The 72089-nt window shown below is 36.5% G+C and overlaps 1 protein-coding gene across 1 annotated transcript; it reads right to left on the reverse strand.

The window, feature by feature from the left end:
* Positions 1-44957: 44957 nt before the first annotated feature.
* Positions 44958-45932, reverse strand: LOC108479010 (uncharacterized). The gene is made up of 2 exons (XM_017781450.1): positions 45597-45932; positions 44958-45392 (listed from the first exon to the last, which is right to left on the reverse strand). The coding sequence occupies exons 1-2, from the start codon at positions 45930-45932 to the stop codon at positions 44958-44960; spliced, it is 771 nt and encodes a 256-aa protein (XP_017636939.1).
* Between the last annotated feature and the right edge of the window lie 26157 nt (positions 45933-72089).

Consider the following 72089-nt stretch of genomic DNA (forward strand, 5'->3'; position numbering starts at 1 on the left):
TTTTGAGACATCAAGTATTTGAGACTTTTGTAATCGGTATAGATGTGACATTTTTCACCGAACAAATAATGGCGCCAAATCTTCAAAGCAATACGATAGCAGCCAATTCAAGATCATACGTAGGATAGTTTTTCTCATGAGGCTTTAATTGTCTCGAGGCATAAGCTACAACTTTGCCTTCTTGCATTAAGATGCAACCCAAACCATTCAAAGATGCATCACTGAAAATCACGAATTCTTTACCCGACTCCGGTTGAACTAGCACAGGAGCTTCGGTCAGAAGTACTTTCAACTGATCAAAACTTTTTTGACATTTTTCTGACCATTCAAACCTGACGTCTTTCTAAAGTAACTTTTTCATCGGCGTTGCTATCATCGAAAAGCATTTCACAAACCGTCTATAGTAACCCGCGAGTCCCAAAAAGCTCCAATCTTCTAAAACATTCCTCGGAGGCTTCCAATTAAGCATAGCCAAAATTTTGCTCGGGTCAACCCGAATACCTGATGCTAAAACAACATGCCCCAGAAAGCTGACTTTGCGCAACTAGAATTCACATTTACTGAACTTTGCATACAACTGCTTATCACGCAAAATCTACAATACAAGTCTCAAGTGCTCTGCATGCTCAGTCTCGTTGCGGGAGTAGATCAGAATGCCATCTATAAACACAACCACGAACCGATCTAGGTACTGTCTGAAAACTCGATTCATCAAATCCATAAAAACCGCAGGAGCATTAGTAAGCCTAAACGGCATCACCAAAAATTCATAATGTCCGTATCTCGTCTGGAAAGCAGTCTTAGGCACATCCGAGTCTCTAACTCGCAACTGATAATAACCCGATCGTAAATCTATCTTCGAAAACACTGAAGCTTATTTTTACTAATCAAACAAATCATCAATACGTGGCAATGGATATTTATTCTTTATAGTTACTTTGTTGAGCTGTCTATAGTCGAGGCACATTCTTATAGTTCCGTCTTTCTTTTTCACAAATAACACTGGTGCACCCCAGGGAGAGAAACTTGGTCGGGCAAAACCCCTATCCGTCAACTCTTGCAATTGTGATTTCAATTCCTTCAATTCAGTTGTTTCCATTCAGTACAGAGCTATTGAAATCGTAGTCATCCCAAGCACTAATTCAATACCAAATTCAACCTCCCGAATAGGTGGTAAACCCAGTAATTCCTTAAGGGACACATCTGGATACTCACATACAATTGGCACGGTTTCAAGCTTCTTTTCGGTTACTTTACAATCCAGCACATACGCAAGATAAGCTTCACAACCCTTCTGCACATACTTCTGAGCCAACATCAAAGATATTACTGACGATAACCCGTTTAAATCAATAGACTCAATTCGAATAATCTCATTATTCTGACATCGCAGATCAATGGTCTTTCGTTTACAATTTACTACAGCATCATGAGTAGTTAACCAATCCATACCGAGGATAATATCAAACTCGTCGAACAGTAATAAATTCAAATCAGCTGGAAAACATGAATCTTGAATCATTAGGGAGCAATTCTTGCACACTCTGTTAACTAACACACACCGGCCCAAAGGGTTTGACACCCGAATCACAAACTTAGTAGACTCAACAGGTAGAGTCTTACTGAACACTAATGTTTCACACACATAGGAACAGGTTGAACCAGGGTCAATCAAAGCAATTATATTAACATCATAGAGAGTGAAGTTACCAGTGGTGACATCCAGAGATGAAGCCTCCTCTCGAGCACGGATGGCATAGGCTCTGGCAGGAGCACGAGCCTCGGATCGAATGGTTGTATCTTTCATCCCTCTCTGACTGCCGCTAACATTACCCTCATGCTTGGGTGGTTTACCTCGCTCTAACGTATTATTTGGCCGAGCGCTCTGAGCGGCATTCTGTTCGGCTAGCATCAGACACTCTCAGATAAAATGATCTGCTGATCCACATTTAAAACAAGAGCGATCACGCAGTCTACAATCTTCTGAATGCCATTTACCGCAGTGTTTACATTCAGCCCTTTGCTGCCGAACGTTGCCAACACTAGCAACAATTGTAGCTCGCGAACTCACAGGGGGTCGGTCTCGATCTCTTCCAGAATAGCCCACAGCAGCTTTAGATTGACTAGCATCCTCTCTGAACTTCTTCAAGGACGACTGAAAATCTTTACCCGTTAATCTTTTACGAGAGTTTTTAGCTTCGAAATCAGCCTTTCTCTTTTCTTTCCCGAGCTCTTCAGCTTTGCATGCTCACTCTACAAGTACCACGAACTCTTTAATTTCTAGAACACCGTCCAATAATTTGATATCTTCATTTAACCCGTCTTTAAAGTGTTTACACATAATAGCTTTGGTCGAGATACACTCCCGAGCATATCTACTGAGTCTCACAAATTTTTGCTCGTAATCTGTAATAGTCATGCGTCCCTATTTGAGCTTGAGAAATTCTTTACGTTTCTGGTCAATGAATATTTGGTTGATGTATTTCTTGCGGAATTCAATTTGAAAGAATTCCCAGGTGACCCGCTCCTTCGACACAAACGAAACCAAAGTGTTCCACCAATAATAAGCAAAATCATGTAACAAGGATATGGCACATTTCAAACATTCGTCGGGTGTGCACAATAGCTCATCGAATACTCGGATAGTATTATCAAGCCAAAATTCAGCTTGTTCAGGATCATCACTATATGTGGCCTTAAACTCATTAGCCCCGTGTTTTCTAATTTTTTCAACTGGGGGCATACTCGATCTCAACAGATTGATTTCTGGAGATATCACAAATGTCGGGATCGGATTATTCGAGGGTAGAGGTGGTTGGGTAACCGGATTATTTCGTACAAATTTTGAGAACCATTCGTTCATTATATGAAAGAAAGCTTTCTTGGCCTCTCCCTCATTAACCGGGATCGGCTGAGAATTAACTGGCACTGTCCCTTGCGCGGGAGCAGGCACTACACTCTCTACATCATCAGTTGAAACTCGATCGGGATCCATATACTAAAGAAAAACACAATTTCAGACGTTAGAAGTCATCACACTATCATAATATCACATTATAGCATGTATAGCTAGACTCACACACGCTATGTTAATCCTAGAATTGACTAAACCGTAGCTCTGATACCAATAAAATGTAACACCCGAACCCGTAACCGTCACTGGAAGGGTTACAAGGTATTACCAAATAGTTCACAACTTAAAATCCACCATAAGAACTCATTTAATAGAAATATAACCTTCTCTAACTCTTTTACATATAAAAGCATCTATTCGAAAAACCACTTAATCAAATTTATCATTTGGATCAATTACACGAGTTTAGTCGAATGCAATTAGTGCTCAATACTAAGGTTCATTTCATCTATATTTAGTCATTCTATACACATAATCGTTTCATAGATATATATATATATATATAGCAAAGTATCAAACATAATTCATCTTGCATAACTACACTACAAATAACATATATACATAATACATTGCAACTAGTTTTAACTATTGCATTAATGCACCAACTAAATCTAAAGTAACGAGATACGCAACCAAAACCTATTCAATAACCAACTATCCAGCTAAATACATAAGAACATGTATAATTAGATTCTCGTTTTAAAAATAAGACATAGATTAAACATCCAACTTCAAAATTATAACATCCATAAAAGTGATCAAAACTTGAAATCGCATTTAACTAAATAGACAAGCCATATTCGCATGGCTTTTACAAGTACTGGAACAAAATATAACATCTCAAAATGTTATTCAGCTTATACATGCCATAAGTTTAGCTTAAAACATAAAATACCAAATTAGTCGATAGTGTGACGAGATGCTGACGATTCTCGAGCTTTCAACTGATTTCAAGAATCTATAAAACAGAGAAATAGAAAATTTAAAGTAAGCATTTCATATGCTTAGTAAGTCCTTAAGCTATGTTTTGTACTAAGTTTGAATAAATGATAGATATAAGAATCGAAATTGGATTACTAGAAATTTCCTTGCCAAATGTGATTTCCATTCATTTACCTAATTCGTTCTTCATTTAGAATCTTAGTTCAAAGTCCAACTCTATAATCAATATAATACCGAATAAACAACTCACATAATTTAAATAGAACAAATGTCACAAGTCACATATCTCAATACTCAACTTAATTATCCTCAAAGCTATATTATTAACGAATATCTCTTATAACACATAACTTCATTTCATTGATTATGCATATACCTCAATTGGCCGAATATTTTTATAATTCATAACCATTTTCTATCAATGCGAAAGATAGCTTAACAAATCATTCCCTTATGCATCTATAGTCAAATATTCAACTTCTAAATTTGTCAATACTTACGCTATGTCACCTTTTTCATACACATAAATAGCCAAATATTAAGAAAAAAGACTTTTGCATTACATATAGATTTTCACCTATACGAACAAATATACGAATTCAAATAAACATCACATTTTTCATATCATCATGACTAAATGATCCATATCCAAAGTAACACCTTTTATAAACTACAATGTGACCGAACACATATAAAACCAGAGGGTCAAATTTTTACTTACTTAAATTCCTCATCAAATTGAATTTAATTCACCGGCATCAACCTGCTAGGTATAAACCTGAATCTCACACTGGCACAAGGCCTGCTAGGCCAAAGTCTGATATATGTTCACCAGCAATATGCTTGCTAGGCATAAGCCCGAATACATTCCCTAGTACTAACTTATTAGGCCATTAGCCTAATTTATTTTTCACCGGCCATAGGCCTGCTAGGCACAAGCCTGTATAGCTGAAACATGTAATTCATACAAACACTTAGATATCACATTATATTACTCATTTGTTCATGCAAATTTTGATACTCTTACATACCCTAAAACATCAATGAACCACAACCAATATGTTTCCTTAATGTCTTATACATTCGGCTAACATAATTAACATAGACAGAAAGTTTAAAGATTTAAGCCACAATCAACAACTTATAAAACTATCATTTGAACAAATTATCCTCCAATCTTCATTCGGCATTTGCTTATATGACATCGTATTTTTCGATTCAAGAATTAAATTTATTTATACTTATAATCAAGTTCATTTTGTGACTTAAGAACTTACCTAGATAATTTCGTACGATAGTTTTGGCTACTCAGCTAGCCTCGCTTTTCCCAGATCCGAGTTAGGCCTCTTTTGATCTTGGGCTTAATTTAAAGATAAATTGAACTCATTTAATCAATTTATCCATTTAACTTACTAAACAAATAAAATCATATAAGTACGAAATTTTTACATTAACCCCTCTAAAACAAAATAATTCACAATTTACCCTTAAATCACAAAAGAAATTAAAATCACAACCTAAAAGACGTTCATCCACCACACATACTTCAAATTTCTAACTTCCAAAACAAAATCTAACAACATCCCTTCATGGCCGAATGAACATATAGCTATCAATTCAAAAATTAACACTTGGGCTTTAAATGTAACTTAACAACCAACTCAAAATCACAAAATTTAATGAAAACTAAGTTGAAAGCTCACCTTAATTTGCTTGGGAAATGACCGAATATAACGCCCCGTACCCGAGACCATCACTGGAGTCGAACACGAGGTGTTAACAGACTTAATTCATTACTTAAACAGCTCAAACAATTTATTTTTAAAATTTTCAGTCAAGCTAGCAATCTGCGTCACAGTCGCTTAAAAATTCATATCTCGAGTTCCAAAACTAGAAATCCAATTCTGTAAATTTTCCCTAAAACTAGACTCATATATCTATTTACTAATTGTTTTCTAGAATTTTTGGTCTAGCAAATTTGTACAGTTTATTAGTTAAAGTCTCCTTGTACAGAGTTTCAATGACTATGCCGTTTGTTTCTAATAAAACTACACTCAATAATGAATCTGTACATATAAATCATGACTTCTAATTATCTTTTAACAATTTATGGTGAATTTCCAAACTCAGAACAGGGGATCTAGAAATCGCTCTGGACCTATTTCACAAAAATTTAAACATCTCATAAAATATAACTCATATACCTGTTTTGTTCCATCCATATGAAAATAGACTCATAATTCTTCAATTACATATATTATTCATCATCTAATTGTATCTCTACTATTTTTAGTGATTTTTCAAACTCACGTCATCTCTTTGTCTGAATCTATTTTATGGTAAATTTTACCTATTTCATGGTTTCCATGGATTAGCTAGCAATTTAGCATACATAACACAAATATGATCATGATTAGCCATTCCAATGGCTAATCATTACCAAGAATTTCCATACCACTCAATCACCATATCATAAGACCATATATACAAAATGATTATAATGCTATACATGCCATACTCAAAATATACAAGCCATTATGCTAAGATGGTGTACGGATAGTGTGAGTGTGCCTCCGACCGTTCCCGATTTCCGAGCTGGCTTGTCAACACTACAAGGAATGAAAAGGAGGGAGTAAGCATAAATGCTTAGTAAGCTCACATGCAAATAGCAAGTAACACAACTATATACGCAAACATAAAAAATCATTTGCATAATCATCACCGAGACATTCATATCACATTTTCATTTATCATCTTACCATATTGTTGTTATATCGAGTTTTCAACCCAAGGGTTAAGTACATACCTGTTCAAAGTATTCATTTCACAACACTTACCAATACGTCCCTTTCATCTCGAGTATTCCTCCATTTGAGTAGAATTTTACCCGTTGAACACATCGAAATATAATTCGGATACATGGAAAGTTTGCACATAAGTGCCACATATGTAGCCAAGCTACCATGTAACCCGCCCATAAGTGAACTCGGACTCAACTCAAAGAGCTCGGGCGTTCGCATCCATAAGTGAACTCGGACTCAACTCAACGAGCTCGGATGCCTAGTTACATCTCTCGAACTCGGACTCAACTCAACGAGTTCGGATGCCCAAACATCCTAGTGACATGTCACTTATATCCTAATCTATTCCTAAGGTTCAAACGGGCATTTTCCTCGATCACACATCTTTGCCATCTTCCACGGAATATCGAAATTGATACTTCGGTGATAGTTCATACTCATCAAGTAATTCACATAATTACATATTATTCAACAATAACCACAAAGCATAATATTTCATGATAATAATCACCATCATATCATATAAACAACATTAAATTGCTTAAAATGACAATTATGTTACTACATTTACACATGAACTTACCTCGTATGCGAAAATGGCTACTTTTACCATTTCGTCCACAACTTGGTATTTTCCCCATTTTAGCCCGAATTTTAGTTTTCCTTGCTCTATCATTTAAAATATAGTCTAATTAGGACTCACATTATACAAATTGACCCAAAATCATATTTTGAAAAAAATTACAGTTTTGCCCTTAAACTTTCGTATATTTACACTTTTTCCCCAAAGCTCGTAAATTAAACTTCAGCCTATTTTCTTATGTTTTATGACATGCTGATCATTTTTCCCTTGTATGGTAACATCAAATTCTCACTCTAACATGTACTTATGACTATTAGGTATTTTTACCGATTAAGCCCTTTGCTCGTTTTGCTTAAAACCGAGTAGCACAAGTTGTCTAACATAATTTAAAACCTCATATTCTATCATAAAACACCAAAATACACAAATTTCACCTATGGGTATTTTTCCAAATATGAACCCTAGGTTGAATTATTGCTAGCATAAGCTTAATCGAGCTAGGGACTCCAAAAACGTAAAAATCATTAAAAGCGAGGCTAGAACGGACTTACAATCGAGCTTGGAAGCTTGAAAACCCTAGCCATGGTTTCTCCTTGCTATATTCGGCCATGGGGTTGAAGATGAGCAAAATTGGCTTTTAATTTTGTATTTTAATTCATTTTACCCTAAATGACCAAAATGCCCTTACTACTAAACTTTCCAAAATTCCATCCATGTCCAATTTTTGTCCATAGACTTAGAAATTGGTAAAATTGCTATTTAAGACCTCCTAATTAATATTTCAAAACAATTTCATACTAGAAACTTCTAGAATGCAAGTTTTACAAATTATTCGATTTAGTCCCTAATTTCAATTTAAGCACTTTATGCATAAAATTTCTTCACGAAATTTTCACACAATCATGCAATCATATCATAGACCTCAAAATAATCATAAAATAATTATTTCTATCTCGGATTTTGTGGTCACGAAACCACTATTCCGACTAGGCCCAAAATCAGAATATTACAATATATAAAGCTTGTTTCTTTCTTTTTTGTTTCTTTGTTAATCATGGCTTGAAGATGAACATGCAAAGTGGCTTTCTATTTTATTTTAATATAAATTCATTTATTTAACCATTAACTAATATGCCATATAAATATCAATTAATTTAATTATTTTCAATAGCTAATGTTGTCCCACACTAAACTAAATGGCAAAATTGCAACTTAACCACTCCCTAAAATTAAACATTCATAATTTGACCATTACACAATCAACCACAAAGTATTCGCTTTACGCGATTAAGTCCTATTTCTCGGATCGGATACTCAAGCGGTGAAATTTTAAAACGAAATTTTTCACACAACTAATTCACGCATTCAGAACACAAAAAATAATATTTAATTATTTTTCTTACTCAGATTCGGGGTCCCGAAACCACCGTTCTGATTAGGGTCAAAATCAGGCTGTTACAAGTACGTACTTGAAACCCATGAGCATGTGTTTGCCATGTGAAATGAAATGGTCTTGTGGTAAGAGTGCAAATGAATGAGTGATATTTATGAGAATAATTTCAATGAAAAATATGTGATGGTTATCATCATGTTTCACTAAGATAGATTAGTACAATACCAGCGGTCTGACTTTGAAAATCCACCAAAAATAGTGGAATTTGAGTTAGAGGCTGAGTAAAATATGAAATTAAATCTTATTGAGTATAGTTTTAGATAAAGGAAACGGTGTAAGCAAAGTAATCTCATATGAGGAGATATTTGAATTTTTTTGAAACAGGGTCAGTGTGATCTCAGGCTCCCCTGTCTTAATTTTGGAAAATCATTAAAAATTGTACAAAACTTATTATGGGTTATAATTTATATGCTTAAAATCCTTAATGAGTCTATTTTAAAGGGAAATAGATGGAAGCATCATCTAAGTCTTGTAATATGAGATAATTAATTTATAGTGAAGAGAGGTCGGAACTGCCAGATAGCGAAATAGGGGTAACTTTAAAAAATAAACTGTACTTATTGGCTAGACCAAAAATTCTGAAAATTTTATGGTAAGAAGATATGTGAGTTTAGTTTTAGAGAAAATTAATAGTTCTCAGGAAAATTAATAGTTCTTAATTCAGAGTCCCATAGCTCCAGATATGAATAATTTAGTGACTATGACTCAGGAAAACAGCTTGACTGGAAGTTGAATAAATAGAAAGAATTTTAAAAATAGCATGTTATCACATTGCTTATTATTTTTCATGCGAGCTTACTAAGTGTAAAGCTTACTCCCTCCTTTCCATTTCCTTAGCATTTTCAGGTCGGCTCGGGGTTGGAGATCGTCAGAGGCAACATCACACTATCGAGTCATCTTCGTTGGAATATTAGTATATTTATGTTAGAGATTTCAAGTGAGTGACATGAATAGGGACTTAGTTTTATGACAGACGTTATTAGTTTATAATGATTCATTGTATATAGCCATGAGATGTGGCTTATAATGATTATGGCTTGTAAGCCTATTTATCCATGTTAAGCCCTAATGTTTGTGATGTGGATATGCTTGTTGAAAATGCATGTTTGTATATAACATGTGTGTATGATGAATGCTTCATGACCAATCGAATCGGTCATTGCTATGAGAAAATGCATGATATAGAAAAAAAAATATGATGATGTTGATTGAACTTGAATGCTTAAGGTCTAATGACACAAGTGATAAGTGAATAATTCTAGATTATTAGTAAAGGTGGTGCAATAGTAAGGTTAATGGTCATGGATGTTTGCATTTAGACTTAATATTGCACGAGCATGAGAAATACGTGAATAATGACATGTTAATGTTAATAATATATCTTAATGAAAGAGGTTAAATCATTAAAATGATGCCATGATATGTGTCCTTAATATATGTAATAAATTGTGGAAATTAAATAGCCTAAGTGTTAGCCACACGAGTAGAGACACGACCATGTGTCTCAGTTGTGTGAAGGGCACGGCCTAGCACACGTGCATGTGGCTTCGCTGTATGGTTCATTTTGCGTGTCATAAACTTTCCCGAACCTTCCAAAGTTCCTAGTTTAGTGCCTAATCACTTTCATAGCATGCTTAAGGCCTCGTAGGGCCAAATAAGGGACTTTAAGAATAAAAATTGAAAAGTTTTAAATTTAAACGAAATTTTATAACCCGATTTGCATGAATGTTTGTGTTTAAGTCTGGTAATGTCTCGTATCTTATCCCAACGTTGGACACGGGTAGGGGCATTACATGTTTTATGACCAATCAAGGTGGTCATGACCATGAATTAAACGTGTAATAAGGTAATAAGATGATAGTGCCTTGAATATGGATGTTTGATGTATAAGTTAGTAACCAAAGTTTAATGGTATAAGTGATTAATGAGATGACAAGGTCAAATGAATGTGTAATAATGTGGCTAGATTAGTTTATCATGGGTAGGTGGAACATATGTATAATGACGAGCTAGTGTTGAATGTGTCTTATAAAGGGTGTTTAATCACTAAAATGATGCCATGAGTTGTGAGTTTGATGTGTATAAGGTTGTAAGGGTTTATGGGAAACATAAAGGCTTGGAAAATAGCCTAAGTGTTAGCCACACGGGCAGAGACACGGGCAGAGACACGGCCATGTGTCTCAGCCATGTGGAGGACATGGCCTAGCACAAGGGCGTGTGGCTTGGCCATGTGGTTCAAACTATTTTTTTATGTCACAAATAGAGAGTTACACGGGATGAAGACACAGGCGTGTCCCAAGCCATACGAGCATATGTGACCACACGGTTCAACACGGGCGTGTGACTCTCCAAAGCAAGAAATTTGCTAAGTTGTCCAAAGTTTATCGAAAGTTCTCAGTTTATTCTCGAACCACCCCGATGTATGTTTTAGGCCTCGAAGGCCCGTATAAGGGACGATATACATGTGTTTGAAAAGTTTTAATTTGGACAAAAATTTTATGGCTTGGTTTTGCATGTTTGTGAATGTTTAAGTCCGGTAACGGCTCGAACCTTGTCCTGGCTTCGAATATGGGTAAGGGGTGTTACATTCTTCCGGAACTGAGACATAAAGCGAGGATCTCTATCAGATATTATGGACACCGGTACCCCATGGAGTCGTATTATTTCAGACACATACAATTTAGCCATCTTCTGTAACAAGTAATTAGTACGAACAGGTATAAAATAGGCAGACTTGGTCAATCGATCCACGATGACCCATACTGAATCCGTCTTAGTAGGCGTTAAGGGTAGCCCACTAACGAAGTCCATAGTCACTCTCTCCCACTTCCACAACGGAATCTTAACTGGATGAAGCAACCCTGAAGGTAACTGGTGTTCAGCCTTAACCTGTTGACAAGAAAGGCATTTACCCACGAAGTCGGTAACTTCACGCTTAAGTTCAGGCCACCAATATAACTCATGAAGGTCATGATACATCTTATTCCTTCCAGGATGCATCACACAAGGACTACTATGGACCTCCTGCAGTATCGACTGCCTCAAATCAATATCCTTTGGTATATAGACTCTCTCACAAAAACAAAGTACCCCTTCGCTATTCAGTCAAAAAGCTGAAGTTTCCCCCCTCTCTACCTGTCAAAAACGAGGACCCGGTGACTCATCCTCCAACTACTTACCCTTAATCTATTCAATCCACCTCGGTTTAACTTGAAGTTCGGCTAACAGACTACCATCATCGAATAAGCTGAGACGAGGAAACATCGCCCTCAAATCAATCACAACCCTGCGGCTTAGTGCATCGGCTACTATTAGCCTTAACAAGATGATATTCAATCAAACAGTCATAATCCTTGAGCAACTCAATCCATCTACGCTACCTAAGGTTTAGCTCCTTCTGAGTGAGGAGATACTTGATGCTCTTGTGATCCATGTAAATGATACACTTCTCGCTATACAAGTAATACCTTCAAATTTTCAGTGTGAACACCACCGCGGCCAACTCCAAGTCATGTGTCGGATAGTTCACCTCATGCGTCTTAAGCTGACGAGACGTATAAGCTATAACCTTACCCCCTTGCATCAACACACATCCTAAACTAACATGTGATGTATCGTTGTAGACAGTGAATTCCTTCCCAGACTCTGGCTGTATTAAGACAGGGGCCTCAGTCGAAACTTTCTTAAGCTTCTCAAAACTTTCTTGCTGCTTATCAGTCCATTTAAATGGTACCCTTTTAAGCAAAAACTTAGTCAGAGGTGCAACAATCAATGAAAACCCTTCCACAAAATGTCTATAGTACCCTGCCAAACCCAGAAAACTCTGAATCTCAAATATCGACTTAGGCTGCTTCCAGTCCAGAACAGCTTCAATTTTCTGAGGGTCAACCCTAATCCCCTCAGCAGATACCACATGACCCAAGAAAGTTTCCTCTCGAAGCCAGAATTCACACTTGCTAAATTTAGCGTACAGTTCTTTCTCTCTAAGAATCTGCAGAACAATTTGGAGATGTGCATCATGTTCATCCTCAGTTCTCGAATACACTAGAATATCATCTATAAACACTACTATGAACCGATCCAGATAAGGCTGGAACACTTGGTTCATCAAATCTATAAAAGCTACTGGTGCATTCATTAGTCCAAACGGCATCACTAGGAACTCGTAATGACCGTAACGAGTCTAAAATATTGTCTTGTAAATATCAGTCTCCTTGACCCTCAATTGATGGTACCCCGATTAGAGATCAATCTTAGAGAAGATCGAAGCTCCTCGGAACTGATCGAATAGATCGTCTATCCTCAGTAGGGGGTACTTATTCTTACTAGTCAATTTGTTCATTGCTGGTAATCGATGCACATATGCATGGTTCCATCATTCTTTTTCACAAATAAAATCGGTGCTCCCCATGGAGACACACTAGGGTGGATGGATCATCGGTCCAGTAATTCTTGAATCTGAGCTTTAAGTTCCACAAGCTCCTTCGGTGCCATTCTATAAGGGGAGATAGACACCGGAGCTGTACCAGAAAAGAGCTCTATCCCAAACTCCACTTCATAGTTAGGAGGTAACCCAGGCAGTTCATCGGGAAATACATTAGGAAAATTCTTAACCGTTCTGATATCTTTAACAGAAGGAACCTCAGAATCGGAAACTCCAATGTAGGCTAAGTGCAGAAATCACATTTGACAGATAATTTCGACACTCCCTAATCACAACCACCTCGTCACCATCCGCAGTTCTCAATATCACCTGCTTAGCAGCACAATTCAAATTCACTTGATGCTTAACCAGCCAGTCCATGCTCAGTATCAAGTCAAATTCTCCAAAAGGGAGTTCTATTAAATCTGCCAAAAAGATCCTTCCTTGAACCTTCAAAGGTATATCCTTAAACAGTTTATTCACTCTCACTAAATGCCCTAATGGACACAACACAGTAACTTCAGTAGTAATGTTTTCCAACATAATACCCAAAGTCTCTGACACAGTGAATGTTATTTAAGAATGCGTAGATCCAACATCCATCAATGTAGTATAAGGTACATTATGGATAAAGAACATACCTGTAATAACACCCAGAGCATCTTCGTCCTCTCGGTGATGTGCAGTGTAAACCAGTGCTGGTTGCCTCACCTCAGTATGACCAGCACCTTTGCCCGGTGCTCCACGACCACGGCCCATACCATTTCCACCTTTGGCCTGGCCACGGCCTCTCGGTGGTCGCTAAACACCTCTTGGCAACTGAACAGTACCTATACCAGTAGCTCGTATCTGATCGGGCCTCCGTGGACAATCTCTGATTCGATGCTCCGTAGATCCGCAACTCAAACATGCCCCTAACCTCTTCCAGCACTCACCCTGATGGTGTCTTCCATAATCAGCACAAGGCTACGATCCAGTAGCAACAACAGGGTCCCTAACTTTGATCGACCCATCAAACTTGGCCTTCTTCTTAGGCCCCACAGCTGAACTTGAGGGCTCCCAAACCCTCTTGCTCCTTCCCTTGTCCTTCTCATGATTCTAGCACTCAGCACGCTTCACATCCTCGGTGATCTTTGCCTTTTCCACTAACACAGCAAAATGTCGCTCCCTCTGTGGAGCTATTAGAACTCGTAGATTATCTCTGAGGCCGTCCTCGAAATGAACACAATGCTCATACTCAGTTGCCACTATCCCACGCGCATAGTAGCTAAGTCGCACAAATTTTGCCTAATATTCAACCAAAGATTTATCCTTCTAGGTCAGTTTCAGAAACTCCCTCCTCCGGGCATCCACATAACTAGGGCCCACATATTTCCTTTGGAACGCATTCTTGAAAAATTCCCAAGTCAACTGGTCGGGCTGAGTACTTTCTTTCACTGTAAGCCACCACTGATAGGCTTCATCTTGTAACAATGACACTGTACCTTTTAGTTTTTGTTCTGGGCTGCAGTCAAGGTCATCCATGATCCTCTCTGTGGCTCAATCCAATATTCAACCACATTAGGGGCAGCTCCAGCGATACCCTTAAAGATCTCAGCCCCATTAGACCTGAGTAGTTTCATCACTGACCCACGACCCATTGTACCAGTATTAGGCCCAGCGACCCTTTCTAAAATTCCCAACATAGCTCGGGACAGTGCGTTGTCCCTAGCTGCATGATCGTGTGACCCAGTTTCAGTTATAGGTGAAGTCGGTGCCTCTCTAGCTTCATTGTTAGGCAAATGGCCCGAAGCCTACGATCCAGCTCGAGCACCTCCACGGCCTCCGCCGCGGCCTCTGGTACCCCCTTCCACGAGTACCTCTAGTGCTCATTATCAAATTACGCTTTATTTGTTTTAACAGTTTTATGCATCAGTTTTACAATTTTAGTGTTTATTAATGAATGTTTTATGAGAATAGTCTCAATAATTCAGATTTTTTTGTTTTCGCAGATCATAGTCTTACTACAGTTTTAGATTACCCTAACAAAGTGTCTCAGTACAGTCTATGAGTAATCTCAGTATTTCAATTTACTCAAGTAATAGTTTCAGAGTACTTATAGGATCGGCGCTAGAGACTCGGTGTGCCACACATTCAGTAAAACACTTCCATTTATTTTTAAATCATTGAAAACAATTCTTTTTCGAAATTTTAAGTTTAAAAAAAAAACCCAAATCCACAGTCGAGTTTTGTAACCTGGCTTTAATACCACTAAATGTAACACCCCAAACCCGGCCTAGACGTTATGGCTGAATCTGCGATGTCACATTGAAGTGTATTTTGAAAAGTGTCGTTCTATTAGAAAAGTTCGTACTATATAAAAATCTTTCGTAGTGATCTTTTACAAAACTTTTAAGTGAAAAGCTCTAGTAGGTTTAGCAAACGTTTAATCATTTTAGGTTGTTACACTTTAAAGACATTGTTTGTTACTGAAGCTTTTGAAATATATATTGCAATGGCGTGATGTTTTTAAAACATTTATCTTTTGCAATTTTGCGTTCTACTACTAGCAGGTATAAATCAAAGTGAGTAATCCCAAATTAAAGTAAAAATTAAAGAGGCCTTATTACATAACAAAAACCCAAATAAAATAAACAGTAGCAAAAGCAGTTGTGTGGCCTCCATCGAGTCCCTCGCAGCACCAACCCGCCTAAGGTTTACCTGCATAGGAAAGCAGAAGGGTGAGTGTATGAAAACTCAGTGTGCATTCCCTTTTTAATAATCAGTCAATCAGTAGGCAAATACAGTTTGAACCTAAGCCCATTTCAGTGACAGTCCAATATCAATGTGGGCTTTAGCCCATTATAGTAACAGCACCAGTGTGAGCCTTAGCCCATTACAGTAACAGTATCAGAAATGCATACAGAAGTCCAACCCATCCATCCTCTACACTCCACTCCGTCCAACCCTGCACTCTATATTGGAATAAAATCAACCCACCCATCCCTACACTCCAAATATAGCACCGGTTGCGGCACTAAACAGTATTTGCAGTAGAGCTGCCAGTATAGCACACTTCCTCCAAATAAATCAAACCCAACCCCATGCAACATGTCATGTCATAATATCATACGTGTATGCAAAATGTTATGCTCGAATACAGTTAAACATATCGTAGGGGTATATCAATCATTTTACCTCTTAGGGTTATAACAGTCATTTCATTAGTATGGGGTCTAAGCGTACTTACTAACCCAACAATAGGTCCACAGTCGTCTCGGGTGAGCCGTGCAACCTTAACGGTCAAACAGTGGAAATGGACCCAAAGCCCATAACACGGCCCATGTAGGCCTACAACCTATGTGGCCTAATAAGCCCAAAAATGGCCTTAGCCTTGCAAACTACACAGCCTGGCCCAATAATTTCCACACGTCTGTGTGGTATACCCGTGTGGGCCTACAACTTGTGGGCCCATATGACCCATTTCGGCTCAACGCAGCCCAAAACGACCTAAGCCTATGAAATCGCTCCTGGTGGCCTCTATTGTGTAACGCCCATGTTTTATGGTTCGAACCACCACACAAGCGAGAGCACGCTCGTGTAGCGTCAATAGACATATTTTCTGGCTTTTTTCGATTAACAATTATCGTAGTGTGATTACACATCTGATTGCGAAGAATGCTAAAAGTCTACAAGCACCACAGCCTATATTCATACATGACATACAATCAGTCTTTTAAATGCTAGGGTTAAACACCCTCTTAATAACACTTAATCCCAACACGGTGATTATTACCTGCCTTGATTGACAAAAGCGTTTTAGCCCACTTATCCCACTGACGAAGATTTACTTCAAGATCCTTGGCAAAGATCTGCATTAAAACCTAAGCTGTTAACTAGAACCTTAAACGTAAATAACTTGAACCCAGTATGCAACTTACCAAAATGTAAAACTAAGAGTGAAGGGATGCAGAAATTAGCCTACACAAAGCACGCCCAATCACCCCTGACAGCAACTGATAGAGAACAGCAAATGTTAGAGGGGAAAGCTATTGACAGAATAAAGAGAACAAGCAACTGCACTTACACCTGCATTGGAATGTTCAGATAACCATATAAAGTGAAAAAAGAAGAAAGCTGAAAGTAAGAAGTAAGGAAAAGAAAAGTCAAGAGCACTTACCCAAAAATCGAAACAAGAGAGAGATGGAGAGAAATAATGAGGTATTCAGCCTAAGAACAAGGTGAAAGGAAAAGAAATATTGAGAGGATGAAGGAAGAGAGAATCGACCAAAGCATACTAAACAAAAGAGGGAAGTAATAATCTCAAGAAAATTGAGAGGAGGGGACAGGAGGTATTCGGCCAAAATATTACAAGAGAGAACACGCAAGGTAGAAAAGTAGAGTAAGAAAAAGGAGTCGGCTTAACCAAAAGAGTAATTGATATAAAACACGATCACAAAATGCAAAAACCCGAATGGTCAAGAAAATGTTCGGCTACCAAAAGCACAACCAAAAGAGAGGAAGGAAACAACAGAGAAATAGTTACGATTTTGCCTATGACCGATTTTGGCACAAGGAGAATCCCACTTTCGGCAAACAACTACCACTCCCCCCACTCATTGATCCACTCCTCAAATCCCTCCTATAATCTCTCACCCTACCAATTTGAACCCCTTTCAAACTCCTTAGAGTTTTAACTAACCTAAAACACCTCCACCACACTTGCAGCAAAATAAAAACACTCTATTGCCCCCACCTGGATTCAAACCCCTGACCTCTAGCCTCCTCAACGCACCACTCATCCCCTTAACCAACAGGCTTCTTATGTTAAGAAATAACCACATAAATTTAAGAATCCCACTGCCAAAAGACAGGGTTAATTCCTTGAAAAAAAACAAAACTTTTGCCCATGCCCAGGCTTGAACCCAAGACTTCTCGACACTTCCCAAAGCACTTAACCATTAAAGCAAGCAAGCCAATATACAACATAACATACAGATTTAATCACTAAATATTTGGGGCATTACACACACTTTTCTACACATTTTATAGACTTTTTCAAATAAGTCCCTATTTGATGTTTTCTTTATCAAAAATCACCCTGCAAACATTGTTTAACTAACAACGAACATGTATTTTGTAATAGCCCGTTTTTGGGTCAGTCGGAACAGTGGTTTCAGGACCACAAATCTGAAGTCAAAAATATTTATTTTATTATTTTAATACGGTTTTACAGTATGATATAATATTCGTGTGAAAATTTTGTAAAGAAATTTTACCGTTTGAGTGGTTAATTCGGTAAAAAGGACTAAATCGCGTAAAGCGTAAAAGTTGAATTCTATAAGTTAAAAGTATTAAATGGCTATGGAATGAAATAGAGAAGGTCCTTATGTGGTAAATAGCCCATTTATGAGATAGTGGAGGTTAGTGGAGTGGCATTTGGTTTATTTAGTAATATTTTTAAAGGGTAAAAAGGTAAATAGGTAATTAAAGTTAATAATAAATAAAATAAAAGCCAAAGCCATGTTATATTTGTAACACCCCTTACCCGTATCCGTCGCTGGAACAGGGTACGAGGTATTACCGAATCATAATACATACCATTAAATAAAACCAAAACAAAAAAAATATGGCATACAATTAGATCATGAATCATTATAACATATGCCTTTAATAATATTAGCAAATTTCAAAGGCTTCGAACAAAATAATCGGTTAAATACTATACTTAATATTTTAAGACCTAGACAATTATGACACGTAACAAAATAACTAAGTCTACTATACATGCCATAATTCAAAATGTTTAGTTCAAATACCCAAAAATATTGATAGTGCAGGCAGATCTTCAACGATCCTTGACTCCTATGCAAGCTGGATGACACTATAAAACAAAAGAGAGAAAAGAGGGTAAGCTTATAGCTTAGTAAGCAAGTATGTAAATAATGAATAAGAATCTAATATGTTTACACAATAATTCAAGTGTATCTACTTTTAATTTCACCATTTGCTCCTCTTTGGTCAAGCTATCTCTACTGCGTCATACTCACTAAATAAATCATAACTCGAGTTACAAAACTCGAAATTCAATTCTGTAAAATTTTCATGAAACCAGACTCATATTAATTTTTACTAATATTTTCTAGAATTTTTGGTCCAGCCAATTAGTACAGTTTATTAGTTAAAGTTTCCCCTGTTATACAGCTCGACTGATCTGACCTCTGTTCACTACGAATTGAATTTCTCCGAGTAAAAAATTCAAATAGCCATGGAATCTATTTCATTTAAAACTAGACTCAATAAGGAATCTATACATATAAACTATATTTCTTAATTAGTTTTGTACAATTTTTAATGACTTTTCAAAGTAAGAACAGGGGATCACATAGTCATTCTGAGCAAGTCACACACAATTATAAATATCTCAAATTATAGAGTTCCTTTACTTGCTACGATTCTTTTACATGAAAGTAGACTCATTAAACTTTAAATGTATATCTCATTAAGCCTCTAATTAAATTCCTACTATTTTTGGTGATTTTTCAAATTCACGTCACTGCAACCGTCCAAAACAGTATTATTGCTAATTCACTCTTTCACACTTTCTTTGTATTTACCTCATTTAGCCTACATATCACAATTCACTTTAACCACATTTCATACATCACAAGTGTAGGTTCATGATTACAATGTCACTATAGAATCATCCCGTTGAACAATTCAGATCAATCCTCGATACTTAGTGGTTTCAGCACACAGCTCCACCATCATATTTCATATAATTCGGCTCTCTTGTACACATGGTGAACACTTAGTACCACCCATGTGACCTAGCCAATTTATCTCGTAGCTCTCTTGTCTACATGATGTCCTTCACTTGGAATCACACATGCGACCTAGCTACATTTACCCTCTCCCGTAGCTCTCTTGTCTATATGGGATACATCCCGTATCACACATGTGACCTAGCTACTACATAGTGTCTTGTAGCTCTCTTGTACACATGATGTGCACTTAGCACCATACATGTGACCTAGCTACATTTCATCTATATTATTCAATCTTTCCGAAAGTTCAACCGGGATTTCTCTCACTATTACTTATTTCCATTCTTCCAATAGTCGGTTTATGATTTAAAATCAACTAAAATATATAAAATAGGCTGAAATAAAAAAATGTAAATGAAGTTAATATATTATTTACATACAAACTTACCTCGGTGCAAAATATGGAAATTTGGCAATTAAGTCCAAAACCTTTTCCTTCCCTCGTTCGAGGTCGATTCCACGCCTTTCTTGATCTATAGCAACACATTTAGCTCATTTAACACTCATACTATTTATTTCAATCCAAAAATCACATTATGTAAAAATTACATTTTTGCCCCCTAACTTTTACAAAATTATGATTTTTCCCCTAGGCTCAGAAATTTAATTTCAGCCCTTATTCTTATGTTTTATGACATGCTGAACATATTTCTCTTCTATAACAACATCAAAATCTCACTCTAACATGTTCTTATGAGCATTAGGTATTTTTACCAATTATACCGTTTTGCTCGTTTTCGCTAAAAATCGCTTAGAAAAGATCGTTCTCCTAACCTCAAACATTCATATTCTACCATCAAACATCAAAATAAATGCATATCATTGATGGGTAAATTTTTAAACATAAACCCTAACTCAAAATAATGGTAGAAATAGGTAAACCGAGCTACGAGGATTTCAAAAATGTAAAGAACATTAAAAATGGGGCTTGAATGCACTTACTATTGAGCTTGAAAGCTTGAAACAAACCCTAGCTATGGAGAACATGCAATTTTAGGCCAAGTTAAATGAGAATGAACACATTTTTGTGTTATTTTTCCCATTTTATTTCATTTATTATGCAAATGACCAAAATGCCCTTACTACTAAATTTTCTAAAAATTCCATCCATGTCCAAATTTTTGCCCATATAAAGTATAATGGTCTAATTTCCATTTAAGGACCTCTAATTAAAACCCCCATTTCAATCAAGTACTTTATGAACTAGAACACACACATTTTTCACCTATTTCAATTTAGTCCTAAACGTCAAATTAAACACCTAATCGATAAAATTTTACAACGAAATTCTCACACGATTATGCAATCATAATATAAACACTAAAACTTAATCAAAATAATAAATTCTCGGATTCATGATTTCGAAACCACTGTTCCATTTTGGCCCTAAATCGGGCCGTTACAACTCTCCCCCCTTTAGGGATTTTCGTCCCTGAAAATCTTACCAGTAAAAAGATTTGGGTACTGTTTTTTCATGGCTTCCTCCGGCTCCCACGTAGCTTCTTCTACTCCATGTCTTTGCCATAACACTTTCACTAAAGCTATACTTTTTTTTCTCAATTGTTTTACTTCTCGAGCCAAAATCTTAAATATTCCTCATCATAGGTCAAGTCCGAACGAATCTCAATTTCTATTGGAGAAATCAAATGTGAAGGATCAGAACAATAACATCGCAACATCGCAACATTGATACATGAAACATGTTATGAATTCTTTCTAATTCTGCCGGTAATGCCAACCGATATACCACTGGTCCAATCCTCTCAATAATCTCGTATGGCCCAATAAAACGCGGACTCAACTTGCCTTTTCGGCCAAATCTCAGAATCTTTTTCCATGGTGACACCTTCAAGAACACTTTATCACCCACATGAAATTCAATCTCTTTCTTTTTAAATCTGCATATGACTTTTGTCGATCTGAAGCAGCTTTCAAGCAATCCCGAATTACTTTTACTTTCTCTTTGGTTTCTTTAACTAGATCAACTCCGTGAATCTATTTCTCACTAAGGTCGGTCCAATATAAAGGAGTCCGACACTTGCAACCATATAAGGCTTCGTATGGTGCCATCTGTATACTCGACTGAAAACTGTTATTGTAGGCAAATTCAACCAAAGGTAGATATTTCTCCCAACTGCCTTCAAATTTTAAAACACAGCATCTAAACATATCTTCGAGTACTTGGATTACTCTTTCCGACTGACCATCTGTTTGTGGATGAAACGCGGTACTAAAGTTCAATTTTATACCCAAAGCTTCTTGTAACTTTTTCCAGAATCTCGAGGTAAACCTCGGATCTCTATTTGATATTATAGACATAGGTACCCCGTGCAACCTCACAATTTCAGCAATATATAATTCAGGTAATTTATCAAGTGAGTAATCGGTACATACCGGTATAAAGTGAGCCGACTTTGCTAACCTATCAACTACTACCCAGACAGCATCCTTCTTTCTAGGAGTCAGTGGCAAACCAGTTACAAAATCCACGGTAATCCTATCCCATTTCCACTCAGGCACCATTATTGGTTGGAGTAATCCTGAAGGCACTTGATGCTCAACTTTTACTTGTTGACAGATCAAACACTTAGTTACAAATTCAGAAATGTCCCTTTTCATGCCTGGCCACCAATATAACTTCTTTAAATCATTATACATTTTTGTGATACCAGGGTGAACTGACAAACAGCCATTATGCGCCTCATGTAATATTTTCTGAATCAATTCATCATTTTTTGGTACACATATCCTACCTCGAAACATCAAACAGTTATCTGGTCCAACTCGAAAATCTGAGCCGTAACCTGATTCGCACTGAGTTCTCTTGGTTTGCAACTCGCTATCGTTCTTTTGAGCATCACAAATCAACTGGAGAAATAACGGTTTAGCCCTCATCTCTACTAAGATTGACCCATCATCAGACAATGCTAACTCCGTATTCATGGCTCTCAAAGTAAACAGAGATTTCCTGCTCAAGGCGTCAGCAACTACATTTGCTTTTCCCGGATGATAATAAATCACTAGCTCATAATCCTTCAATAATTCAAGCCATCTTCGTTGTCGCAAATTCAAATCCTTTTGATTCATCAAATACTTCAAACTTTTGTGATCAGTAAAAATTTGGCATTTTTCACCATACAAATAATGTCGCCAGATCTTCAAGGCAAAGACAATAGCGGCCAATTCCAAATCATGTGTAGGATAGTTCTTCTCATGCGGCTTTAACTGTCTCGAGGCATAAGCTACCACTTTACCCTCTTGCATCAGTACACATCCAAGGCCTGTCAATGATGCATCACTATAAATTACGAACTCCTTCCCTAGCTCGGGCTGTACTAAAATTGGTGCTTCTGTCAATCGTGCTTTCAGCTTTTTAAAACCCTGCTGACATTTATCAGTCCATTCAAACTTAACATTCTTTTGCAGCAATTTAGTCATAGGAGAGACGATCATCGAAAATCCCTTGACAAAATGTCTATAATACCCGGCTAAGCCTAAAAAGCTTTTAACCTTGAATATATTCTTTGGCGGTTTCCAATCAACGATCTCGAAAATTTTACTCGGATCCACCCGAATACCATCACCTGAAACTATATGCCTCAAAAATCTGACTTCACGAAGCCAGAACTCACTTTTACTAAACTTAGCAAATAGTTTCTTTTCTCTCAAGATCTGCAAGATGGTTCTCAAGTGTTCGGCATGCTCAGACTCGTCCCGAGAATAAATTAGAATGTCATCTATGAACACTACTACAAACTTATCCAAATATGGCCGAAAGATTCGATTCATCAAGTCCATAAATATAGCCGGAGCATTTGTTAAGCCAAAAGGCATCACAAGAAACTCATAATGTCCATACCTTGTCCTAAAGGCAGTTTTCGGCACATCCGACTCCTTAACTCTCAACTGGTAGTAACCGGACCTCAAATCGATCTTTGAAAACACTGTTGCCCCTTTTAACTGATCGAATAAATCATCAATCCTCGGTAATGGGTACTTGTTCTTTATAGTCACCTTATTAAGCTGACGGTAATCAATGCAAAGTCTCATTGAGCCATCCTTCTTCTTTACAAACAATACAGGAGCACCCTAGGGTGAGAAACTCGGTCTCACAAATCCCTTGTCTGTTAACTCTTGCAACTGAGCCTTCAATTCTTTTAATTCAGTCAGAGCCATTCTATATGGAGTAATCGAGATCGGTACAGTCCCCGGCAACAAATCAATGGCAAACTCTATCTCTCTGTCTAAAGGCAACCCTGGCAATTCCTCTGGGAATACATCTGGAAATTCACAGACTATTGGCACTGATTCAAGTTTCAATTCAGACATCTCAGTATTCATTACATAGGCAAGATAAGCTTCACACCCTTTCCTCATGTATTTCTGAGCAGACATGCACGAAATCACCATAAGCAATTTATTTGATTCATCTGTTTCAACCCACAGAATTTCACCATTTTCACATTTCAACTCTAGTGTTTTCTGTTTACAATTTACCTTGGCATCACCAGTCCATTCCCAAGATAACGTCAAACTCATCAAATGGTAATGAGATCGATTAGCGGAAAAGCGGTGACTTTGAATCATTAATGGGCAATTCTTGCAAACCTTATCAACTAGCACATATTGGCCTAAGGGGTTCGACACTTTAATCGTAAACTCAGTTTATTCAACAGGCAACTTCTTATTAGATATCAAATTCACACATATATAGGAATGAATAGACCCAGGATCAATCAATGCAATAACAATAGTAACATAGAGAGAAAATGTACCAGTAATGACATCAGGAGATGATGCATCCTCTCGGGCACGTATGGCATAAGCTCTCGCAGGCGCTCTAGCTTCTGATTTCACCGCTGAATCTTTCATTACAGTTTTTGTAACACCCCGAACCCGAGACCGTCGCCGGAGTCGAACACGAGGTGTTAACAGACTTCAAACCACTTATTGAGAATTTCCTAGACAAGCTGCCAATCTGTGTACTAGTCGCTTCAAAAATCATAACTTGAGTTTTGCAACTCAAAAATCAGTTTTGTAATTTTTCCATGAAACTAGACTCATATGTCCATCTACAGATTTTTTTCTAGAATTTTTGGTCAAGCCAATTAGTACAGTTTATTAGTTAAAGTCTCCCATGTTACAGGGGTCGACTACACTGACCTTCGTGCGTTACAACTCGAATAACTCCCTGTGCAGGGCTTCAATACTGATGCCGTTTGTTTCTATAGAAACTAGACTCAAATAGGAATTTATACATATATGGTATGACTCCTAATTATCTCTGGTTAATTTATAATGAATTTTCAAAGTCGGAACAGGGAATCCAGAAACCGTTCTGGCCCTATTTCACGAAAACCCAAATATCTCTTAACATACAACTCATATGACCGTTTCGTTTCTTCCATATGAATATAGATTCATCAAGGTTCATTTACATAATTTATTCACTATTTAATTCCATTCCTACTATTTTTAGTGATTTTTCACATCCACATCACTGTTGCTGCCAGCATCTATTTCTAGGGTAGACTTTCTCTAACACATAGTTTCTATGATTCAACCACCCCTTTTTCATATATAGTCCAAAATATAATCATGATGACCCATTCTAATGGCTGGTCATTGCCAAACATTTCCGTGCCTCTTAATGAGCATATACATACCAAATGATTATAACATTATGCTCAAAACATTTATAAGCCATTTTCGCATGGCTATTCAAAATTTTACATACCAAGTTCAAACAAAACATAATAGCCTATACATGCCGAAATGTTCTCTTAGACCATCTAAGAAGAAGATACCAAAAAGTCGCTAGTCGGTGTGATGACTTAGATGACGGTCCCGAATACATAAAAAGTCGAGTTCAAGAAACCTAAAATAGGTGACAAGCAAACACCGAATGAGTATATAACTCAAGAAGTCATAAGCAATGCACTACCAACCATTAATAACATTATCGCAAAAGGAAACAAAATGGAGCGAGGCTAATTACTCCATTCAAACCGAACTATACCATAGTTCCTTAGACCATTCGATTCAACCACATACCAAGTTACACATTCACATTCCATATACTAATCAATAGGATATTTGAAGCATTTCTATACACCATTTTGTTTTCGTCACAATCATACATCTACATGACCTTTCACTCATTCCACGATAATTCTTATGTACGTGACTTCAATTTACATTGTCACATAGGTTCAAACTTACCAAGCTCAACCCCAAATATAAACATAGCGCCTATTAGCCATGAACTCAAGGTACTTACCCGATCCGCTGTCCGTGATCAACTCAATAGTGTCGGACACTCAGTGTCAATAGTGATTCAAAAGCATATAGTGAGTCCGCACACTTAGTGCTATATAATCAACTCGCACACTTAGTGCTATATGATCAAACTCGCACACTTAGTGCTGTACAAGTTTTAAACCCGCACACTTAGTGCCATTCTCATGATCACAAATGTTTATACCCGCACACTTAGTGCCGAAATCAACAACTCAATACATCTCACCTCTTTTCCTTTCATTCAATACTTTCATCACCACATACATACATGTATATAAATTCATCATTCCTTTCGGCATAATTATATAGACATTATGTCTATTCAATCAATACAAAATATATGCTTAGTGACTTACCTTGTGTTGGGCAAAATAGTCCAAGTCGGCTACTCGATGACCTTCGTCTTTCCCTTGCTTGATTCTCCTTCTTTAACTCCTTGAGCTTAATCAATAAATCAACTAGTTTAACCATCTTGCTAAACATTCATAATTCAATTACACATGCATATGTATGTTTGTATATTCGGCAACCATCCTCACTTATTACCCATTTAGTCAATAATCTAAGCCAAGATAAGGCTTCAATATGGTTGCCTCTAACCGAATACATGCACACCCATCTACTTCATTTGGCCGAATATGCATGTCTATGTTGAGGCCAATTTTACACTTAATACTACACAAAAAAAACAGCATACATTTTACTAACTAACGCATTACATATTGTAGCTCAATACACATCTCTCATTTACTTCATAACCGAAACAACATCACAAGCAAATATACACCTCAAAATAGTATATATGTCATACCAATACATCATGTGCAAACATATATTCATGTAGGTGCAAGGGCCGAATCTCAAGTTGTTTATATCCAAATATAAACACATATCCAAAGCTCAAATCTTACCTACCATGCAACATGCATGAATCATACTTATGGATATACCATGACCGAATACATCACAACACCATAATTTTGGTCATGATTAAGCAAAGAACTTAATGTCTTACTCAAAAATACTAAAAAGAAAGTCCAAGAGCCATCAATCCACCATCACATATACCATTAGCAAGCTTCATATTTAACATGCAATGGCATTAACACAAAATCCACCTTGGCCAAATACCATCCCCATGATATAACAAAGATTTGAACCATGGGCTAATAAGAACATCAAGCTAGCAACTAAAAACATGCATGAATCTCATGGCACAACCTCAAACATACCTTAATCTTGATGCAAGTATAGCCAAATCTCTTCCTAATCCCTTCCAAACCAAACATGAAGCAAAAATTCCTTCCTTCCTCTTTGGTATTTTCGGTCAAGAGAGAATGAAATGGATGAGCAAATTTTTTTCTTTTCTTTTCTTCAATGCACAAGAATGGGGGTTCACTCACACACATTTTTTTTCTTTCTTTATTACCCATACTTATTTGTTTATTCTTTCTCCCTAATGCACCAACAAAACATGTTTCATGACATGTTTAGCCCATACCCCTTGTCATGGCCGCCACCTCCTATAAAAGAGGGATATTTGACATGCAAGGCCATTGTTTTGCATGCATGCTTTAATTAGTCATCACACATTTCCCCATCATACTTTCAAAGTTTTCTACTAGGTCCTTTCTAGTGAAATTCACATTTATAACTCTAAATCAAACATCAAAAATGTCACACACGAATTAACACATATCATAAGCATCAAAATGAGCATTAAATTATTTTTATGCCTCGGTTTTGCGGTCCCGAAACAACATTCCGACTAGGGTCAATTTTGGGCTGTCACAGTTTTACTGCTAGCTCCACTTTCAGTATTTCTCGGTGGTCTACCTCTGCTAGCGGTAGTACTCTGTCTAGCACTCTGAAATTTTTCTTCTTTACCTTTCTCCGGACAGTCTCTGATAAAATGCTCGCGAGAACCGCACCTGAAACAAGCTCGCTCGTTTCCCCAACACTCACCATAATGTTGCCTGCCACATTGTTGACATTCGGGCTTTCTAGGCCACACATTACCCATACTTGCCACTAAAGTAGCTTGAGCTTTAGACCCCGAATATGCCCTGCCACGATCTCTGTGTGAATCCCCAGCTGAAACTGTCATTCGAGGGTTTGTCTCTTTGGACCTCTTTGATTGAGATTGAAATGACTTGCTTATCGGCCTCTTTCTGGCATCTCGAGCATCAATAGCAGCTTTTTTTCTTTCTTTGTTCAATTCTTCAGCTTTAAGAGCTTGGTCAACCAATACTACAAATTCTTTCAGCTCTAAAATTCCCACAAGCACTTTAATATCCTCATTTAGCCCATCCTCAAATCTCTTGCACATAATAGCTTCGGTGGACACACATTCCTGGGCATACTTGCTAAGTCTTACAAATTCGCGTTCATACTCTGCCACAGATATCTTGCCCTGCTTCAATTCAAGGAACTGCTTCCGCTTTTGATCAATAAATCGTTGACTTATGTATTTCTTTCTGAATTCTTCCTGGAAGAAATCTCAAGTAACCTTTTCTTTTGGCACTACTGCTACCAAAGTCTTCCACCAATGGTAGGTCGAATCTCTCAAAAGTGATACAGCACACTTTAAGCACTCCTCGGGTGTACATGAAAGCTCATCAAATACACGGATAGAATTTTCAAGCCAAAACTCCGCCTTCTTGGGATCATCATCGATCTTTGCTCTAAACTCTTCGGCCCCTTGTTTTCGAATCTTGTCAACCGGAGGCTTGTTCATTCTTACCAAATCTATGCCTTGAGCAGCTACAGGAACCATCTGAGGTATGGGAGGGGGTGGAGGAGGTTGAGCATTTGGGTTTGCTCGAATAAACTCAGTATACCAATTGTTCATCATTTGGAGAAAGGCATCCCGAGCCTCATCTCCCTGTCTCAATGTCTCAGGTCCACTTTCTACAGGCGCAGTCCCTTATGTGGGAGCCGGCGCATTACTAGCAGCATCATCAGCCGCAGCTCCGTCAGGATCCATTACTATATTAAAATAAAACACAGTTTAGAATAATCAAGAGTCACCACACTATCACAGTATATTTATGGCATGTATAGCTAGACTTTTACACAGACTTTATTAGTCTGAGAACTGACTAAACCATAGCTCTGATACCACTAAATGTAACACCCCTTACCCGTATCCGTCACCGGAACAGGGTATGAGGTATTACCGAATCATAATACATACCATTAAATAAAACCAAAACAAAAAAATATGGCATACAATTAGATCATGAATCATTATAACATATGTCTTTAATAATATTAGCCAATTTCAAAGACTTCGAACAAAATAATCGGTCAAATACTATACTTAATATTTTAATACCTAAACAATTATGACACGTAACAAAATAACTAAGTCTACTATACATGCCATAATTCAAAATGTTTAGTTCAAATACCCAAATATATTGATAGTGTAGGCAGATCTTCAACGATCCTTGACTCCTGTGCAAGCTGGACGACACTATAAGACAAAAGAGAGAAAAGAGGGTAAGCTTATAGCTTAGTAAGCAAGCATGTAAATAATGAATAAGAATCTAATATGTTTACACAATAATTCAAGTGTATCTACTTTTAATTTCACCATTTTCTCCTCTTTGGTCAAGCTGTCTCTACTGCGTCATACTTACTAAATAAATCATAACTCGAGTTACAAAACTCGAAATTCAATTCTGTAAAATTTTCCTAAAACTAGACTCAAATTAATTTTTACTAATTGTTTTATAGAATTTTTGGTCCAGCCAATTAGTACAGTTTATTAGTTAAAGTTTCCCCTGTTATACAGCTCGACTGATCTGAACTCTATTCACTACAAATTGAATTTATCCTAGTACAAAATTCAAATAGCCATGAAATCAGTTACATTTAAAACTAGACTCAATAAGGAATCTATACATATAAACTATATTTATTAATTAGTTTTGTACAATTTTTAATGATTTTTAAAAGTAAGAACATGGGATCACATAGTCATTCTGCGCAAGTCACACATAATTATAAATATCTCAAATTATAGAGTTCTTTTACTTGTTCTGTTTCTTTTACATGAAATTAGACTCATTAATCTTTAAATGTATATCTCATTCAGACTCTAATTAAATTCCTACTATTTTTGGTGATTTTTCAAATTCACATCACTGCAACTGTCCAAAACAGTATTATTGCTAATTCACTCTTTCACACTTTCTTTGTATTTACCTCATTTAGCCTACATATCACAATTCACTTTCACCACATTTCATACATCACAAGTGTAGGTTCATGATTACAATGTCACTATAGAATCATCCCGTTGAACAATTCAGATCAATCCTCGATACTTAGTGGTTTCAGCACACAGCTCCACCATCATATTTCATATAATTCGGCTCTCTTGTACACATGGTGAACACTTAGTACCACCCATGTGACCTAGCCAATTTATCTCGTAGCTCTCTTGTCTACATGGTGTCCTTCACTTGGAATCACACATGCGACCTAGCTACATTTACCCTCTCCCGTAGCTCTCTTGTCTACATGGGATACATCCCGTATCACACATGTGACCTAGCTACTACATAGTGTCTCGTAGCTCTCTTGTACACATGATGTGCACTTAGCACCATTCATGTGACCTAGCTACATTTCATCTATATTATTCAATCTTTCTGAAAGTTCAACCGGGATTTCTCTCACTATTACTTATTTCCATTCTTCCAATAGTCGGTTTATGATTTAAAATCAACTAAAATATATAAAATAGGATAAAATAAAAAAATGTAAATAAAGTTAATGTATTATTTACATACAAACTTACCTCGGTGCAAAATATGGAAATTTTGCAATTTAGTCCAAAACCTTTTCCTTCCCTCGTTCGAGGTCGATTCCACGCCTTTCTTGATCTATAACAACACATTTAGCTCACTTAACACTCATACTATTTATTTCAATCCAAAAATCACATTATGTAAAAATTACATTTTTGCCCCCTAACTTTTACAAAATTACGATTTTCCCCTAGGCTCAGAATTTAATTTCAGCCCTTATTCTTATGTTTTATGACATGCTGAACATTTTTCTCTTCTATAACAACATCAAAATCTCACTCTAACATGTACTTATGAGCATTAGGTATTTTTACCGATTATACCATTTTGCTCGTTTTCGCTAAAAATCGCTTAGAAAAGATCGTTCTCCTAACCTCAAACATTCAAATTCTACCGTCAAACATCAAAATACATGCATATCATTCATGGGTAAATTTTTAAACATAAACCCTAACTCGAAATAATGGTAGAAATAGGTAAACCGAGCTACGAGGATTTCAAAAATGTAAAGAACATTAAAAACGGGGCTTGAATGCACTTACTGTTGAGCTTGAAAGCTTGAAACAAACCCTAGTTATGGAGAACATGCAAGTTTCGGCCAAGTTAAATGAGGATGAACACATTTTTGTGTTATTTTTCCCATTTTATTTCATTTATTATACAAATGACCAAAATGCCCTTACTACTAAACTTTCTAAAAATTCCATCCATGTCCAAATTTTTTTCCATATAAAGTATAATGGTCTAATTTCCATTTAAGGACCTCTAATTAAAACCCCCGTTTCAATCAAGTACTTTATGAACTAGAACACACACATTTTTCACCTATTTCAATTTAGTCCTAAACGTCAAATTAAACACCCAATCGATAAAATTTCGCAACGAAATTCTCACACGATTATGCAATCATAATATAAACACTAAAACTTAATCAAAATAATAAATTCTCAGATTCGTGGTTTCAAAACCACTGTTCCGTTTTGGCCCTAAATCGGGCTGTTACAATATTTCTTCATCTTCCACCGAATATAGAGAAAAGAAACAGCCATGTCTGTGTTTTAGGGTTTGACATCTTCATGGCTCAATTTGTAAGTGCTTTGAGCTCGGTTTTTGATGATTTTTATGTTTTTGTGATCGTTGCTTCGTGTTCTAGCGAGCCCGTACCCTAATTTCTAAATTTTTTGATGAATTTGTGAGTTTCCATTGATGATAGCTTGATGTTTTTGAGTGTTGATGATGGAAAATAAAGCATTGTTGTTAGATTAACAAGTTTTATAAAGTGATTTTGAGTAAAAATGTCAATTTTGGACCAAATTATATAAGATGGAAATTTAGTGGTTAAAATGTGAAATAAATTGAAAATATGGGCTGATAGTAATATATGGAAAATTTGGCTAGCTTGGGTTTGTGTTTAATTTCATGAAATTGTGATTTTAAGTGATAAGGACTAAATTGCAAAAATGTGAAATAATAGGGGCAAAAATAGAATTTTGCCAAAATGTGTAAATTGTGTTAAATTGAATGAAATGTTGATTAAATAAGTAAATTTTGATATTAAATAGATTGAGATAATCGAGAATTGGATCTAGAACGGGGGAAAAACAAAGTACCGGACTAATTGATCCATTTCGTCGTTTTAATGATCGAGGTAAGTTCGTATGTAATATGCATTGTTAAATTTATGCTTTTAATGCTTTTATATTATATAAATTGTATATACGTGACTATTTTTATGTTTAACGACATATCGGCTAAAAAATGGCACTTAGTGTGCGATTCGAAATAGCTTCGGCTAAATGTGGCACTTGGTGTGCGATTGGAGATAGCTTCGGCTATATATGTATATGGAACTTAGTGTGAAAAATATTAATAATGGCACTTGGTGTGCAAGATATTGAGTATGGCACTTAGTGTACGAGACATCGAAAATGCAACGGCATTACATGTATGTATGAAATGGTAAGGATCGGTACAGATATGTACATGAGTTATGATGCATCTTTGTAACGAAGTAAATAAGTAAGTCATGTTTATGAGAATGATTTCATGATGACCTTGTGATTATGGGTCCATGCTTTTTTTTTATAAATATGTATTTATACCATGATGGTGGAAATGATTGGTGAAGGTGTGATGAGCTTAGTTATCATCATTTTTGTACTAAAACTGTTTTGGACAGTAGCTATAGTCCAAATTTGTAAATTCACCAAAAACTATGGAAATTGAGTTAGAGGGTGAATAAAATATGAAATTATATATTATTTAGTCTATTTTTACATAGAAGAAATTGTGTATGCAAAAGAATTTCAGATTATGAGATATTTGAATTTTCGTGAGACAGGGTCAGAATGATCTCAGAATCCCCTTTTGTGATTTTGAAAAATCATTAAAAATTGTAAAAAAATAATTAGGGGTTATAGTTTATATTATTAGAATCTTTTATGAGTATATTTTCTAAATAAATAAACAGGAACATCATTTGAATTCTGTATGAGGATATAATTAATTTTTAGTGAAGAGGGGTCAGAACTGTCGGATAGCAAAAAAGGGGTAAGTTTGAAGAATAAACTGTACTTATTAGCTAAACCAAAAATTTTTTAAATTTTATGGTAAGAATATATCTGAGTCTGGTTTCAAGTAAAATTAACAGATCTTAATTTGGAGCTCCATAGCTCTAGAAATGAATAATTTAACGACTATGACTCTAGTAGACAGCTTGACTGGAATTTGAACAAATAGTGGAATAATATGCAATTATAATTGTGATACCTTTAGAACATGTTGTAAGAATTTGGCAAAAGCATATTAATAAATTGCTTATTATTTTCATATGAACTTACTAAGCTTTATAGCTTACCCCTCCCTTTTCATCTCTTATAGGTTTATATAGCTAGCTTGGGTTGGAGATCATCGGAGATTCAATCACACTATCAAGCTATCATTTGGGGTATACGTATTCAAATACTTAAGTATATGGCATATTTAGGGGCTCTATCTTTGTAATTATGTCAATGCTAATGTGGCCAAATGTGTTGGCCTATAATGGTTATAGTCTAATTTATATATAACCATGAATGATGGCTTATGCTGGTCATATGATTATTCATGTGTATTTGCCAATGTTTTATGGTGTGATCATGTTGTTTGATATGGATGACTGTGTGCATACGACTTAAGTACTCAATGATTGATTTTGGCATAATTGGCATATGAATAGATTATAGCATAAGTGTGAAATGTGAAAATGTATTAATATAATCTTGGTATGAAAGTTGTTATGATTAATCTTGATAAAGTATGATGCCTTGTGTATGCGTAAGTTGTTATGAGAATGTCATGCATAAGCTATATTTACGATTATTAAGTTTTCATTTATGCCATGTTGGATGGCATTGAGATTGTGAGTGTGCATGTGTTGTGAGGGTGGCAAAATGGCTTGGAGCATAGCCTAGCATTTGTCCACACAGGCATGTGACCCTACTTCATGATGAAATTTTCTAAGTTTTCCAAAAAGTTTTCAAAGTTTCCTGTTTAGTCCCAAATCATCTTCGATGCGTATTTAGGGCCTCGTAAGCCCGTTTAAGGGACGTTATACATATGTATGAATTTTTTTTATTTGAATGAAATTTTATGGCCCGATTTTATGTGATTGTGTATGTTTAATTTCGGTAATGCCTCGTATCCTGTCCCGGCCTCAGACATTATAACGCCCTGATTTTCGGGATTTTTCGGGTTTCTGTGATTTTTGGTAAATTTTGAAATTTTGGTGTTCTGAATATTGGAATTGTGTTTAAGTGTGTTAGTGGGCCTTTAGAAGGCCCAAGCCTAAGTTAGACACGGTAAAATATCAAGGTTGGATTTTAAGTGAACAGGAGACTTGGTTAAGTGGGTTTTAAGAAGAACTTCATAAATTATGACGCAAATAAGGCCTTGGTAAAGTGGCAAGGTGGCGCCACTAAGTTCCTAAAAAAAAGGGCGTCTGGGAAGGAATTAAAGGTCCAGGGTTCAAGTTGCAAGGTAGGCATATGGTTACTTTTTAATTTTAGCATGTGCCGGGCATGTGATCACTTAAGTGAATTTCGGCAAGGGCCTTAGGGAGGTTGGGCTGATTGTTTTAGTTGATATTAGGGTTAGGTTCTTTTCTTTTTCTGTCTTGAAGAATTAGGGTTAGCCACCTGAAAGCTTTCACTGCCATTCAACCTTTCTGAGTTCTCACAAAAGCCGAAAACGCAAATTCCTTCTCCTTGGTACCGATTTTTTCTTCCTCTCTTTTTCCTCCATTTTTTTCTTCCTTTTTGCTTTTTCTTCTAGCCGAAACCTTCTGATCACCTTACTCACCTCCTCTGTCAATCCCATCCTCCACAAAACCTCCATAGCTTATTGCCATAAAAGCTGAAATCCTGAAAACTCACTTCTTGTGCCAATTTCTCCAAGCCAAAATCCTTCAGTTATTTTTGTTCTTTTTGATCAACTTTCATCTTCTCTAAACCCTTAGTATCTGTCGGCAACATTACTTCAAAGTTATAGCCTCAAATCGTCATCTTCTTCATCACTTAAAAAGCCGAAATACCATAGATTTAGGGACTTATAGCCGAAACTTCAGATCTCCTGGATTCGAGTTCTGCTATCGTTTAGAGGATAGATCTGCATCAGATCTGCGTAGAAATCAAAGAGGAATAAGTGGTAAGTGCTCATCACCTCAGATCTAGTCTTATTTTACAATTTAGAAAAGCCGAAGTTCCTAAAATCTAGGGAGGCTATCGATTTGGGCATAGGGCTTTAAGGGTTTTTAACCGACGATTTCTTTTGGTGATTAGTGTCTTCAAGAGGTTTGATCGAAGGCTTGGATCTTTGGAACAACTAGACTTAGATCTAGTCATCGGTTTTCAGCAAAAAGGTAAGATTCTAAAGGCTTTAGGGGCATGGTTCGAATATGGGTTGCTGAATATTGGGATTGGTTGTTGTGGGTTGCAATCTAAGAACTGTGGTAATCAATTGTAGGACATCATAAGGGATCTCAGTAGCAGTCGTCGTGAAATAGGTATGTATCGAACACCCTCTCAAAGTTCAATTCGGAAAAAGCCAAAATACCAAAATTCTGACATTTCATGGGCTTGTGAGTGTGCGAGTGCTCATAAGACGTTTAGAAATCATTAGATCTGAAATCGCAAAGTGGTAAGTTAGTCGTGTCTGAAATTTCGTGCACTTCAGTAATTGGGCCTCGATAGGCTAAAACTGGGCTCAATGGGCTTACGGGCTCATACGGGTTAATAAATAAAAAATAATAATAATGTATAATATAAAAAAATAGGCAATAAGTATGTTCTGTTAGACTGTAGAATCGAAACTGCTTAAACCGATAAATTGGTCATAAAACTTGAGTTAAATGGGCTTAAATTGCTAATAGTAGGGGTTTTAGGGCCCAATGGCTAAAATTGTGAAATTGAGATAAATAAATTACTGCGATGACAAATGGGCTAGTAAGGACCGTAACATTCATGAGAACCCTTAAAACCGATAAAAGTACTAAAATACCTGTATAGGTGGAAAGTTTACAGTTTTACCCCTAATAGCAAAATTACTGATATACCCCTAGGGTTAAGGTTGACCTAAATGCATGTTTGACTGTTACTATTTACTGCATGCCATGTTATTATTATCTGATGCATGGGACTGGGTTATTGATGGAAGAAGTACTGAAAGTGGCTTGACCACGTCTTTGGAGGCTTTGCCTCAATTCTCGATATCTGAGCGACTATGCCGGTTTTGTGGAGTGGAGTGTAATTTGGATGGGTTAAGCTATTCCCCACATGGAGTAGGGGGCTGGTACGGGTGGAGTGTAGTGGTTGGTTATAGGATGGGTTGGGTTTGCATACACAAATATGCCTGTTCTATTCTGGAATGGGCCTATGGGCCATACTGTTATCTGAAAAGGGGCTAAGGCCCGGTTCTGAAATGATTCTCAAAAGGGCTTTAGCCCAAGACCATTGTTATCTGAATAGGGCTTAGGCCCAATGGGCTTGAGCTGACTTGGGCTTTGGATAGGTTTTCCATATACACTGAGTATTCCAAGCTCACCCCATTTCTCTTCCATCCTTGCAGGTGAGCCCTAGTTGGTGGACTTGGAGTTGGGCAGGTTTCAGAATGGCCACGAAGATTAAATTTCTTGTTTTAAATAAGTTTCAAGTAGCTTCCTTTTAAATTTCACATTTATTTTTTATTATTTCTATTTTGGTTAAAGTTGTAATAAGGTCGCTCTATTATTTTTATTTTGGGTTTTTAAATTACTTAAATCATTTTCGACTTGAGATTTACATCACTTAAATTGATTCCTTGAAATTGGTTAACTCTGGGTTTATCAAAAATTACTTGTTTCAAATCGACATGACAATCAAACGTCTTCAAAACGAAACTTTTCAAGGTGCAACAAAAGTCACGTTTTTCTAAACCCTTAACAATCGATAATGGATAGGACTCACACTAGTGAACCGGAACATTTCTCTTAAAACTTCATTAATGGTTTTTGCAAAGCTCACCCAAACTTTAGTAAACTAGGTAACTTGGTTAATGGTAGGTAATGTGACACACCGGATTCGGCCGTAACGTCTAGGACGGGTTTGTGGTGTTACAGACATGGGTAAGGAGTGTTACACATTTTCTACCATCAAACGTCAAAATACATGCACATCCAACATGGGTAAAATTTAGACTTTAATTTTCTTTTAAATTAGTCCTTGAAAAAGCTAAATCAAGTTACAACGATCTAAAAAATGTTAAAATCATTAAAAATGGGATAAGAACGGACTTACAATCGAGCTTGGAAGCTTGGCCAAAAGCCCTGGCTATGGCTTCTCCTAAATTTCAACTATGGAGGAAGAAGATGGACCAAAATTTTGTCTTTCTTTACTTATTAGTCCATTTAATAACCAATTTACTAAAATACCCTTAATGCATAACTTAAAAATTTTACCTAGCCATGTCCATTTTTGTCCATCTCAAGGTATAATGGTCTAATTTCCATTTAAGAACCTCCAATTTAAAAGTTCATAACAATTAGACACCTTTAACTTATAGAATTCAAGGTTTTCACCTATATCAGTTTAGTTCTTCTAGTCAAATTGGGCACTCAATCGATAAAATTTCTTAACGAAAATTTCATACAATTATTCTATCATTCTGTAAACCTTAAAGAAACAATAAAATAAATATTTCTACTTTGGATTTATGGTCCCGAAACCACTGTTTCGATTTGACCCAAAAACAGGCTGTTACAAATGTTGTTGATAATAAATTGAGTTTAATTAAAGTAATTGTCCTAGTTTATTTATGTTATAATTGTTTCAAATTGTGTTTAATTTTGCTAAAATCTATTTCATTCATATAGTTTGCATGCTTAGGGTAATTTGCATTAGGGATCATTGCATTTAGTTTAATTTTAATCATCACTTCTCAACCATATTGTGTTTTTATTTACCAAGTTGTTAGAATAATTTTAAAATTAAGTGATTTAACACAAATACAATCCTTGTGGAAACGATAACTCAATACTTACTTATTACTTGATAACGACTGTGTACACTTGCACAAACCTACGTGGTATAGATTTCTGCCACCTAAACCTACTAATAATTGACTCTAACTCCTTCCAAAAATAACCAGGCAACAAGAAATAGGACATAACGTAAGATGGAATCAACTATAAGACTGATTTAACAAAACCTCCCTCATTCCTTAGGATAAGCAACGGGTACACAAACCATCAACTCCCCTTTCATCTGCTCCTTAATGTGACAAAAAGCCAACCTCTTGTTCCACCCTACCACTATAGGCATGCCTAGATATTTCTCAAGATTCGAAGACATGCGCACCCCCAACGCCATCACCATCCCCTTACAAACAACATCATCCACGCTTGGGATAAAATAGATAAGAGACTTGTCATAATTAACCATTTGTCCTGAACACACCTCATACTCACGTAGAAACTCCCAGACATGATTAGTACCTTCCATCAAATATTCTTCAAAAATCAAACAGTCATCTGTAAAGAATAGATGGGTCACCATCAGCCTCACCTAGAAGCCCGTGCACCTTGAATCAAACCCTCTCGGGTAGCCAAATTGAAATGAGAAGACAATTCCTCACTACAAAAAAAAGGAACAATAAAGGGCTTAATGAATCTCCTTGTCACGACCCTCGTGTTGAAACAATATGGCCCCATGCCTGTCCATTCAACAAAATAAAATATGTCACTGACTGCATGCACTCATGGTAAGAGCCACCCATTTAGCTATGAAACCAAACCGAAACATTATCCCTCCACAAAAATTATCCCTCAACATGAATATTCAACAGAATACTAAGTGCTCACAAGGTATAAAAGGATAGGTGATTGTCGATGCATTAAATTGCAATGAATATCTTACCAAGCTTAGCTTCTATATTTAATGTAAGACTTAAACATGCACATTAACCACACCTTCCGATGATGGCAATGGAACACTATTAAGATCAAGTGGATTAAATTCCTCTAATCCTCAAGCAACTTCTTTTGTCATGCTTGTTAGCTTGAACTGTCGTTGAACTTTCCAATGTCAGTGACCACAATAACACTTCCATACTAAAAGCATTCAAACCTAAAGATTAAATAGTAGAAGCAAGATTGAATAAAATAACATTTAACCCGAAAATCATGTGAACTTCAGTACAAACATGAAATAGAAAGTAATCACCATCGTTTAGAAAAGAAATATAAAAGAAATATAAAAGAAATAAGTGGAGAATACTATTTCTAGACAATCTCAACTTGAATCTCTCCATTCCCTCTTGTGTCGCATTCAGGGCTCTTTGTCAGGAGCTGATTTGTGTACCTTTCACATCGGTTCACCCATGGGAGACTTAAGCCGCCATAGAAGAAAAGCTTTAAAAGATAGGTTGAAGAAAATAATACCCCCAAAAAGCCTCCTTTTTTTTTCCTTTTCACGTGAATATTCATATTTATCCAATTAGCACATGTGTCCTTTCATCAGAATCATGCTACCTCTGGACGTACAAGTTGGTTGTACTAGATTGGATAGCTCACACATTTTTGTTCTTATCTGGACAACTGTCAGGTGCAGCGACAATTCTGGGCACATTTGGAAATACTCATACAGCGGCATCAGTACCAAAACATGACAAAATTAAGGATAAATAGGCTTAGCTCCACTGAGTTATACAATGCAATTTACTGAACTAAAAATGCTAAAATATGTGCTAAAGATAAGTAAATAGGGACAAATTAACTAATAAGTAGGGAGAAAACATATGTTCTTTCTAGTACTATCACACATCCCCAAACTTGAGTTTTTACTTGTCCTCAAGTAAAACAGAAACTAGCAAGGCTACACAAGAATTCACTAAGGCAAATTATCATTCTAGCAACTTGAATCACCTAAAACACCAATGAATGATTCACATTCAGATGATAGAATATTGCATCGACAATACATAAGTATGAATGAATAAGATTACAACTTCATCAAAACCAGCATCATGCTTCAAATCCTAAATTCTATCTACCAAATACAGCATTTATTGTACAATACTAAGTATCTATGAATATCATAAATGTATGTCTCTTTTTTTTTTCTTTTGTGAATAAGGGATATCGTTGCATTACTGTACCCTTGTTCCTGAAAAGTAACGATGGAGTGCAACATACTCCTAGGGAGTACGTAATTGTGCTGACACACACTCATGCAATGACAGCCTTTGGCCAGATTCATTTTTCTAACACTTGCATTGGAGTGCTCACTCTTTAACATTTCACAATACACCCACTTTAGAGTGTCTCTTATTCATAACTATATATATATAAGCAGTTGTAAAAGGTAGATTCATTCAAGATTTAAGGAACGCCACTAGTCATCAATTAATAATGCAACCTAAATCATTCATCAAAGAATTGAAGATACAACATTCAGTCAAATTTATCCCAACTCATTTATTGATAATTCACATGATTTAAGAATTAAGCATTGAATGTAACAAAAATGTTCAAACACATTTGCATTAACCACAAATAAACCTTACATGCTTTATTAAACTCAATTTTATTTTGAAATGCGGGTGTATTTTGAAACCCCATATGCATTCCCCCAAACTTAAAGTTTACATTGTCTTCAATGCAATAAAATTAAAATGCAATGACAATAGAAATGCAATGAAAATAGAAATGCAATGACAATGTGCACTAACAAAATAAAAATTACAGCTACGTGCAATGCATGAACACTACAACTAAAAAAACTAAAAAAATAAACTAATTCAATTTTCCTCAGCCACAAATGTGGTTGCACGATGTTTCTTCTTCCTCCTCTTTTTCCCCCTTCGTGCGTTTTTTCTCTTTGGAATGCTTTCTCTTCTTTTCTTTGGGCTTCCCACGTTCCTCAGATCACTCCTCAAGTTTCGGCTCAACCCTGGCATCATCAGTTGCTAGCTCTACAGCTTCCGCCAATCTTGCTCCATCTCACTCCAAATTATCAGTAGTTGCACCCACAAACTCGGGTGCAGTGACAATGTTCTGAGCAGATTCTTTTCGTTGACAGTAAAGCCCAAGTGCGTTGACAATGGTAACTAATTATTCTGTAAAAAAAAAAAGAAGTAAAACAAATTTTAACAAAAACAAAAAATAAAATAAAATTATATAATGATAAATTCAATAAAAATTAAAATTTTTTGACCAATTTAATGGTCTTTGCCTACTTTTGATTAATATTCCCAAAATAGTGTTTCAATCGTTGTCCATTCACTTTGATCTAGTGTCCATCATGTAAATCTCTGATTGTGACTGCACCATGAGGAAATACTTTGACAACTTCGAAAAGTTCAGACCAATGTGAGTGCAATTTACCCGGATGCAATTTCAATTTAGAATTGAATAATAAAACTTGTTAACCTGCGATAAATTGTCGCTAGAAAATAATTCTGTCATGCCATCGTTAGGTCTTTACTTTGTAAATTGCAATGTTTTCATATGAATTTCACCTAATCTCCTCTAGTTCAGTGATATCCAACAACCTTTTCTTTCCAGCAGTTCGTAGTCCATGTTCACTTGCTTAATTGCCCACATTGCTTTGTGCTCCAGTTCAACTGGAAAGTGACATGCTTTCCCAAAAACCAATTGATATGGTGACATCCCTAATGGAGTTTTGTATGTTGTCCGCAATGCCCATAAAATTTCATCTAGTCTGGAGGATCAATCTTTCCTCGAAGGGTTAACAACCTTCTCAAGAATGTTTTTAATTTGTCGATTCGATACTTCGGCTTGTCCATTAGTTTGCGGATGATAAGTAGTGGCCATTCTATGATTAACTCCATATCTCTTCAATGTGGCTACCACTTGGTTGCAATGAAAGTGTGTACCCAAATCACTAATCAATGTCTTTGGTGTGCCAAAGCAGGTGACTATATGCTTGTGAAAAAATTTAAGCACTGTCTTTGCATCATCCTTTGGGACCGCAACACTTTCAATCCACTTCGGGACGTAGTCAACAACTACTAATATATAAAGATTTCCAAATGAACTTGGAAATGGTCCCATAAAATCCATACCCCAAACATCAAACAATTCAACCTCCATAAATGGTTCCTGTAACATTTCATTACGTCAAGATATAGAACTAGTGCGTTGACACCTATCATATTGATTCACAAAATTGTGGGTGTCTTTGAATAATGAAGGCCAGTAGAATCCTAATTGGAAAACCTTAGCATCAGTTTGGATGCCACTGAAATGACCTCCATAAGGAGCATCATGACAGTGCTTCAGGATTGAAAGTATCTCCTCTTCTAGAACACGATGCCGAGTGATGTTGTCATTGCATACCTTGAATAAATACGGCTCGTTCCAATAATACTTCACTACTTTACGAAGAAATGTTTCCTTTTTATGGCTTGTGACACCCAAGAGGAGCTTTCCACACACTAGATAATTAACCAAATCTACATACCAAGAGGTTGCATCTACAACAAATAACTTCTCATCTGGGAATGCGTCGACAATTTGAAGTATGTTTCCATCTTCGCTGCCAACTTCCAATTGAGATAGATAGTCTACAACTTGATTCTTTGAACCTTTGTGGTCTTTTATCTCACTGTTGAATTCTTGCAATAGTAAGGTCCAGTGATCAGTCTTGGTTTTGCATCCTTCTTCGCAAAAAGATATCTCAACACCGAGTGATTAGTAAATACGATAACCTTTGCACCGACAAGATAAGAACGAAACTTGCCGAAAACAAAAATTACAGCCAACAATTCTTTCTCTATAGTGGTATAATTGATTTGAGCCTCTATAAGAGCTTTGCTAACATAATAGATGACGTGAAATATTTTTCCTTTGCATTGACCTAGAACAGCACCCACAACAAAGTCGCTTACATCGCACATAACTTCAAAAGTTGAGACCAATTCGGTGCAACGAAAATGGGTGCATTCACTAGTTGCTTTTTTAATTGAATAAATGCATGTAGACATGCATAATCAAAGAATAATTTTTTATTCTGTTCCAGCAATGAGTATAATGGTTTTGCAATTTTTGAGAAATCTCTAATAATTCTTCAGTAAAACCCTGCATGCCCAAGAAAATTGCAAATACCTTTCACATTTGTCGATAGAGGTAATTTCTGAATGATTTCTAGTTTAGCTTTGTCTACTTCAATGCCTTGACTAAAGATGCGACGGCCTAACACAATACCTTCAGTTGCTATGAAATGGCATTTTTCCCAATTTAGAACAAGATGTGTATCTTCACATCGCTTCAATACTTTATCCAAATTGTCAGCTCAATGATCAAAATCATTCCCATAGATTGAGAAATCATCCATAAAAACCTCTAAATAATCTTCAATCATATCTAAGAATATTGCCATCATGCACCTTTGAAATGTGGCTAGTGCGTTGCAAAGATCGAAAGGCATACAGTGAAAAGCAAAAGTACCAATGGGACATGTAAAAATTATTTTCTCCTTATCCTCCGGTGCAATAGCAATTTGATTGTACCTAGAATAGCCATCTAAGAAGTAGTAATAGGCTCTTCCAACAAGCTTGTCCAACATTTGGTCAATGAAAGGACGTAGGAAGTGGTCCTTCCTTGCGGCAGCATTAAGTTTGTGATAATCCATACAGACCCGCCATCTTGTAGGAATGCGTGTAGGAACATAATTCATTTTTGTCATTGCTAACCACAGTGATGCCACTCATTTTAAGAACACATTGCACTGGACTTACCCAATTGCTATCAGAAATAGGTTAAATAATTCTAGCATCAAGTCATTTTATAATTTCTTTCTTAACAACTTCCTTGACCTTCTTGTTTAATCTTCTTTGTTGCTCAATCGATTGTTTAACTTCATCTTCCAACTTGATCTTGTTCATGCAAAAAGATGGACTAATGCCCCAACTATCGGTAATACTCCAAGTAATAGCTCGTTTATGTTGCTTAAGAATATGGACCAATTTCTCTTCTTGAGTTACATCTAGTGTTGCAAAGATAATAATTGGAAGAGTATTGTTGGCACCAAGAGAAACGTATTTAAGATGAGTAGGTAGTGGTTTGAATTCCAGAGTATGAGTTTCATCAATAAATGGCTTCAAAATTATAGTTATTATGTTGGCTAAGTCTAAGGACTCAATATGTCATCCATGCTTGAGCATAATATTGTTAACTTCAACCATGCTATCACAATCATCTAAGAATTCATCATCAAATGTCACTGCAAACTCTCAGAAAGTATTGTGGTTTGGTCATTGAATTCTTCCTCAATTAGATCATCTAGCATATCGACAGTATAGCATTCTTCTTTATCCTTGCATTGAATAGATTCGAAAACACTAAAGGTAATATGCTAATCATTAAGTCGCATGGACAGTTCACCTATGTAACATCAATAAGAGTTTGTCCTGTGGATAAAAATAGTCGTCTCAAGATTATGGGAACCTCCTTGTCTACCTTACAATCAAGTATGATAAAATCAGCCAGAAAAATGAATTTATCCACACGAACTAAGATGTCTTTGATTTTCCCTTTAGGTTGAGCCAAGGATCGATCTGCTAATTGCACTGTCACTGTAGTAGGTTTTATGTGACTAATTCCCAACTTTTTGAAAGTAGATAGTGGCATTAGGTTGATGCTAGCTCCCAAGTCACATAAATCCCTGCCCAAATAATGGTTGCCAATTGAACATGGGATAGTAAAGCTCCTAGGATCTTTCATTTTGAGGGACAACTTATTTGTCAAAATAACACTATAGCCTTCTGTGTGTGCAATAGTTTCAATATCACTAAGCTTCTTCTTCTTGGACAAGAGTTCCTTCATAAATTTCCCATAATTTAGAATTTGCACAAGAGCATGTACTAAAGGAATATTGAACTTAAGTTGCTTCAATATGTTTAGGAACTATTGGTACTGCTTATCCTGCTCATTCTCCCTGAATCTTTATGGAAAAGGTAAAGGTTGAGATACTTCTTATTGTGCCAACACCTTTCATTGTGTCGACAGTTTTGAGGGTCATACATTAGGCATATGAGTGAAAATTTGTGGAACTTCTTTATCTGGTACATTGACAAGCTCTTCAGATTCAACCTCCTCACCAGGGATCACTTTACTAGCATCTTGAGGTGCTACAGTAGAGTCTATAGTCGGTTCACCAGTTTGTTTACCACTCCTAAGAGTAATAGCCTTACAGTGGTATTTCCCCCTCAAATTGGGATTTTTCGTGTCACTAGGTAGTGTGCCTGGTGGCCGAGTATTCAAATTCGAAGCAAGTTGTCTTAATTGTGCTTCCAATTCTCGAATAGAAGATGAATTCCCTTCAACAAAAGCTTCTGTGTGAGTAATATGCTCCCACATTAAAGCCTCAAGAATTGCTATCGGGTCAAAAGGAGAAGCTTGGATGTACTATTGCTGTCGATGTCTTTGAACATGCTAATTTGGCATTGAAGAGTGTTGTGCCTGCATCTGATCCTGGTGTGTATGCATCTAGCTTTGTTGTGGATGCATTTGAGTGTGCTGGTTGTAGTTTTTCTGTTGTTGATTGTAATTCTCATGTCTTGGATTATAATTGCATTGAGTAGATATATTTCCAAATCAGAATGTCATAGCATTTTGTCCAGTAGTCTGAGTTTCCTAAGATTGTTGGTTGCGTGCAGAATTATTATAAGAGTTTCCATAAGAATTGTTGTAGATGTTATTGACATAAAAGGCATTCTTTGCATGTTATGGACAATCTTCATAGCTATGGTTGCCACTGCAAATCTCACAACAAAAGGTAGGAACATCAACTTGTTGAGTGACTTGTATAGGTGCAACATCACTAGTCCTTTGCATATTTTTATCATATTTGCAAGAGAAGAAACTTGAGAACTAACTACAGATATTGCGTCCAATTCAAAAACTCCCAAAGTAGCTTTTGCTTGTGCAGTTCTAGAGATAGGATATTGATAATCATTCTGAGCAATTCTCTCAAGAATTCCAACAACATCATTATAAGTACAATCTAGAAAAGGACCATTGGCTGATGCGTCAACAAGATTCCTCATGTGTGAATTTAGCCCATTATAGAAAATTTCAATTTGTGTTTCCTATCGAATGACGTGCATAGGGCAATGTTAAAGCAAAGATTTATAACATTCCCATGTAGAGTGAAGAGTTTCATCATCCAACTAATGATAAGTTGTAATATCATTTCAAAGACAAGCATTCATTGTCGGCAGGTTAAAGCACAAAACGAACTATGTTGCTAGTGCATTCTAAGAAGTAATTGATCTGACAGGTAGCCCAAGGAACTAAGTATGAGCTTTTCCTTGCAAGGAATAAGGAAATAATTGCATCCTCAAAGCATCATCAGGAATGTCTTGTTGACTAAAGGAAACACAAATCAATAAAAATGATTTAAGATGTTCTGGTGCATCTTTATATGGCAGTCCAGCATATTGCCCAATAAAATTCAACATTTGAAACAGTATTGGCTTGAGTTCAAAATTCCAGCTTGGATTGCTGGCCTAACAACTTTCGGTTGTAAGTCATCCAAGACAAGTACTATAAAGTCTTGTATAGTCCTATTTTGTATTTGAGCGTCTTGTAGCAACGGTGGGTCATTAGCATTTTGGTGTTGCACCTATGGTATGGCTTCATTGTTTCTTGATAAAGCCATATTCCTTTATTCTTGAAATTTCCTCCGAATGGTTCTTTCAATTTCTAGATCAAAAATCGGCAATAAACTCTGAAATGCTTTGGGTCATCAAAAACCTAAAATAAAATGTGAAAAAATAGTGAGAAAAGAAAACAAGTTAGTAGCAACTAAATATTATATAATAAAAAAAAGCGTAAAAACAAAAATAAATATCAAACAAATGACATTCCCGACAACGGGGCCAAAACATAATCGGCTATTTAACGTCACAGTAATAATGTGCAAGCGTACACTGCCGATATGTAACATAAATCTGAGGTAGAAAAATTTATTTTATTATCATTTTAAGGTCTATGGCATGATTGCATGATTGTGTGAAAATTTCATTTAGAAATTTTATCGATAGAGGGTCCAATTTGATATTTAGGACTATATTGTAAAAGTTGTAAAATGTGTGTTCTAGTTCACAAAGGTATTAAGTACTTGTGAGTAATGGGTTTTTAAGTGGAGGACCTTGGATAGTAATTAGACCATTATACTAGTTTGGACAAAAATACCTAACGGAAAATAAAACACCATAGTTTTTAATTAAGGGCATTTTGGTCATTTAGTTATTAAAATGAATTAAAAACAAAATTAAAAGCCAATTTTTGTCCATATTCTTCATTAGGCCTAAATTTCAAGTCTTCTCCATAGTTAGGGTTTGTTCCAAGCTTCCAAGCTCCATAGTAAGTGATTCCAAGCCCCGTTTTAATGTTCTTTATGTTTTTGGAGTCCGAGTAACTTGATTAAGCTTATTCTAGCAATAATTCAACCTAGGGTTCATATTTGGAAAAATACCCATACGTGAAATTTGTGTATTTTGGTGTTTTATGATATAATATGAGGTTTTAAATTATTTTAGACAACTTGTGCTATTCGGTTTTAAGTGAAAACGAGTAAAAGGGCTTAATCGGTAAAAATACCTAATAGTCATAAGTACATGTTAGAGTGAGAATTTGATGTTGTCATAGAAGGGAAAAATGATCAGCATATCATAAAACATAAGAAAATAGGATGAAGTTTAAATTCCGAGCCTTGGGGAAAAAATGTAAATATGTAAAAGTTTAGGGGCAAAAATGTAATTTTTCTAAAGTTTGGGCCAAGGACTGTTTTAATAAATGTGAGTATTAAATAAGCTAAATTTTTTTATTATAGATCAAGAAGAACAAAATCCGGAGTTAGACTGGGGAAAGAAAAAGATAGTAGACCAAATCGATATAGTTGATCGTATTTTTTTCGAGGTAAGTTTGCAGTAAATAAATGCAATATTCTATTATTTTATGTTAATTTTGTTAATTTCCAGCATGTGTATATTTATTTTATGAAATTATTCAAAGAAGACTCAAGCATGAATTGTAACACCCCGAACCCGAGACCATCGACGGTGTCGGACACGAGGGGTTAACAAGCCAAGTTCACATGTTTTGCCCACCAATTTGACATTTCCAGTCAGGCTGGAAAACTGCATCACTGTCGCCTTAAAAATCATATCTCGAGTTTCAAAACTCGGAAACTGGTTTCGTAAATTTTCCCTGAATTTAGACTCATATATCCATCCATGGATTTATTTCTAGAATTTTTGGTTGGGCCAATTGGTACAGTTTATTAGTTAAAGTCACCCATGTTACAGGGATCGATTGCTCTGACCTTCGCGCGTTATAACTTGAATATCTCTCTGTACAGGGCTTTAATACTGGTGCCGTTTGTTTATAATGAAACTAGACTCAAAATGGAATCTGTACATATAATGAATGACTCCTAATTCTTTCTGGATAATTTATAGTAAATTTTTAAATTTACGACAGGGGACCCAGAAACCGTTCTGGCCCTGTCTCACAATAGCCTTAATATCTCTTAACATGTAACTCCTATGACCATTTCGTTTCTTCCATATGAAAATAGACTCATCAAGGTTCATTTAAATAGCTTATTCACTATTTAATACCATTCCTACAAATTTTGGTGATTTTTCACATTCACGTCACTGCAGCTGGCAGCATCTGTTTTTAAGGTAGGTCTTACCTATTTTGTAGTCTCCATGAACCAACTAGCCTTGCCATACATAGGTTCATATATGATCATTTTAACCATACCAATGGCTGATCATGTGACCAACACTCCCGTTTCCAATCCATAATCACATCATGACACCATATATATACATACAAACCACAAATAGTCTAAGATCATGCTTCCTTTTACGAGCCATTTTCGCATGGCCGTATACATATACATCACCACATTTTCAAACCAACAAGGGTAGTCCTATACATGCCATTTCAAAGTTCAACCAAAATTTATACCAAAATAGAGGCGTTGATAGTGTGGATGACTTGACTTTATTGATCCCGAATCCGATTGCTATCGAGCGAAATCTATAAAACAGAGAGCCAAAGTAACGGGGTAAGCATTTTTATGCTTAGTAAGTCTCAAGGAATATAATCAACTCTAATTACAGCAATACATTCACATAGCCAAATGCATCATTTCATTAATACACATTCTTACTTCACACTTCATCATTATATACTTTCACAAAGTATCAATCAATTCAATAACTGAAATTCATTAGTCGATTGAGCGAATGTTGCTCAAACATGTCGACTTTCCAATGCACATATAAACGTGCCTTATTCTTTGGGCTTTTCGAGTGTACTAATTGAATTTATTACAGCAACCAACACTCACCTCCAGCCCAAGATTCTTTGGAATATAACCGGATATAACCATGTGCTCAAATGCCTTCTGGTCTTAGCCCGGATAGAATGACTCGACGAATGCCTTGGTCTTAGCCGGATGTAGCCACTAGCACAATTGCCTTCGGTCTTAACCGGATGTAATTTCCAGCATAATTGTCTTCGGGGCTTAGCCCGGATATCATTCAATTTCTCATGCACACATACATCAATAATCATTGGACATACATATTTCATTTTCGTTACTAAGGCTCAAACACAATTATAATCATTAGCATAATCGCCTTCGGGACTTAGCCCGGGTATCATTCGAATACTCATACACACATAAATCAATAATCAATACATCCATATTTCATTCCACATAATTCAATTAAGGTCACTTCTTGAGGACTTACCTCGGATGTTGTCGAACGGCTTTTACGGCTATTCAAACAAATTCAATTTATTAAAACCTCATTGTGCTAGCTTATGGCCGAATATGACAAGGAGTTTAAATGGTCATATGGCCACTCTTTAGCTTGAATACACAATGGTCATGCACATTTTATACTACATCAAGCAATTCAATACAATTCATTCGAGCCTCAAGGAAAAGCTAAGGCCATCAATAGGCTACCTTAGGCCGAATACACATGTCCATGTTGAGGCCAATTATGCACTTAATACCACACAAAAACAGCATGCATTTTACTAGTTAATGCTTTGCATATTGTAGCTCAAAACTTATAATATAACATCAAGCACTCATATGTGTGCTAGGCCGAATGTGCTTGCAATTTCACAAGCATTCTTCAACATCTTCTTCTTTAAACAAACATATTCATCACTTACTTCATAGTCAAAACATCATGTGCAAACATATATATACATATATGAGCATGGCCGAATTTCAAGGTGTCCATAGCCATCCAAAATACAAATTTTAACTAACATGCAAGAAGCATGAACCATGCTCATGAATGCATCATGGCCGAATATGACAATCATGCTCCTTTCAACTTCAATCATGGTTAAACACAAAAAGAAAACTCAAAATCTTACTCAAGAGTAGACAATCCATCATTGCATGCATCATCATCAAGCTTCACACTTAGCATGCAATGGCTTTATCACCATAACAACTTTGGCCAAATACCATTTCCATAGCATAACAAAGATTTGAGCCATGGCTAACATGCACATCAAGTTAGCAACCAAAACATGCATGAAACTCCTAACACAACCTCATACATACCTTAATCTTGATGCCAATTTAGCCAAATCTCCTTCTAGATCTCTTCTAAACCAAGCATGAAGCAAAAATCCTCCCCCTTTTTCCTTAGTATTTTCGGCCAAGAAGTGAAAATGGATGAACACAACAAATTTTTTTTTCTTCCTTCTTTCTCAACTCACGGCAAGGGGGCATCCAAGCTCATCATTCTCTTTTTTTTTCATTTTTTTATGCTTATTTTTGTTATAATACTTCCTACATGACTCACTAGCCAAACATGTTGGAAACATGTTTTCCCTTGCCCATCATACCCACCTTGGCCGGCCATTATAGTCAAATTTGGGGGAATTTGACATGCAAGGACAATATTTCCTAGTGTGCATCAATAGGCCACTTCAACATTTGCCTATCTCATTTCTAAGTTTTCTCACACAAGTCCTTTCTAGTGAAATTCACCTTTATAACACTAAATCAATCATAATAAAATGTTATACATGAGCACACACATATTATAGGTATCAAAATAAATTTTTAATTATTTTTATGCCTCGGTTTTGTGGTCCCGAAACCACATTCCGGCTAGGGTCTATTTTGGGCTGTCACAACTCTCCCCCACTTAAGAAATTTTCGTCCTCGAAAATCTTACCGGTAAATAGGTTTGGATATCGCTCTTTCATAGAGTTCTCGGTCTCCCAAGTAGCTTCTTCTATCCCGTGCTTGAGCCATAGCACTTTCACTAGCGGAACCCGCTTGTTTCGTAACTCTTTCACTTCTCGTGATAGGATACGAATCGGTTCTTCCTCATAACTCATATTAGCTTGAATTTCAATTTCTGATGGACTAATCACGTGCGATGGATCGGATCTATAGCGTCGAAGCATCGAAACATGAAAGACATCGTGAACCCTTTCGAGTTCAGGGGGGCAAAATCAAATGATATGCCACTGGACCGACTCGCTCGGATATCTCATATGGCCCAATGAACATCGGGCTCAACTTGCCCTTACGGCCGAATCTGAGTATCTTTTTCCAAGGCGATACCTTGAGAAACACTTTATCACCCACCTGATACTCGATATCCTTACGCTTCAGATCCGCGTACGACTTCTGATGATCGGAGGCTATCTTCAGACTTTCACGGATTACTTTCACTTTCATTCAGCATCCCTAATCAAATCCACCCGAAAATCTTGCTTTCACCGAGCTCGGTCCAAAACAATGGTGTACGGCATTTACGATCGCATAAGGCCTCGTAGGGTGCCATCTTAATACTTGATTGAAAGTTGTTGTTGTAAGCGAATTCAATCAACGGCAAATACCGTTCCCATGAACCACTAAACTCGAGGACGCAACATCTTAACATATCCTCAAATATCTGAATTATCCGCTCGGATTGACCATCGGTTTGGGGGTGAAAGGCGGTTTGAAATGCAACTTGGTACCCAAAGCTTCTTGCAACTTTTTCCAAAATCGCGAGGTAAATCTCGGATCTCTATCCGACACGATAGAAATAGGCACCCCGTGTAATCTCACAATCTGAGAAACGTACAATTCGGCTAATTTGTCCATTGAAAAATCCATACGTACGGGGACAAAGTGGGCCGACTTAGTCAATCGATCTACCACGACCCAAACCGCATCCTTCTTACTTGCTGACAATGGCAGTCCGGATACAAAGTCCATTGTGACTCGATCCCATTTCCACTCGGGTATCATGATTGGTGAAGTAATCTCGAAGGCACGATGTTCGCTTTCACTTGTTGACATATTAAACATCTCAAACAAAGTCGAGATGTCTCGCTTCATACCATGCCACCAAAACCGACGTTTCAAATCATTGTACATCTTCGTACTCCCCGGGTGGATTGCCATTCGGCTACAATGGGCTTCATTCAGAATTATCGAAATGAGTTCCAAATTCTTTGGAACACACAGACGACTTTTGAACCTCAAACAATCGTCATCATCGATTTGAAATTTCGAGTTCTTGTTCGGCACACACTCGGCCCGTTTTGCGTACCAACTCGTCGTCGACTTTCTCGAGCTTCTCGAATTTGATGTATCAACGGTGGTTTGGCTTTCAATTCAGCTACTAATACGATGTCGGATCGAGCAGACAAGTGCACGTTCATCGCTCGTAAGCGAATAATGATTTACGACTCAAGGCATCCGCAACCACATTCTCCTTTCCGGGTGATAGTCAATGATCAGCTCATAATCCTTTAACAGCTCGAGCCAACGTCTTTGTCGCAGATTTAAGTCTCTTTGGGTCATCAAATATTTGAGACTTTTGTGATCCGAGTACACATGGCACCTTTCACCAAATAAGTAATGTCGCCATATCTTTAAGGCAAACACGATGGCGGCCAATTCGAGATCATGAGTCGGATAATTTTTCTCATGTGGCTTTAATTGCCTCGACGCATAGGCCACAACTCGACCTTCTTGCATCAATACACAACCTAACCCAAGTAGGGAGGCGTCGCTATAGATGACAAACTCTTTGCCGGACTCGGGTTGCACTAGAATTGGGGCTTCAGTCAAATAAGTTTTCAGTTGATCGAAACTTTTTTGGCATTTCTCCATCCATTCGAACTTAACATCCTTTTGGAGTAGCTTCGTCATCGGCGTGGCTATCGTTGAGAAGCCTTTTACAAATCGTCGGTAATAACCGGCAAGCCCTAAAAAGCTCCGAACCTCAGTAATATTTCTCGGAGGCTTCCAATTAAGTATGGCTGAAATTTTATTTCAGTCGACTCGAATACCCGATCGAGATACCACATGACCCAAGAAGCTAACCTCTCTTAACCGAACTCACACTTGCTTGAACTTAGCATATAATTGCTTATCCCGTAAAATTTGCAGCACTAACCGCGGTGTTCAACATGTTCGGTCTCATTTCTTGAATAGACCAAGATGTCATCAATGAACACGACTATGAATCGATCCAAATATGGTCGAAGATCCGATTCATTAAATCCATAAATTTGCGAGGGCATTAGTGAGCCCAAACGGCATCACTAGGAACTCATAGTGACCATATCTTGTTTCGAAGGCGGTCTTGGGTACGTCCGAATCTCGGATTCGCAATTGATAATAGCCCGATCTCAAATCTATTTTCGAGAACACCGAGGCTCCTTGAGTTGATCGAACAAGTCATCGATACGTGGTAACGGATATTTGTTTTTATCGTCGCTTTATTGTCGACGATAGTCGATCACGTACCGCATGGTTCCATCCTTCTTTTTCACAAACAACACTGGCGCACCCCAAGGCGAACAACTCGGACGAGCAAAACCTCTATCCACCAATTCTTGCAACTGAGCTTTCAACTCCTTTAATTCCGTTGGTGCCATACGATACGGAACTATCGAAATTGGAGTGGTACCAGGCACCAATTCGATGCCAAATTCTATTTCTCGAACAGGTGGTAAACCCGGCAATTCTTCAGGGAAAACATCCGGGTATTCACAAACCACTGACACAGATTCGGGTTTCTTTTCCGATTCCTTGTCATCGAGCACGTACGCAAGGTACGCTTCGCACCCTTTTCTTACATATTTTCGGGCCAACATTGCTGATATTACAGCTGGCAACCCCTTTAAGTCCGTAGACTCAACCCGAATTATTTCATTATTCGCGCACCTCAAATCGATAGTCTTGCTCTTGCAATTTACAACCGCATCGTGCATGGTCAACCAATCCAAACCAAGAATAACGTCGAACTCATCGAACGGCAAAAGCATCAAGTCCGCCGGAAAACAAGAACCTCGGAACACTAGGGGACTTTTCTTGCACACTTTGTTGACAAGCACGTAATGACCCAAGGGGTTTGACACCCGAATTACAAACTCAGTAGACCAATAGGCAAAGTCTTACTGGATGCTAAGGTTTCACATATATATGAATGAGTAGAACCAGGGTCAATCAAGGCAATCACATTTGTATTGAAAAGAGTGAAAGTACCGGTAATAACATCTGGAGAGGCAGCATCCTCGCGTGCTCGTATGGCATAAGTCCTAGCAGGAGAACGAGCCTCAGATCTGATGGTAGCATCTCTAGATCCTCTCGACCGCCATCGACATTGCCCATATTTCTAGGTGGCCTACCTCGGCGATGGTAGCACCGGGTTTGCACTCGACTTACATTCATTCATGCATCCTCGGGCAATCCTTCATAAAGTGGTCGGCCGATCCACACTTATAACAGAGTGATCACGAAACCAACAGCTCCCGAATGCCATTTGCCACAATGTAGACACTCGCCCTCTCTCGGCGATCATTTCCACCATGGCGATCGAAGTGACTCGTATGGTCACGGGGTCGATCGCGTCCTCGTCTAGAAAAGCCCAAACGCCTCTAGACCGGCTCACATCATCTCGAAATCTCTTGATGCTTGTTGAAGAGACTTTCCGAGGACCTCTTCGAATTCTCCGGTTCCCACATCAGCTTTTTGTTTCTCCTTTCTAAGCTCTTGACTTTACAAGCTCGCTCAACAAGTACTACGAACTCGTATCTCGAGAATGCCAACAAACATCCTTATATCATCATTCAGCCCATCCTCAAGCGTTTACACATAATAGCTTCGGACGAAATGCATTCTCGCAGCATCTGGCTAAGCCTCACAAACTTTCGTTCGTAGTCGATAACGGACATAGAACCTTGCTTAAGATCAAGAAATTCCCTCGCTTTTGGTCGATGAATCTCTGATGATATACTTTTTGAACTCGGTTTGAAAGAATTCCCAAGTCACTTGCTCTCTAGGCACCACAAGTCGAGTACTCCACCAATAGTAGGCGGACTCGCGTAGCAAGGAGATGGTACACTTTAAGCACTCATCGGTGTACAGGATAGCTCATCAAGCACCGGATAGTGTTATCCAACCAAAACTCAGCTCGCTCGGCATCATCATCATCCGTAGCCTTAAATTCAGTGGCCCCATGTTTTGAATCCTATCGATTGGGGCTTACTTGACCTTATTTGGTCGATCACCGGAGGTATTGTAGGTCTTGGGGTTGCATTTGTCGGGAATGGAGGTTGTGGAACAGTAGTGTTAGTTCGAATGTATTGATTAAACCATTCGTTCATCACACTATAAAAGGCTTGCCTAGCCTCATCATTCGGATTGCTGGCCATAGGTTGAGAGTCCATGGTGCTGTCCCTTGCGCGGGAGCAGCGCCACACTCTCCACATCATCGCCTATCGCTTCATTTGGGATCGGGACCCATTGCTATAAACAAACACAAAGTCAAATTGTCGAAATCACCATACTATCGATTCATCATTTAATGGCATGTATAGCTAGACCCCAAACACATTACGGTAGTCCTAGAATCGACTAAACCGTGGCTCGATACCAATAAAATTGTAACACCCGAACCCGAGACCATCGCCGGTGTCGGACACGAGGGGTTAACAAGCCAAGTTCACATGTTTTGCCCACCAATTTGACATTTCCAGTCAGGCTGGAAAACTACGTCACTGTCACCTTAAAAATCATATCTCGAGTTTCAAAACTCGGAAACTGGTTTCGTAAATTTTCCCTGAATTTAGACTCATATATCCATCCATGGATTTATTTCTAGAATTTTTGGTCGGGCCAATTGGTACAGTTTATTAGTTAAAGCCACCCATGTTACAGGGATCGACTGCTCTGACCTTCGAGCGTTATAACTTGAATATCTCTCTGTACAGGGCTTTAATACTGGTTCCATTTGTTTCTAATGAAACTATACTCAAAATGGAATCTGTACATATAAGGCATGACTCCTAATTATTTCTGGATAATTTATAGTAAATTTTTAAATTTGCGACAGGGGACCCAGAAACCGTTCTGGCCCTGTCTCACAATAGCCTTAATATCTCTTAACATGTAACTCCTATGACCATTTCGTTTCTTCCATATGAAAATAGACTCATCAAGGTTCATTTAAATAGCTTATTCACTATTTAATACCATTCCTACAAATTTTGGTGATTTTTCACATTCATGTCACTGCAGCTGGCAGCATCTGTTTTTAAGGTAGGTCTTACCTATTTTGTAGTCTCCATGAACCAACTAGCCTTGCCATACATAGGTTCATATATGATCATTTTAACCATACCAATGGCTGATCATGTGACCAACACTCCGTTTCCAATCCATAATCACATCATGACACCATATATATACATACAAACCACAAATAGTCTAAGATCATGCTTCCTTTTACGAGCCATTTTCGCATGGCGTATACATATACATCACCACATTTTCAAACCAACAAGGGGTAGTCCTATACATGCCATTTCAAAGTTCAACCAAAATTTATACCAAAATAGAGGCGTTGATAGTGTGGATGACTTGACTTTATTGATCCCGAATCCGATTGCTATCGGCGAAATCTATAAAACAGAGAGCCAAAGTAACGGGTAAGCATTTTTATGCTTAGTAAGTCTCAAGGAATATAATCAACTCTAATTACAGCAATACATTCACATAGCCAAATGCATCATTTCATTAATACACATTCTTACTTCACACTTCATCATTATATACTTTCACAAAGTATCAATCAATTCAATAACTGAAATTCATTAGTCGATTGAGCGAATGTTGCTCAAACATGTCGACTTTCAATGCACATATAAACGTGCCTTATTCTTTGGGCTTTTCGAGTGTACTAATTGAATTTATTACAGCAACCAACACTCACCTCCAGCCCAAGATTCTTTGGAATATAACCGGATATAACCATGTGCTCAAATGCCTTGGTCTTAGCCGGATAGAATGACTTCAGACGAATGCCTTGGTCTTAGCCGGATGTAGCCACTAGCACAATTGCCTTGGTCTTAACCGGATGTAATTTCCAGCATAATTGTCTTGAGGCTTAGCCGGATATCATTCAATTTCTCATGCACACATACATCAATAATCATTGGACATACATATTTCATTTTCGTTACTAAGGCTCAAACACAATTATAATCATTAGCATAATCGCCTTCGGGACTTAGCCGGGTATCATTGAATACTCATACACACATAAATCAATAATCAATACATCCATATTTCATTCCACATAATTCAATTAAGGTCACTTCTTGAGGACTTACCTCGGATGTTGTCGAGCGGCTTTTACGGCTATTCGATCACTTTTTCCTTCCCTTGTCCAATTGTGGCCCTCTTAGCTCTTGAGCTAATTCAAACAAATTCAATTTATTAAAACCTCATTGTGCTAGCTTATGGCGAATATGACAAGGAGTTTAAATGGTCATATGGCCACTCTTTAGCTTGAATACACAATGGTCATGCACATTTTATACTACATCAAGCAATTCAATACAATTCATTCGAGCCTCAAGGAAAAGCTAAGGCCATCAATAGGCTACCTTAGGCGAATATACATGTCCATGTTGAGGCCAATTATGCACTTAATACCACACAAAAACAGCATGCATTTTACTAGTTAATGCTTTGCATATTGTAGCTCAAAACTTATAATATAACATCAAGCACTCATATGTGTGCTAGGCGAATGTGCTTGCAATTTCACAAGCATTCTTCAACATCTTCTTCTTTAAACAAACGTATTCATCACTTACTTCATAGTCAAAACATCATGTGCAAACATATATATACATATATGAGCATGGCCGAATTTCAAGGTGTCCATAGCCATCCAAAATACAAATTTTAACTAACATGCAAGAAGCATGAACCATGCTCATGAATGCATCATGGCCGAATATGACAATCATGCTCCTTTCAACTTCAACATGGTTAAACACAAAAAGAAAACTCAAAATCTTACTCAAGAGTAGACAATCCATCATTGCATGCAATGGCTTTATCACCATAACAACTTTGGCCAAATACCATTTCCATGGCATAACAAAGATTTGAGCCATGGCTAACATGCACATCAAGTTAGCAACCAAAACATGCATGAAACTCCTAACACAACCTCATACATACCTTAATCTTGATGCCAATTTAGCCAAATCTCCTTCTAGATCTCTTCTAAACCAAGCATGAAGCAAAAATCCTCCCCCTTTTTCCTTAGTATTTTCGGCCAAGAAGTGAAAATGGATGAACACAACAAATTTTTTTCTTCCTTCTTTCTCAACTCACGGCAAGGGGGCATCCAAGCTCATCATTCTCTTTTTTTTTCATTTTTTATGCTTATTTTATTATAATACTTCCTACATGACTCACTAGCCAAACATGTTGGAAACATGTTTTCCCTTGCCCATCATACCCACCTTGGCCGGCCATTATAGTCAAATTTGGGGGAATTTGACATGCAAGGACAATATTTCCTAGTGTGCATCAATAGGCCACTTCAACATTTGCCTATCTCATTTCTAAGTTTTCTCACACAAGTCCTTTCTAGTGAAATTCACCTTTATAACACTAAATCAATCATCATAAAATGTCATACATGAGCACACACATATTATAGGTATCAAAATAAATTTTTAATTATTTTTATGCCTCGGTTTTGTGGTCCCGAAACCACATTCCGGCTAGGGTCTATTTTGGGCTGTCACATGAATTGACGGAGAAAGTCCCGATTGAACCTTAGGAATGTGTAGGATACAAATGTCATGACATTAGGGTTTAAGGATACCATGTAAGACCATGCCAAGGCATGGCAATTGGTAAGGTTTCTAAGGCAAGGAAATCATGTAAGACCATGTCAAGACATGGCATTGATAAGTTACTATAAGGCAAAGGTCCCATGTAAGACCATGCCAAGGCATGGCATTGGTGAGTTCATAAGGCATGGATACCATGTAAGACCATGTCAAGACATGGCAATGGTAAGTTTCAAATGGATACCACGTAAGACCATGACAAGTCATGGCAATGGTAAGGTACCCGAGTATCCTTAGTATTCCAAGTGGTTCAACGGGAAATTTAAAGAGAATATCAAGGTAAGGTAAGGTAAGAAGAGTTATGCTAAAAAGGTAAGACAAGTTCATACTAGAAGAGCAAAGGTAAGTACATAATGTTCATGTACGCTTGATAAGGAAAAAGGTAAGTAAAATGTATTAATAAATTTGATTAAGTAATTAAGTATTTAATTAAGTGAGTAAGTGAAGAAGTTTAAAATATGTCTATGATAATTAATGAAGTTGCATTAAGTAGTATCACGCCAAGTAGTAAGATAATTCTTATGAATGTTGTTGTAAGTTTGCATGCAAACTTACTAAGCTTAATGCTTACCCCTTTATTTTCCTTCTTTTTATAGTTTTTTCAAGCTAACTCGGGGATCGTAAAGTACGTCGGAGGTCTGAGCACACTATCACGAGGATTATTTTGGTATAGCTAGTCGTTTCATTTTGAGTATGGCATGTATAGCATCGTAGCCATTTTGTGTGTATGATCTTATGATATGGCTGATGAATGGTATGTAAATGCTTGATAATGATTAGCTGTTGGAATGGCTAATCAAGGACATGTTTGGTGTTATGTATGCCTAAATGCTAGTTATTCCATGGAAATCATGAAAAAGGTGAAATTAGCTTTAAAACAGTATCAGATAGCAATAATGGCGTGAATTTGGAAAATCACTAAAAATAGTAGAAATGGATTTAGATAGTGAATGAGATATAGAATTAAAACTTGATGAGTTATATTTTCATATAGATGGAAAAAAACAGGTATATGAGTTATATTTTATGAGATATTTAAATTTTTGTGAAATAGGGCCAGAGCTATTTCTGGATCCCCTGTTCTGACTTTGGAAATTCACCAAAAATTGTACAAAGATAATTAGAAGTCACGCTTTACATGTACAGATTCCTCTTGAGTCTAGTTTTATGAGAAACAAACAGCATAATAATTGAAACTCTGTATAGGGAGATATTTAATTCATAATACACAGGGGTCAGAGTAGTCGAACCCTGAAACAGGGGAGACTTTAACTAATAAACTGTACTAGTTGGCCCAACCAAAAATTTTAGAAAAACTTTAGTTGATAGATATATGAGTCTAGTTTCAGGGAAAATTTACGGAATTGGATTTCGAGTTTCGTAACTCGATATATGAATTTTTAAGCAACTGTGACGCAGTTAGCTAGCTTGTTCTAAAATAAATTGTTTGAGCTGTTTAATTAATGAATTAAGTCCGTTAACACCTCGTGCTCGACTCTAGCGACGGTCTCGAGTTCGGGGTGTTACACGATACAAGTATAGTAGACAGATATGAGTCTTTCAGATATCAAACCCACGAGGATTGTTGTCTTTTGTGTATCAATTTTAGTGCAATAAATAGATAGAAACAAGACAATTTGTAAGAGTAGTTGTCGAAGCAATAACTTGAAAATAATAAGATAAAATATGATAATGATAACTGGATCCCCAACGTGAATATTCAACAGAATACTAAGTGCTCACAAGGTATAAAAGGATAGGTGATTGTCGATGCATTAAATTGCAATGAATATCTTACTAGGCTTAGCTTCTATATTTAATCTAAGACTTAAACATGCACATTAACCACACCTTCTGATGATGGCAATGGAACACTATTAAGATCAAGTGGATTAAATTCCTCTAATCCTCAAGCAACTTCTTTTGTCATGCTTGTTAGCTTGAATTGTCGTTGCACTTTCCAGTGTCAGTGACCACAATAACACTTCCATACTAAAAGCATTCAAACCTAAAGATTAAATAGTAGAAGCAAGATTGAATAAAATAACATTTAACCCAGAAATCATGTGTACTTCAGTACAAACATGAAATAGAAAGTAATCACCATCATTTAGAAAAGAAATATAAAAGAAATAAGTGGAGAATACTATTTCTAGACAATCTCAACTTGAATCTCTCCATTCCCTCTTGTGTCGCATTCAGGGCTCTTCGTCAGGAGCTGATTTGTATCCCTTTCACATCAGTTCACCAATAGGAGATTTAAGCCGCCATAACCAAAAAGCTTCAAAAGATAGGTTGAAGAAGATAATACTCCCAAAAAAAGCCTCATTTTTTCCTTTTCACATGAATATTCATATTTCTCAAAATAGCACATGTGTCATTTCATTAGAATCATGCTGCCTCTGTATGTACAAATTGGTTATACAAGACTGGACAGCTCACACATTTTTGTTCTTATCCGGATAGCTGTCAGGTGCGGCGACAATTCTACGCGCAATCTGGAAATACTCACGCAACGACATCTGTACCAAAACATGACAAAATTAAGGATAAATAGGCTAATATCCACTGAGTTATAAAATGCAATTCGTTGAACTAAAAATGCTAGAATATGTGCTAAAGATAACTAAATAGGGACAAATTAACCAATAAGTATGGAGAAAACATATGTTCTTTCTAGTACTATCAAGTGCCCATTCACAGTCGAAAAAGGAATTTTATATGTCCCCCTATCTATTAACAATGGGCAATGGCCTGAAATAGAATGCAACCGGTGAAAAATCGTAGAATTCGAAAACAATTGATTCCACGTTGTAACGGAAACCTCTTTTTCCTATCTCTCACTGAACAAAGCTTCCCCACTCCCAAGTGTACCACTGACCGACAAAATGCAAATCGAAGAGATTACAATCCTGCAAAGTAGAATGAAAAGCCTCCATACTGCATTCATCTCGCAATCTACCACCTTGCTTTTTAGACGTGAAAGTGATCTTATTAAAATCCTCTATAAACAACCATGAAATCCCATTCCCTTGCACCAGATGTCAGAGTAACTCTTAGGACTGGTGACGTAATTTTGCTTTTAAATGACCATAAAACCTAGTAAAACATCATCAATAACCATCCATATCATCATCTATCCGAAGATCAATATGAGATTTGGAGAAGGAACAAAGCGAAACAATACAACCCGATTTCCAACAAAGTGACAACCCACCTCAAGTGCCATCACTACAAACTTCAATCCCACTGGTAATGTAACAGCCCGATTTAGACCCTAATCGGAACGGTGGTTTCGAGACCACGAATTCGAGTTAGAAAATATTTTAAAATTATTTTTCGTGTTTATTATGTGTGAATTTGTGAGTGAAATTTTCTTGATTCAATTTTGTCGTTTAAGTACCCGATTAAATAAAAGGACTTAATCGCGTAAAATGAAAAATTGATGGTTAATTGTAAAAGGGCCAAATTGTTGATGTCTTTTTAAAGGGAGGCATTTAAGTTGCAATTAGACCAACATAATAAATTTTGGACGGTTGTAGACAACCAATATAAAGAAATTATATTATATAATAAGCTTAATTAGGTAAATTAAATAATATGTTAACATATATGTTATAATATACCATGATTAAAATAAGCTTTCATATATCTTTCTTCTTGACCAAAACTTAAACAAAAGAAAATAGAAAGGAAACTTAGGCTTCGGCTACTTTCAAGCTCAATCAAGGTATGTGTTTAGCTCGATTTTTTATAATTTCTACGTTTTTGAGATCGTTGCTTCGAGTACTAGTAAACCCATGCTTGAATTTTTTATTTTGGTGAATATTTTGAGTTATTCCATTGATGAGAGCTTGTGATTTTTATTGTTTGATGATGAAATATGGAAGATATGTTTTAGATTAACATGTTTTGTATTAGAGTTTTTGATGATTTTGAGTAATTAGGACTAAATTGCAAAAATAATAATTTGAGGGACTAAAATGTGAATAAAATGAAATATATGGACTTGTATGAGCATGGGTAAAATTCGGCCTAACATGGATATAGGGAAATTTTGCATATTTTGTGTTTTGTGCAACAGGGACTAAATTGTAAAAAGTGTAAATGTCAAAGGTAAAATGGTAATTTTCCATTTATACGTTTTTGGACTAAATTGAATGAAAATATGTTTGAATAAGCTTAATTTGAATATGTTTAGATCAAGAACCAAAGAAATAGAATTTGGATCGAGGGAAAACGAAAGTTGTCGACTAGCTGTCCCATTCCATTTTATATCGTCCGAGGTAAGTTTATAAGCAAATAGACGTACTTAATTTTAATTAAATGTTAAGTATATATGCTGAAATGAAATATATGAATTTATATATGCTATTGCCAAATGTGTATAAGCTTGGTCACCATGTTCATGCATTCGTTTCGACCGAGTTACGACGTCCAAAAGCCCCGTATAAACCTTAGGAATAGTTAGGATACATATTTCATGACATAGGATTTCGATATATGTGTGTGAGTAAGACCATGGCATCGAAATGTGACTCTGATATATGTTTGTGAATAAGACTCTGTCTAGAACAGTGGCATCGATATGTGGCTACATGTAAGACCACGTCTGGGACGTTGGCATTGTATGATATGTGTGATTATCCGAGTGTCCTATCCAATACCAAATGGTTCATCGGGCAAAGATAAGTTATGTTTGAATGTGTAAAACGTGTTATATGCTAGGTATGAATTACTTGTAACCTATTTGAGGTAAGGTAAGTAAGTACCTTGGTTATTTGTTGAAAATCTTGTAAGATGTAAAAGAAGAATATATGTGTATGTGGTATGTGTATTCTGCTTTGTGAATGAGTAACTTGTATAAAACAAATAATTCCTAAATATGTGCATATATGATTAGGTATATTCGGTTACATAATTAATATATGTAAATGAAGTATTGTTTTGATACATGAGCTTATGTACTTGAGTGTATATGGACTAAGTTTTATTATGACTATTTGGCTTTGGAAGTTGATTAAGAAGATGTTAAAATGACTATGTGAGCATTCAGCCAAGGTGGGAAAATGCCTATGGAAATGTTTTATTTATGGAATTCGTAAGTTTGAGGTTAAGAATGGTTATGTTGATGTAATTCGGGTTGGTTTTAAATGAGTTAATTATATCATTGGATTGTTAATTTGCTTTTGACTTACTAAGCTATGATAGCTTACTCCGTGTGTACATGTTGACTCTGTTTTATAAATTTTGGAGTCAAGCTACGAGCTCGGGGACTGTCATCGAAGTTTATCACATTATCCACTATTTTGGTACCTTTATAACTTAAACTCGAATTATGGCATGTATAGGCTGGATTACATTTTTAAATGTTGGATTTTGGTTGTGTGTAATCTAAGCCATGTGAAAATGGCTAATGTTTTATGTTTGAATTCGGTTATGCTTGGTTGTGATTTAAATTCATTTTGGTTATAGTGTTAAGTGCTATGAATGAATGATGTTTGTGATAGGTGTTTTATGTTTTGGAAATGGTTAATGAATTTGGATGAATATATGGTTGTTTCGGCTATGATATGCATAGATAAAGTATATGTGAGCGTGGTGGTTGTATTTGGACAATGTATTATATGTGATTTGGCAATGCAGGTTGTTTAGCTAAATTCAAATTTGATATAAATTTGTTTGATATGGTTATTACAGGGTATGTAAGATTCATGTTTTGATCATATGTCCATTTGTGGTTAATGCCTTATTCTTGCGGAGTTTGAAATCTATTACAATAATGTGTTTGTAATTTCGGTTGTAAAATGAAATTATATGGGATTGTAACACCCCAAACCCGGCCTGGAAGTTTAGCTCAAATCTGGCATGTCACTTTGAAGTGTCTTTTGAAAACCATGTTTCCATTAAAAACCCTTCTTAATTAATTAAAAACTTATACCCTTTTTAAACCTTGTTAGAAACCTCAGCTGAATAACATTCTTAACAACTTTGTAAAAATCTTGGTAGTTGCGGAAGCTTGATTTAAAAACAATTGCGGATACGTGATGTTTTGAACAACAGTAGTTGCTTTGGAAAACCGTGTTCTAATACTAGCAATTATAAGAACAATAAGTAATATTTCAAATTTGAAATCCAGAAAATTACAACGGCTTTACTACAACCCACATAAAACATTTAAAAGTAATAATCAAAACTATAAAATAAGCAGTGTGTGTGGCTTCCTCCGAGCCCTCGCATGACTCCGATCCGTCTAAGGTGGAAATTACGAAAGGTTAATAAGCGGGGTGAGTTTCTAAAACTTCGATGTGAAATCCCTACTATAAAAAGGAACATCGGTCATATAAAAGAATTAAAAGTCGGCTGACCTTACTTACGGCCATTATCAATTGGGCCTTAGCCCAATAAAATAAACGATACAGATGGGCTTTAACCCATTACGAATAAGAAACATTATCGAACTAGAATCGAATCGAATCGAATCGGTGTGAGAATCGAATCGATGTCGAATGTAATCAAAATCGAATGTGAATGCAATCCCAACCCGACCTATAACCAACCGCTACACTCCACCGTACCATTTCTACACTCCATGTGGGAATAGCTCAACCCACCCAAACCCTACACTCCACAGTTGCGGCATTGTTGCTCAGATATCGATAAGTTGAGGCAAAGCCTCCAAGACGTGGTCAAGCCACTTTCGAGACTTCCTCCATCAATATAACCCATAACCCATGCAAGCAGATATAGATGTCATGGCATACAACATCTGAATCGAATATCATGCCCAATTTGAATCAAGCAGATCCACGATCGAGTCATTCATATCACCAACATATATTCACAATCAAATTCGTCAACCACACAGTCCAAGTTAGTCACTTGCCCACAACGGCAAAACAGTCATTTAACACCCTATGGGGCAAAATGGTAATTTTACCCCACAAGGGTATCTCGATAATTCCACCCTATAGGGGTATTTTAGTAATTCTACCCTACAGGGGTATTTCGGTATTTCTACCCTACAGGGGTATTTCGGTAATTCTACCCTACAGGGGTATTTTAGTAATTCTACTCTACAGGGGTATTTAGGTATTTCTACCCTACAAGGGTATTTCGGTATTTCTACCCTACAAGGGTATTTCGGTAATTTTGTAAATCGAGGGTAAAATGGTAATTCTGTAAATCAGGGGTACTTTGGTAATTTTACAAGTCGAGGGTATTTCAATAATTTTACAGGTCGAGGGTATTTTAGTAATTTCACAAATCAGGGGTATTTTGGTAATTTTACAAACTAGGGGTATTTTGATAATTTTACAAACCAGGGGTATTTTGGTAATTTTACAAACCAGGGGTATTTTGGTAATTTTATAAACAAAGGGTATTTTAGTAATTTTACAAACCAGGGGTATTTTGGTAATTTTGTAAACCAAGGGTATTTTGGTAATTTTACAAACTAGGGGTATTTTGGTGATTTTATAAACCAAGGGTATTCTAGTAATTTTACAAACCAGGGGTATTTTGGTAATTCTACCTTACATGGGTATTTTAATAATTGATAAACTAAAGTATTCTAAACATGGATAAAAATACTAATGGCCCTAAAGCCCATTCTCGGCCCAAATGGGCCCACACGCTCGTGTGGCCCTTTTAGCCCAAATCTAGTCACAAATATGAGATTCACCTAGCCTAGTCCAATATTTACTATACAATCAAACAACTTATCCAATTGGGCTCGTAGGCCCATTAGGCCCACATGGCCTCTTTCGGCCCATCGCGGCCCGAAGTAGCCATCCTACAGCTAGAGTAGTAAGAAATACACACCTAATTGGAGACTGGAGTTAATCCACGCTCCGAGCACTCTTAGCCAAAGCCCAACCCAAACGAGCACGCCATAAAGCGAAATGGATCAGCCAAGAAAGGTACCTTTACTCTCCTCATGGTTCTCTCTATTTAAAGCTAGCTTCGCATCCACTCTTATGTTAGCTTCTCAATGTGGGATCCCTCCATCATCAGAGTTTAAATTCAACACCAACTCTTGCCGCCCCCTGTTAGCAAAATAAATGCTCTTTGCTTGCCATGGGATTCGAACCCATGCCTCCCCTTAAATGCTCCATACGCTACTTGCCACTAAGCCACAAGGCTTTTTGTGTCACAATTTCTCCAACAATATTCTTAAGGCTTACCTACTACACCTGTGGTTTGATTCACCTTAAACCAAAATTTTTGCTAGAGTCCGAGTTTGAACCGGGACTTCTCCAACACTTCTCAAAGACACTTAACCACTAAAACAAGCCTTCATTAACGAAATTTACATGCACAATGAATATTATAAGCTACCTTCAACCGCTCCCATGCTCAAGGCCCAAAACTTCTAAGCCCCAATTCAGGGTGTTACAGGGATAGTTATAATCAACTACTAATTCGGCATCTACTTGAATAAATGTACATTTCATATGATAAATTGATTTGATATATATATATATCTCATCTTATGATATATACAAAGAAGGTGTTGGATATATGAATTTGTTTTGAGTAGAATAAAAAAAAATTGGTTGTTCGATGTGTTTTGGTTGAGGTTTATTTTAACCTATATTCAAATGATAGATGGAAGATGAACTAAATGTCCGAATAGTAATTAAATAGTTCGGTTGTGTAAGTGTATTTTAGGCTTGATATGTTTAATTATCAGTGTTCGAAAATGTTTCAAATTTTGATGTGGTTAATCATGTATAAAGTTTATACTGTTATGTGAAATATCCCTGATTCTTTTAATGAAATTTTTTGAGCCGTATATGCTAAATGATAATGCTATAGGAAATGATTTAATTGATTATATATATGTTTGTATAGAAATATGAAATAAAATGTTTGTCTTTGTATTAGGTATTCGAATTCCATTTAAGAGTTGAATATATGATTTGTATATGTATTAAGATTAACAATGTAACACTCCTTACCCATATCCAAGGCTAGAACAGAGTACGAGGCATTATCAGACTTAACAATACACATAGACGAAAACCGGGCCATAAAATTTCATTTAATTCAAAACTTTTCGAACACATGCATAATAAACAATGCTAACTATATCATCACATCAAAACATAGGACATGGCACGATTAATTAAACTTATAAACCATAATGGATAAGGACTACATCTCATTATCATATACAATAACTCAATGCAGACTGGTACGTATGGTCAAAATCATAATAAAAATACATATCACAAACCAACTTCCTATACATACCACTCACTTGATATTTCTAATATTTGAATTAATTCTCCCAAAATGATAGTTTGATAGTGTGATTTTACCTCCGACGATCTCCAACCCCGAGCCGACCTGCCAATACTAAAGAAATGGAGAGGATGGGTAAGCTTTACGCTTAGTAAGTTCATAAGAAAATAATAAGCAATTACTACCACGCTTTTCAAGATAAAACACTATAATTGTACAATTACACATGTTCAGGTTAAGCTGTGTTATTGAGTTACAGTTACTAAATCATTCATATCTTAAGCTACAAAACTCCAAATTTAGTTTCGTTAATTTTCCTTGAAACTAGATTCATATATCTTTCTCCCATAAAATTTCCAGAATTTTGGTTTAGCCAATTAGTACAGTTTATTTATTAAAGTTTCCCTTGTTTCAGGGTACAACTACTCTGACCCCTGTGCACTACGAACAAAATTTCTCCCTGTACAGAATTTCAACGACCATGTCGTTTGTTTCCCTTAAACATAGACTCAATAAGGAATCCATCCATGTAAGGTATGACTCTTAATAATTTTTTTACAATTTATGGTGAATTTCTAAATTCAAAATAGAGGATCTCAAATTTATTCTCGATAATTGTCTCACAAAATTATAATATCACATAATATATAACTCTTTTGCTCCCCTGTTTCTTTTATATGAAAATATACTAATTAATATTTAATTCCATAATTTTTTGAAATTTAATTCAACTTACACAATTTTTGGTAAATTTTCAAAGTCATGCAAGATCTTTGTTCAACACTGCTTTTACTACTAAAGTTCACTTTTACACAATTCACTTAATCCATTCCATTTTACCAAGGTTCGCTTAAATATCGAGCATATTGCTCATAAATTCAAATAAACATATACTTGCACTTGTTCATCACATAATCACTTTCACATGTATTTTCATTTAATCAATTTCCGTTGAACTCATCGAATAATAATGATACACAATTGCTGCACATTTTCCCATTTTCACACTGTGCAGAAGCTATCTGCACGCATTGTAGCCTGCACTTAGTACTACACATGCGACCAATAATCTAGTACACGTAGTAGCCTGCACTTAGTACTACACACGTGATCACAGTTTTCAGGTACGCATAGTAGCCTACACTTAGTACTACACATGCAACCAATTATCCAGTACACGTAGTAGCCTGCACTTAGTACTACACACGTGACCTTACAATAGTTCATTTGTATCGTTTTATTCCGAAGGTCCAACCGGGAAATTCCTCACTTTTCAACATTTTACTAAATTGTCTGTAAGCAATTTAAATTCATAACTTACATCAAATAACCATTTGATAGGCACCCACATTTCATATGATATCAAAATATAATAACATAAAAAGAATTGATAGATTATTTATGTACGAACTTACTCGAAGTGTCGATCTCACTATCCATAGTACTAATTGTCCATTCATAGTATAATAAAACACAACTCAAATATCAAATCAGCTTTTAAGAATTTACATAACATATATCACATATTTCATATATCATTTGTCATGTATCATCATTTTCTTGCATTTCATGTAACATCTTTCATGTCATATTTCCACATCATAAACACCATTCCATCAACTTTTCCAATATATTAAATCATACAATATATGCAATAATAGTAAGAAATATAATTCAAACATAACATTGCATTATTATTATCATACGAACTTACCTTGATCCAGAAACGGTAATTTACCATTTTAGTCCATAACCTTGTATTTTCTCGATTTAAGCCCGAATCTCGATTTCCTTCATAATCGAGCTTGGAAGTTTGGAAACCCTAGCCATGGAGTCTCCCTTGTTATACACGTCCATGGTGAAAAAGATGAACAAAATTGGATTTTAATTTTGTATTTTAATTCATTTTACCCCTAAATGACCAAAATGCCCTTACTACTAAACTTTCCAAAAATTCCATCCATGTCCAATTTTTGTCCATAAACTTAGAAATTGGTCAAATTGCTATTTATTCAAAACAATTTCATACTAGAAACTTCTAGAACGCAAGTTTTGCAAATTATTCGATTTAGTCCCTAATTTCAATTTAAGCAATTTATGCATAAAATTTCTTCACCAAATTTTCACACAATCATGAAATCATATCATAGACCTCAAAATAATCATAAAATAATTATTTCTATCTCGGATTTTGTGGTCACAAAACGACTATTCTGACTAGGCCCAAAATCAGGATATTACAACTACCTTTTTATTTCTTAACTCTTTTGTTCACGTGCTAGAATTTTGATTGGTTCTTCACTGTAAGTCATATCAGGCTGAATCTCAACTTCTGTTGGAGAAATAACATGTGAAGGATCCGATCGATACCGTCATAGCATAGCCACATGAAAAACATTATGAATACAGTTAAGTTCTGGTGGTAAGGCTAACCGATATGTAACAGGTCCAATTCTTTCTGTAATCTCATATGTCCTAATGAACCGTGGACTTAGTTTTCCTTTACAACCAAACTGGAGAACTTTCTTCCAAGGTGATACTTTCAAGAATACTTTGTCATTGACTTGAAATTCTATTTCTTTTTGTTTAAGATTAGCATAGCACTTTCGATGATCAAAGGCTACTTTCAAACTGTCCGAAATTACTTTTACTTTTTCCTCATTTTCACGGACTAAGTCAACTCTGTGTAACTTTTTCTCATTAAGTTCTATCCAATACAATGGAGTTCTACATTTTTGACCATACAAAGCTTCATATGGTGCCATTTTGATGTTAGACTGATAAATGCTATTGTAAGCAAATTCAACTAAAGGAAAATACTTTTCCCAGTTACCTTCAAACTCAAGTATACAACACTAAAGCATATCCTTCAAAATCAGTATAACACGTTCAGATTGATCATCTGTCTGTAGATGAAATACAGTGTTAAAGTGTAACTGAGTACCTAGAGCTTCTTGCAATTTGCTCTAGAATCGAGATGTAAACCGAGGGTCTCTATTTGAAATAATGGAGACAGGCACTCCATGCAATTTGACA

This window comes from Gossypium arboreum, chromosome 7 (assembly GCF_025698485.1).
Source record: "Gossypium arboreum isolate Shixiya-1 chromosome 7, ASM2569848v2, whole genome shotgun sequence".
NCBI classification, from domain to species: Eukaryota; Viridiplantae; Streptophyta; class Magnoliopsida; order Malvales; family Malvaceae; genus Gossypium; species Gossypium arboreum.

Bases quoted from the DNA above. Each gene is read 5' to 3' on its own strand.
- LOC108479010 (XM_017781450.1), bottom strand. From the start codon at position 45,932: ATGTGGGAGCATATTACTCACACAGAAGCTTTTGTTGAAGGGAATTCA. The intron at 45,393-45,596 runs GTATGACCCTCA...AAATTTATGAAG, and splicing joins TTTTCACTCATATGCCTAAT to GAACTCTTGTCCAAGAAGAA.